Source organism: Mustela putorius, unplaced genomic scaffold (assembly GCF_011764305.1).
Source record: "Mustela putorius furo isolate JIRA1106 unplaced genomic scaffold, ASM1176430v1.1 tig00000992_pilon_pilon_pilon, whole genome shotgun sequence".
Classification (NCBI taxonomy): domain Eukaryota; kingdom Metazoa; phylum Chordata; class Mammalia; order Carnivora; family Mustelidae; genus Mustela; species Mustela putorius.
The window spans coordinates 2,511,268-2,583,356 of NW_025421526.1; the positions used below are offsets into that span (position 1 = coordinate 2,511,268).

The 72,089-nt window shown below is 40.9% G+C and overlaps 1 pseudogene; it reads right to left on the bottom strand.

The window, feature by feature from the left end:
- Positions 1 to 42,298: 42,298 nt before the first annotated feature.
- On the bottom strand, positions 42,299 to 52,672 carry LOC101692853 (annotated as a pseudogene).
- Between the last annotated feature and the right edge of the window lie 19,417 nt (positions 52,673 to 72,089).

Here is a 72,089-nt window from a genome sequence, read left to right on the forward strand (position 1 = left end):
ACAAAGAAATTAAGGATTAGACCTCTGGGGAAGCATTTTACTAAGTTTCTGGGCCTGAGAGTTAAGAAACTAAAACCTTAAGCAGTAGTAATTCCCTAATGGACTTTATCTTCTCACATTTGGCTTAAAATAGACAGCGTGGTCTGTCATGCATACAAGGTAGCACCCACTCTGTCTCAGTAACTCTGTACTCAATGCCCTCCTGAGAGCGCAGACAGCAACAAAGAACTGCAAACAGACCCATTATCTTCTCAGACCAGCCATGGCTGAGTGCTTCTCCACAGCTGGCCTCTACCTAGCGTCCATGGGGAAGGGCAGTATGAGTGGCTGGAGCATTCAGGGTGTACGGATTACGGGAAAGGTTGTGTTGACCCTGTTCCCTCGCTGGTTAGAAGTAGCACTGCAGAACCACACGCAGTTTTGCAAGGGGCATCTCTCTCGCAAGCACCAGATATTCAGACCGCGAGGAATGAAAGCTTACCCCACCGCGTAGCAGGAGCCTTCACGCATTCCTCGGAACCACTGTGACTCCTAAAAAATGTGTGAGTAAAATTTCAGTTTAAAGTTCCTGCTTTTCCTTAATAATCCTCCAGATCTTTAGATGAACTGAAATAAGCACCACGAAGTCCAGGCATAGAAAAATTCCCTGTGGTTTACCTTTCCCCTTTACCAATAAAACATATTTAAATTTTGTTACTTTGTTCAGATTTTTTAGGAGCTAAGACTATGGAATTGGGTCTCCAGTATTCTGCTATATTATCAACATTAAAGAAATAAAAATAAATTAATCAAATGAGAGAGCAATGAAAGGAGACATAAACTGAGGAAAAACACAGAAGTAGGGTGTTGTCAGTGTCTGTGTGAAGTATGACCCCCTTCCCTCTCCGGCCCGGAGAGGAGCACCGCCTTCCACACGTTCTTGGAGGAGCTGCGAGAGGGCGGCCCGCGGCCTTCCTGTGCGCCCTCACGAATGCCGCTCCTGCTAGGTGGCAGACACTGGCCAAGAAGTGGAAATACGTACGGGAACAGGACAGACAAGCCCCCCCACCCAGTGAGGCTTACATACGCTGTGACCCACGCAGGGTGGACATACTAGTCCCTCAGACCGTGGGAGAAGGGAGGCTGGGGAGGGCGGAGGGCGGAGGGCGGAGAGCGGACACCCACTGGCGGCCGCTCCGCAGGGGGCCCCGCCCTTTGCTCGGACCTCCTGCACCCCACTGACGTGCGGACCTGGCCTACGAGACTCGGGGAGCTACTGGAAAGTCCCGCGCGCCCCCCTGCTTCGGATCCTAAATAGACAAGACTACATTATGGACTACAATCAATAGTCCATAAAAATAGAAATCCCTGAAATACTTAGAATCTTCAAATTGGGACAGTCTGGGCACATAAAAGATGTGCAATAAGTATTTTTAGAATGAATGCATGATTAATAATAATATGTAAAACTATCAAAATCAGCCTTCATTATGTAATAATATATTGCGTGACCTCCAGTGTCTTGTCCTCTTAAAGGGAACAATGTCTGAATATTACCTACATAAAGAAAAGGCTTAGAGAATTGAAGACAGGATGAAGACTTGTTGCAGGCCGTACTCCGGGCTCCTGCACCCACAAGAACCCTTTATAAACAAGCGCACAACCCGAAGTCGCAAGAGGTCACTCCCCTGAGCAGCACCATATTGTCAGAGCTTAGGTTCCGGGAATGGCTGGCGGGGCCTTATCTTCAAAATGAGTGATGTTGAGAATCCAAAAAATAAACAATGGAGATTTTTCTCCTTTCTGAACTCATGAGATATGCACTTTGAGGAGGAGAAGTAAAGAGGAAGAATTTAGTTTGCTAGTGAAAACAGGAGAAAAGGCCAGTGGATTTGCATTCTAAATGGATTAAGTGTGCCATCTGTTGATTGGCTAATTTCATTGGAAGAAATTCAGTATGGAGGGAAATAAATGTAGCTGCAAAATTCTCTGTTGAATATGAAGAATTCTCAAATACAACATAAATCTTTGACTAGTTAAGGAACATGAATGCACGTTAACTGTCCCTATTATTGGTAGCAGTACAATATCTTTATGATACTATCTCACTGCTTAACTTCTTCCTCAATAGGCCGCTTACAGCCTATCAAAAACTGAGGGGAAAAGATTTTAGTACCTCTGTGTAGAGTAAAAATTTTAATGAACCCTGCTAACAACCGTGTAAGAGAAAAACCAACAGCAAGTCATCTGGGTGGGAATGGAGGGAACCATCTCTGCTCAAGCTGTCGAGTCTTTAAACCAAGTGAAGATGCTGGTCAATCCCCAGCATGAGGTAGAAAGCAAGGAGGAGGTAAGAAGACCGAGGACACAGGAAAAAGCTTCTGTATTTTAGAGGCTGAGCTTCATTCTTTTGTCAGAACTACTGCAAATTTCTAGCACAAAACACCCACATTAAAATATATGCGCAAAACTCATTCTGGAGACACGTGTAACCATATAATCATTATCTCTGCTAAAACGGAACAGTGGTAAAAAAAAAAAAAAAAAAATTACCCCCAAATACCTATGAGGTCTTTTGGACGTGACATGACTTCACTCCAAATTTAATTTTTTCTTGAGATATAATTTATATCTATTATATTACTTTCAGGTGTACAACATAATGATTTGATAGTTGCATATATTGTGAAATGATTGCCACAATAAGTCGAATTAACATCTGTCACCATACATAGTTGCAAAATGTATCATTTTTGTGATGAGAACTTTAAAAAAATGATTTTATTTATGTACTTGAAAGAGAGAGAGAGTGTGTGTGTGTGCACGTGAGCGGTGGGTGGAGAGGGAGAGGGAGAAGCAGACTCCCATGTGGGGTTCAAGTCCAGGATCCTGGGATCATGACCTGAGCCAAAGGCAGACACCTAACTGACTGAGCCACCCAGGTGCCCCTCTATTTTCTTAGTGGCTTTCAAATACGCAATACGGTATTATTAACTACAGTCACCGCGCTGTGCATTACATGCCATGACTTACTAATTTTGTGACTGAAAGTTTGTATCTTTTGATTTCCTTTCCCCACTTTGCCCACCACCCACTCCCCACCTCTGGCAACCACCACTGTGTTCCAAGTATCTTTTTAAAAACCATTTAATTGGACTATGAATATACTATAGAATCAACATGTAATATGAAAAGTTTATGAATAAGAAGGATCAATACCTTGGGATTGTCATTGGTAGCCGTTTCATTCCTTCAAGAAGTTTACGCCCAGTGTTGATGGGAACAGAAGTCCTCGCGCATCTCCAGCAATAAATTAGGACCTCAGGGAATCGTTGAAAAGTATCCAGTTGTAAGTTCCTCTTATCTAACATTCAGGAGTCTCTGTCTGTAAGACAAGGAAGTTAACAGATGATCACTGGATTATCTAGCCCACAGAAAAGGGGAAAAGAATTTTCTAAGAACCCTCCGTCTTCAAAGTCAGAAACAAACCTGAAATACATTTATGAGAGGAAGACAGCCCAGGGAGCCCACCGGGCGGCAAGAACCACCCGGCTGAGAAGCAACCGGCTGGAGAACAGAGCAGCATTCACTGTTTCAATGAAAAGAAGAAAATAACTTAAAAAGAACGGTGATAATACATTTGGTTGGTTAATAATTTAATATTTGAAAACTTCCCAAAAGGATATTTCTATACATTTACATCAAAAAAGTCATGGCCTCACCCCACATATCCATGTACCTTTGTATTTTTAGTGTATGATACACAAAGAGCCTAGGCAACTGTCTACTTCTAAAACGTATTTCTCATATTTATTTTATGAGAGATTCCCAGGCTGGAGGCAGGGGAAAGCCCAGGAGGCCCTTCCAGAAAAGCCATGCGGGCAGCTGCAGCCTGATTAGGTGAACCTAGAATGGCCGGGAGCTTCCTGTAGGCAGAACTAGGTATCATTCACCTTCAGACGTGGCACACATTACAGTTCTTGGTACCTAGTCACTACTGGATAAATGGTAATTACTAAGTGTGCACCTCATAGGCTTATAACCACAGGTAGCTACCTGGACTGGGAACAAGTCACAGATTAAAATTCAAATTATGTTGGTAACTTGTCCTGTGAACTTTTGTGAGTCAGTTCCTGTTTGTTTGGTCATCTAGGAAAGAGTCTGCCTGTTGGGATATTTAATGTATTTGATGTGCATTGAACTCCTCATATAAAAGTGCCAAATAATTATTATTATTATTATGGATTAGAGAGCTCATCCTTTTTATTTCCCAAAGTGCCTTTCATCCAAATACTTGAAAGTACTTCCAATTACAGCAAATTACTCCTAATGCTTTTCTAAAACCTTAACACATGTTAAGGACTAAAAACATATCTATAGTTTTCATTCATAATGATTATTTTCATCCAGTCCCAGATGCCTTCTGTATTATTATAATTCTGTATTATTACTGTAATAGTTTTTAAAGCCTTTCTTTGGTCTTTTAATGTTTTCAGAATTAATAAAATATTTACACTAACAGGACTACTGGGTTAAAAGGAATAATGTGGAAGGCCCTTAGACTCACTATTAAGTTCAAGGTCAATATGACTTTAATTCTGTTCGCTCTAACCAGACTTAGATAAATCTGAAGAAATCTTCTGCCATTATCCAGACACTCACAATCTCTGTGTGTTATGTCACCAGCTCTGGAGACACAAGTCTACTGTGGGATTTAAGTAGCTCAGAATCACCAGGAAATGTCCACATTCTGTGAAGGAACCTGAGTCCTCAGGGATCACTGATACTCAGTAAGTTTAGTCTAGAACATGAGAAGGTAGAATGGCTACCAACAAGCCACCTCAAGGACCCCATCCATTTCTGCTGCTTAAATCCAGGCCAGGCTTGGCTCCTGGTGCCTCAGGCTTTTTAGGTCTCCTTCTGAGTCCATTTGTTACTATAGTACATTGAGGTCCAGTCCCACAAATGGTGTAGACCTACCTATCTTCCCTGCCAAAAAGAGAAAAAAATGCCAAGAAAAACACCAAGAAGGCAGAAGCCAATATTAGTTTTAAAAAATGGTTGTGTCTAACAAGGCCCTTAACAGAGAAGTATATTAGCATTATTCCCAGGGTCTGTATTTAATATAAAACAATGATTATTTTGAAACCTAAGACTTATATTTAAAGCGTACAACATGAAGACTTTGGTTAGAAATGGATAAGTTGGGAGGGACTTTTGCTGGAAATTTGAAAAAGCTCAATGTAGATCTTCATTTTATAATAGTTGTAAAAAATAGAAAATTGAATGAAAAATAAAAACCCATGTCTTTCTCTCTTTCCTCCCTCCTATATAAGAATTAATACATTCCCCCCAAAGTATGCATTATTCCAAAATACTGACCATTTGCAATTTTTATTTACAAATGAAATATATATCTTCTTATGTTGCTCATTATTGCTTAAATGCACTTTGTTAAATTAAAATATTTTAATTTTGTTACACATGTATTCATCCAGGGAAGAAAAACAAAAAAGACATGGATGTTTCATCCCTCTTATGATTGCCTCTTTTTTCCTAGTTTCCAAGGATGAAACTAGCGAGATCAGACAGAGCAGCCGTCTTGAAATCAAATGGGAAAGAACGGGAGAACATGACAACGCTGGTCCCGATGTCACTAAGCGGCTGGCATATATCTATCACCACCTTCCAGATTCTGTGTCACGTGAAAAAAAGAAAAACCTTATCTTTTTAAGCCACTGTCAGAGTCTCTGTTGCTTGAACTTGAAAAGCCTTTGTAATTGACAAAGAATCAATAAAAGTATTTTTCGGGTACATTACCAATGGAGGTCCAAAGATGGGAATTACAGGAAGCAGAAAGCATGAGGAAAGGCCTTGAGGAAGACTTGACTTTGTGTTAGTCCTGAAAGGCTGGGATACGGAAGTGGAGTATATTTCAGGTAGAAATTATGCTACCAGCAAAAACTCTGCAAAAACATAAAAAATATTGTTTTCATTAAGTCATCTGTCCTAAAAGTCATTTTGCTTATAGTTTTACTTAAGGCTAATATTTAATTTATATATTTAATGCTATCAAGTATAAATATATTTTCCGTAATTCCTATGACACCATAATAATTGAATTTGCTATTTGGGGGAAAATTTCCCCCAAAGTATAAGTAATGAACCATTTTGCAATTTCAAACTTCTCACAAATTGTCTTTCAAAAGCTGTTTTAAGTAACTTATATTTATTATAGTTTATTTTTTTGTTTGTTTTTCTTTCTTCCCTGTTTTTTTTTGAACTATAGAAACAAAAACATTTTAATCCCATTTAATCATGATAAATTATTATTTACTAGTAAATGAAACAATTGGTAGCCAATGATTCATTGCAACCTTTATAAACTGATTATTATTATATTTATTCTAAAAATAAATATAAATGCGTCTGCATATATATATGGGCGTCATAATTATAGAATTGTGGAGTTTTGAGGACAAAGCAGTAGGTGAGAGCTCTGATCCTAACCAGCCCAGGATGAAGCTGCTAATTAAAAAATGAAACTTATTACAAAAAAAGAAAAAAAAGAAAAGAAAAGAAAGAAAAGAAAAAAGAACCCTATCCCAGTGCAGGGGAATGCATTTTAACCAATTGTTTATTAGATCTGAATATTTTTGCCCAGCATGGGCAAGTTCATTAAAAGATGCTAACGAAAGCCAACTATTCTTGTGAAAAATGAGAACTCTACAAATCTAATTTAAGGGTGAGGATGATTAATTTGGTTATTTATTTAAAGTGTAAGAACACTATCGATAATTGCTGTTAGAGGGAAAGATTTATTTTTATTCTCTGAAACAATGTCCAAATAGATAATTTTGGAATTTTCCCAATTGTACATTGTCAGACTTCTGAAAGTTTGCTAATTCTGCAGTAAAAATAACCGTGAATACTTTATGCCAATGTATTAAGACCAGAAAATCTGTTACATGTCTCAGCTTTCCCAAATTAAATAGTCCTGAGTTATTTTAGTAGGACTTAAATGCTAAGATGAATTATATAGGAAAAATAAACTGATGCATAAAGACCTCTGTTATAACTATGTATTTTTAATGTTCTGAATAGTTCAAAACAAACATAAATTCCCTGTGCGGAGTAGTTACAAAATGATATGTGAAATTCTTTTTAATAGAACTCTCTCTCTCTAAAAGGGCACTTGCTGGAATGATATTTAATTTTACTGTTAGGTAATGGGAATCTAAAACAAATTAAATGCGAAAATAGCTATGCATTTGATTTTGTCATTTTAAATTAGTATTTATTTTAAATGCTCAATTCATAGAACATATATAGATATTTATATAGGTGTATATGTACACATACAGGTATATACAGGATGTATATAAATATATATGTACATATATATGCACATATATATATGCATTTATGTATTGGTTTTATTGTCTCTTCATAGCTTTTTAGGAAGCTGACCTACTTATGGCTAAAACACACTAGTGTCTTGGGATCTGCAAGTATTCATGACTCTCAATAGTATCCTGGGGTCGAAAACTAATTTATTTTACTTTTTAAAAAATAACTTTAAGTTTCTGAAGATTATCAGTATGATCCTGTATCTGTTACATATTGAATCCTATTCCGCCAACACGCAGACAGCAAGGGTCTGTCCCACACAGACATGTCATTCTCAAACCTCTCTGACTCCCAAGCTTAACTACCACCACATAGGCACTATCTTCTTAAACAAGACCAAGGGATTCCAGCTTGGTTTTTTCCCAAAATTTCTTTGCAAACAGAAACAAACGGCCCAGGTTCTAGAGTGAAGCTGGCAAACCTCTCGACATTTTAGCCGATGACAGAAGCAGTTTCTTCTGCCCAGGACAGAAGCAGCGCACCCCTGGATGAGGCCAGGCAGAGCTAGCCGAGTGGGAGCTGAACCTCCCATGCACGCACACACCCACGGACACACAACCCTCTCTTTCCGTCCTTTAGGGGGCCGTGTGTTTCAGTGATCTGGTCCATGAGTCGAAACTGAGCTCAGTATGAAGGAAGGAGAACTTCATTCTTGAATGAAACTTTGGCACCTATAGAGTTTAGCCAAACCTTTCTAAGCTTTTCCTGGTCAATCAGAATAATTACTTTTCTGTTTTCCATCATACACTATAACTTCTCCTTCTTCTTCTTTTATTTATTTATTTTATTTTTTGGCATTTTCATCATTACTCTCTTTAATGAAAGTCCATATTCTTAAGTCTGGGCTCCTTTTCTTTCTTTCTTTCTTTCTTTCTTTCTTTCTCTCACTTTGTTTTTTTTAGAGCGGTTTTAGGTTCACAGCAAAACTGAGCAGAAGATGCAGATTTTCCATATGCCCCCTGCCCCCACACGGGCACAGCCTCCCCCACTATCAGTGTCCCCCACCAGAGTGGGACACGTGTTGCAACTAATGAACCTACATTAATACATCATTATCATCCAAAGTCTACAGTTACATTAAGGTTCATTCTTGGTATTGTATAAATTATATAATGACATTCTAACCATCATAACTATACAAGTTATTCCCCATTACAGAAGGAAATTTTTATAAATACAGATTTTAGGGACTAATTCTTAAAGTCAAGTTAACCATAATCAAGTTCCTTCAACTCCCAGTAGATTCACAAAAATTCACATATGTATTGCCAAAAATCTGCTTTTAATGCCTCAACTTTTTTGACAGTTAACTGGCAAGCTTGGTATTTGAGGTTTTGTTTTGGTTTTGGTTAATTTTGCTTATATTTGCTTTTAAGCAATGAATAAAAATGCCCAAATTGAAATAATATTTGACTAAATTATTTGTTTAATTGAACTGACCAATTCAATCATCACCATGTTATCAAGTACAATATCAAGTGCCCAGACTGAAAATTAAATTGTCTCCGAAATATGAAAATTCAGAGAATGTAACTATTTTCATGCATTGTCTACATACAGAAGAACAGGCATATCATCAGTTAACATACCCTCATCAGACAAGAATGTAGTACCATAGGACATCCTTGAGTCACCCAAAACCATAGGGTGCTTCTGAAAGCTTTGAATACATGGAACTTTATGGAATAATATTTATGTTCCTAAATGATGTGTAAGAAGGTGTGGCTTTTGAGTGGCACACCGTAATTGTTATTTAGGTTTCTGAGCTTATTCAGACGCCTACCATCTTCTACAAGGATCGGCAGAGAAGGCAGGCTGACATTACAGTAGCCTGCTGCCTGGCCAGTTGGTCTAATTTGGTCTTCAGAACTCCTCTTCCTTCTGCTTGACCCTCTGTAAGTGTATCCCCCAACATATGCCTTCCAAGTACACCCCATAAACTCCCTCCACTACTAACCAGACTCCCATCCTTCAGCTAAACCTGTTTCAGAAAATGACGGGACAGACTCACTTTCATGTATAAAGAGCTGACAAAACTTCATTTGTTATCATTCCTGAGTTATTTAAATTTTAGTCAAACAACAAATAAACAAAGCATGAGTAGTTAGTTTTCTAATGTCAAGACCTTGGTAAGTAAAGAGCGTATTTTTGCAGGATGACAGGGAGTGAGGCAGCGGGGGTGGGGGAGATCTTCAAAGCAAAAGGGATAGGAGAAATTTAGTAATCTCAAATTATTTTCAGAATTGCTGTAAATATTCATACATACTTCGGCCAGGTGTAACATTTCCACATAAACTGCGACTGCTAGTACTTGCTCATATCAAGTAGCAGAACAGCAGTCGGGCTTACAGCTTGATAACTTAGGCCAAATGATTTACAAGATCCATTTCATCCGGTCACCCCCAAGCTACTGGAACCTACAGAAAAGTGCTCGGCTGCCCCTGCCCCCGGGTTGGAGCCGTCATCTCTCCCTCTATCCCTGCTTCACTCCACCAGCCTCGACACTCATCATTCTTCGGCTCCTACACAAAAGAAAAGAATTCCGTTTTCTCATCCCAGTGTTAAAAGAGTGAAAATAGTAATTTATAGCAATCTGTAGGAACACAGGGCAGCCACATAGGAGGATGCTTGCCGGGAGAGTACTGAAGTGTCCCAACACGGGAGATTGTTGCCTAAATCCTTCCAGCACTCCATGAACTGCGCAAAGGAAAACCTCCAAAGTCACGGTGGCTAAAACCGCAGTTCCCGTCTCTCTGACAATGGACACAGAAGCAGGGTAAGACGCAGCAGGCTTGACAACAGCTTAACCATAGACGTTCTCCTAAGGGTTGCTCAAGGCCCACGTGTTCAAGCATGAGCACGACAGTTACTGGACTTTTAGGTTGTATGGTTTCACGTGGTCTTCTTTCTCTTTCTCTTTCTCTTTCTTCCTTCATTCCTCCCCCCCGCCTTTTCTTTTTCTTTCTTTCCTTTCTCCCTTTCTCTCTTTTTCTTTCTTCCTTTTTTTCTCTTCTTTTCTTTCCTGAAAATATTTTCTATCACCTCAACCCAGGGGCTCTCCAGTGACCCATACTGTGACTGTGTTTCTCAGCAGAGGCCTCATAAACAGGGACAAGGGTTTCCTGAGATCCAAAGTACGGGGGAGAGGACAGTTGCAAGGACCAGGCAGGAAGGTTTAGTTGTTTTGGTTTTTTAAGGATTTATTTATTTGTTTTGAGAAAGAACACAAGTGGGACGGACAGAGTTCCCTACTGAGCATGGACGCAATGCGGGGCTCAGTCCCACAACTCTGAGATCATGACCAAGAGCTGGACACATTGACCATGCCACCCAGGAAGCTTTAAAATTAGCTCTATTTGGGGGACTCTAAAGGGTTCTCTCTAAACTCAAGCCAGTTCATTTTCACGATGCAGGTTATCACAGGTTAAAGGTTAGGAATTCATATGAATCATAGATGGGACAGATCTCCCTGATAAGGTAAACAAAGACATCTTTTTTCTAACTCAAGAGAGAGCTTTTAACTCACAACTTCATGGGTCAAATTAAGAAAAATTCTAAATCTTTATAAGCTAGAATAAAGTGCTTTATAGAGACTAACAGAAAAAACAAGCAAACAACAAAATAAACAAAAATTAAAAATTGGACTGTATAATACTTAGAAGGCAGCAGAGGCCAGCAGGAAGAGCTACAGATAGGGAAGAGGAAAGAGGATTCTAATTGCTAGTGACCCATGTGACCTCAGACCAGTCACTTGACTCTTCATGACATTGTTTCCTCAATAAATGGGCCATGTTTGAGGATCATGGCTTTCTTACTGTTTTAGCACTTTGTGGCACTAAGACTAGAATGACTGAATTAAACATCTTATGTGTGTTACATTTCTACTGCTTTATAACAAACTATCATGAATTTAGTAACTTAAAACAACTCATATTATATTTATCATCTCAGAGTTTTCCCAGGTCAGTTCTCCAAGGCTTTGCAAGGCTACAATCAAGGTGTTGACCAGCATTTTGTTCTTATCTTGAAACCTGGCTGGTGATCCACTTCCAATCTCACAAGGTTGTTAGCAGCATTAAGTGTCTGTGATTGTAAGACTGAGGGCCCTGGCCTCTTGCTAGCTCTCACTATCAGCTCCTAGGAGTCACTCACAATTCTTTGCCACAGAACCCTCTCTATGGGCCATCTGATAACATAACAGCTTGCTTCTTCAAAGCTAAAAGGGAGAAAGAAAGATCCTGGTAGTAAGATGGAGTCTTATATAATAAAATCAAAGATGTAACATTTCATTACCTTCACCATATTCTATTGGCTAGAAGTTAGTCATAGGTCCCACCCATGCTCAAAGGGAGGGAATCACACAACAGCATGACACCACAAGGCCGTGGGTGATGGGGACCACTTTAAAGTTTGTCTGTCACTTTTCATATTTTTTCCTACACTCAACTCTTCAGTAGACACTGTCAGCTAACAGTTAAAATATACTCCAAGTTTGCCACTTTTCATAACCTCCATATCCACCCCCAACTTCCCTAGTCTGCTCTTATTTTCTCTTATTTATACTATTGCAACAATCTCTTAACTTGTCTCTCTTTGTCTCCTCTTGCCCTATTAGCTTACCTCCTTACCCATATGACCTGGCTCCTGACCTCTTCTGTGATCTCATTTTCTATTCCTCTCCCCCTTTTATCACTGCACTTCTGCTACCATCAAGCCCATTCCTACCTCAGGACCTTTGTAAATATTCTTTCTTCTGATAGAAATCTTCTTCCCTTAGATCTTTACCTGTTGGTTGGTTCTGTCTTCTCATCCATTCCCTGCTCAAATGCCACTTCTTCAGAGAACTTCTCTAATGACCTAATTTAGCTTACCCCCACCCTATTACAGGCATTCCCTGTCTTATTACCCTGCTTTATTTTTTACACAACTTATGATGAACGAAATGTGTGTTTTAGTCTAGTGTCCTCCACTAGAACGTAATGTTACGAGGGCAAATCACTGTATATCAGTGTCATAAATAAAAAATATACATATAAAATAGAAAACATGATGTCATAAATATAAAATAAAGAAAAATGCAAAAACCAATGAAACAAGATGAAACCAGAGAGGGAGACAAACCATGAAAGACTCTTAATCTCGGGAAACAAACTGAGGGCTGCTGGAGTGGAGAGGGATGGGAGGGACGGGGTGGCTGGGTGATGGACACTGGGGAGGGCATGTGCTCTGCTATGGTGAGCACTGTGAATTTTCTAAGACTGATGAATCACAGACCTGTACCTCTGGATAAAACAATACATTATGAGTTAATAAAATAAAAAAACAAAAATAAATAAACTTTTAAAAAAGAAATTGGGAGGAAAATGGAAAAAAAACAAACTTAAAATTTTTTAAATTGAATAAAGTTGGCTATCTGATAATTTTAATATATTGTCCTTAATTTTTATAATTGCCATGGATGAATGATAACTTTATCAATAATTGCTACCTATTCATGCACAGGTTTTTGGAGACCACTATCTTATTTGATCAACTCAATACCAACTTTTTCCACTGAAGGAGCCTCTACTCTGAGTCTAAATATGTGGTGAGTGCTTGGGGCACAGGTATTTTGAGCAAAAGATTTAAAAAGAACTCATATGTCTTCCTTCAAGATATACAGAAGACAACGATTCAGGAATTAGGATGAAACACCTCTTCTTTATTAGAAACTCCCTAAATCAGCCATTTCCATCTTTGATATGCACTGGAGGTAGCATAATATGGTAAAAAGAACATTGGTCCAGAAGCTAAGAAACTTAAATTCTAGACCTAATTCTGCTGTAAGCAGAACTCACTTTCATGAGTTCAGCTAGATGACTTCTAAAATTCTATTAAAATTCTTGAAGTCTATGGGTTCCATCAATCTATAAAATTCTATAAAAGGGTAAATATTGAGTTGTGCTATTCAGAAGAAGCCTGTTCAATAGATTACAGGACCCATAGAAAAAAAGGGAAATTACCAAGAACAGTAATAGCAAGAATGGTTCATCCTATTCCTTTGAAATTATGTTCACTGTCTTTCCACTAACAGTCTTGACTATTATGGTGTTGACATTAATCATATATGTTATCACCCACATAATAAACACCTGGGCCAAAGGAAGAGTAGTTGTTTCAGTTATCATATCATATTCTAAAAGTTCCTTCTACTACAGCTACCTGGTTTGGAATTCTGACAGTAGAGGGGAAAACTTTCTTTTACACATTCCTCAAACTAATTTGTTAAGACAGAAAACATATTTACCAATACAAGCTAATGAACTTGGATAATGTGACAGGGCTGCTTAGAAGTCTTGAAGAATCTGCTAATTTTCTAGTAGTGACATGTCATTTGTATATCTAGCACTTCAGAGTAATTCCATATGCCATGTTATTTTTGCTCTTATTTATAAAATGTTACTGTTTGAGGTCATTTGGAGTCTATATTAAAACATTGCATAATATTTTAACTAAAGTAATAATAGAAAGTTAATTAAAATTATTTAATAGTAAAGTAATCATTGTTTTATTTTTACGGGTTCCCTGGTATCCATGTGAATTAAAGAAATGTTGTCCTAAAAAAATTATCCTTGAATTTGCTGTGCTTAAGACACTTGAAGTTGGAACGATCATAAAAACAACCATGGGTAGTTAATCAAACATAAAACTATTATATCTGGCCTTCTACTTCATGATAGTACTTTAGTTTGACATAAATAATAAATATTATAAAAACACACAAGAGGGAGAGAGGCTGGGAAGATGGCAGAGTAGGAGGACCCTAACCTTACCTTGTCCCTGGATGCAATCAGATAACACTCACACTGGTATAAATAACCCAGAAAACAACAGAAGGACTGGAAAAAACAAACTCCACAACTAAAAGTAAAGAAGAGGCCACATCTAAGAGGGTAGGAAGGGCAGAGACATAGTGGGGAGCCCTGGGCCATCTATAGTTGGGTGGGGGCTAGGGGTACCAAGAAGGATGAGAAACAGATTATCACACCAGGAAGCTCACAGGGGTAAGACAAATCCCCACAACGTTTGGATTTCAAATCAAGAAAATCCAAATTTCATGAGTTCTCACAACCAACAGGACTTAAAGCCTGGAAATTTATTTATTTGTTGAGAGAGCAGGATGCACAAGCAGGGGTGGGTGGTAGAGGGAGATGGGGAGAGAGAATCTCAAGCAGGCTCTATGCTGAGCATAGAATCTGATATGGAGCTCGATCTCATGACCCGAGTCATGACCGATCTCAGGACTTCAGTTCATGACCTAAGCTGAAACCAAGAGTCAGATGCTGAACCAACGAGCCATTCAAAGCCTGAGTAATGAAATCAAGGAGAAAAAAATATGCAAAATGAGAACAGACTTAGGGAACTCAGTGACTCCATCAAGTGTAATACTATTTGCATTACAAGGATCCCAGAAGAAGAACAGAATAAAAGGGGGCAGCTATTATTTCCTCAAACTTCCTTAATCTGAGGAAGCAAACAGATACCCATATCTGAGAGGCAAAGAAATCCCCCACCAAAATCAACCCAAGGAGGTCCACACCAAGACACATAGTAATTAAAATGGCAAAAGGGAGAGATAAAGAAAAAATTTTGAAGGCAGCAAGACAAAAGAAGACAGTTACATACAAAGAAAACCCCATAGGGCTGTCAGCGGATTTTTCAGCACAAACTCTGAAGGCCAGAAAGGAGTAGCATGATATATTCAAAGTGCTAAAAAGGGAAAAAATCTGCAGCCAAGAATATTCTATCCAACAAGGCTAACATTCAGAACAGAAGGAGAGATGAAGAGTTTCTCAGATAAACAAAAGCTAGAGTTCATGAACACTAAACTAGCCCTACAGGAAATGTTAAAGGGAACTCTTTGAGTAGAAAGTAAAGACCATAAGTAAAAGTATGAAAAGTAAGAAATACAAAACAGTAAAAATAAGTATATCAGTAAAACCACTCCAGGGATTCACAAAATAAAAGAGTGTAAAATATAGCACCAAACACTTAAAACATGGTTGGGGGGGTAGTAAAGAATGAGTTCAAACTTAAGCAATCATCAACTTAATTTAGACTGCTCTGTATAGAAGATGTTCTATACAGAACAAATGATAACCACATATCAAAGACCAGTAAGAGATATGGAAGAATAAAGAGAAAGAAACCCAAGTATATTACTAAAGAAAGCAAGCAAACCATGAAAGAGAGCAAGAGAAGAAAGGATCAAAGAAAAACTACAAAAACAACCACAAAATATATAACAAAATTACTATAAAATATATCAATAATTATTTTGAATGTAAATAAATTAAATGTTCCAACCTAAAGACACTGGGTGATAGAGTAGAAAAAGACAGCTATATGCTGCCTATAAAAGACTCATTTCAGACTTAAAGACACCTGCAGATTCAAAGTGAGGGCATGGAGAAATATTTATCATGGAAATGATGTCAGATGCAAGCCAGGGTAGCAGTACTTATATTAGACAAAATAGACTTTAAAACAAAGACTGTAAAAAGAGACAAAGAATGACACTATATAATCATAAAGGGGATAATCCAACAAGATATAAAATTACAAATATTTATGCACCCAACACAGGAGCTTGCAAATACATAAAATTGTTAATAACAAACATAAAGGAACTAATCAATAGTTATACAATAATAGTAGGGGACTTTAATACCCCATTTACATCAATAGACAGATTATCCAAACAGAAGACCAACACGCAAACAGTGGCTTTGAATGACACACTGGACCAGATGGATTTAACAAATATACAGATATCTATATAATTAACAGAAAATTCCATTTTAAACCAGCAGAATACACATTTTTCAAGTGCACATGGAATATTCTCCAGAGTTGATCACATATTAGGTCACAAAACAAGTCTCAACAAATTCAAAAAGATTAAAGTCATTCCAGGCATCTTTTCTAATCATGATGTTATGAAACTACAAAATAACCACAAGAAAATATCTGGAAAGGGAAAACATACGTGGAGAATAAACACCATGCTGTCACACTACAAATGAATCAACCAAGAAATCAAAGATGACATTTTAAAATGCATGGAGACAAATGAAAATGAATATGCATCAATCCAAAAATCCTTGGAATGTAGCAAAAGCTGTTCTAAGAGGGAAGTTTATAGCAATACAGGCCTACCTCAAGAAACAAAACAAACAAACAAAAATTTAAAAAAAAATAAAAAAACAAAAAGAAAAAAAACCCTCAAATAAACAACCTAACCTAACACCTAAAGGAGCTGGAAAACAAGAACAAACAAAAACCAAACCAGCAGAAGGAAAGAAATAATAAACATTAGACCAGAAATCAATAATATAAAAAACTAATAAAACAATAGAACAGAGTGATGAAGGGGCGCCTGGGTGACTCAGTTGTTAAGCATCTGCCTTTGGCTCAGATCATGATCCCAGGGCCCTGGGATCAAGCCTGGCAGAGGACTCCCTGCTCAGTGGGAAGCCGCTTCTCCCTCTCCCACTCCCTGCTTCCATTCCCTCTCTCTCTTTTTCTCTCTCTCTGTGTCAAATAAATAAATAGAATCTTCGAAAAAAGAACAGATTGATGAAACCAGAAGCTGGTTCTTTGCAAAAAATCAGCAAAATTGATAAACTTCTAGCCAGACTCATGGAAAAAAAAAAAGAAAAAGAAAAAGAAAAAGAAAAAGGGAGAAGATTCAAATAAACAAAATAGAAATGAAAAAGCAGATATAACAATTGACACTACAGAACTACAAAGGCCTGTCAGAGAATAATTATATGCCAACAAATTAGACAATCTAGAAAAAATGGATAAATTCCTATAACATATAACTACAACCAACCAAAACTAAAGCAGGAAGAAATAGAAAACTTCAACAGATCGATTACTAGCAATAAAATTGAATCAATAATCAACAACTACAAACAAACAAAAGGTCCAGGACCAGATAGCATCACAAGTGAATTCCACCAAACATTTAAAGAAGAGTTAATACCTATCCTTCTCGAACTTTTCCCAAAAATAGAAGAGGAATGAAAACCTCCAAATTCATTCTATGAAGCCAAATTCTATGATATCAAACCCAGACCACAAAAGATACCACAAAAGAAAGGGAACTACAGGCCAATATTTCTAATGAACATAGATGCAAAAATTCTCAACAAAATACCAGCAAATTGAATCCAACAATCTCTTAAAAAAATTATTCACCACAAAAAAGTAGGATTTATTCCTGGAATGCAAGGGATGTTTAATACTCACAAATCAATAAAATACATTACATCAAAAAGAGAAAGGATAAAAACCATATGATCATTTCAATAGATGTAGAAAAAAAATTTGAAAGGACATCATCCATTCATGATAAAAAACCTCAACAAAGTAGGTTTACAGGAACCATACATCAACACAATGAAGGCCATATATGAAAACCCCACCACTAATATCATATTCAATGGTGAAAAAGTGAGAGCTTTCCCCTAAAGTCAGGAACAAGACAACGATGTCTCTCAGAGAGAGGGAGGGAGAGTGCACAAGCAGGGGGACCAGCAGGCTGAGGGAGAAGCAGGATCCCTACCAAGCAAGGAGCCCGGTGTGGGACTCCAGCCCAGACATCGGGATCATGACCTGAGCTGAAGGTAGACACTCAAATGATGGAGCCACCCAGGCATCCCTTACTCTCACCACTTTTATTCAACATAGTACTGGAAGTCATAGCCACAGCAGTGAGACAATAAAAAGGTATAAAAGGCATCCAAATTGGTAAGGAAGAAGGAAAACTTTCACTATTTGTAGATGACATGATACTCTATATAGAAAACCCTAAAGGCTACACCAAAAAAATTACTAGAACTGATACATGAATTCTTTAAAGTCGAAGGATATAAAATCAATATACAGAAATCCATTGTATTTCTATACACTAATAATGAAGCAGCAGAAAGAGAAATTAAGAAAACAATATCATTTACAATTACACCAAAAATAGTAAAATACCTAGGAATAAACTTAACCAAGGAGATGAAAGAACTATAGTCTGAAAACTATAAAACATTGATGAAAGAAATTGAAGCTGACACAAAGAAATGGAAGAACATTCCATGTTCATGAATTAGAAGAACAAATATTTTTAAATTGTATATCCTACACAAGTGATCTATAATTTTAATTCAGTCTCTATCAAAACACTAGCATTTTTCAAGTGCTAAAACAAACAATCCTAAAATTTGTATGGAACCACAAAAGACCCCGAAAAGCCAAAGCAATATTGAAAAAGAAAAGCAAACCTGGAGGCATCACAATTCTGGACTTCAAGTGGTATTACAAAGTTGTGGTAATAAAGACAGTGTGGTACTAGCACAAAACAGACACATTAATCAATCAAATAGAACAGAAAATCCAGAAAGGGACCCACAACTTTATGGTCAATTAATCTTCTAAAAAGGAGTCAAGAATATGCAAAGGGAAAAAGATAGTCTGTTCAACAGATGGTGCTGGGAAAACTGGACATCTAGAAGCAAAAGAATGAAACCAGATCACTTCATTTCACCACACACAAAAATAAACTTAAAATGTATTAGGGACCACATGTGAGACTTGAAACCATAAAATTCCTTGAAGAAAGCACAGGCAGTAATTTCTCTGACATTGACCATGGCAACATCTTTATAGATATGTCTCCTGAGGCAAGGGAAGCAAAAAAACAAACTATTGGAACTGCATCAAAATGAAAAGCTTTGGGATACAATCAACCAAACTAAAAGACAATCTACTGAATAGAAGATACTTACAAATGACATATATGATGAAGGGTTAGTTTTCATAATACATAAAGAACGTATACAATTCAACACCTGAAAAACAAAGAATCCAATTACAAAATGGGTGAAAGATATGAGTAGACATTCTCCAAAAAAGACATCCAGATGGCCAACAGACACATAAAAAGATGCTCAACACTGCTCATAATCAGGAAAATACAAATCAAAACTATGAGATATCACCTCACACCTGTCAGAATGGCTAGAATCAAAAACATAAGAAACCAGAGGTGTTCACAAGGATGTGGAGAAAGGGAAACTCTTTTGCCCTTTTGATGGGAATGCAAACTGGTGTAGACACTCTGGAAATGGTAGGGAGGTTCCTCAAAACTTAAAAATAGAACTACCCTATGACCCAGTAATTACACTCTGAGGCATTTACCCAAAGATAACAAAAATACTAATTCAAAGGATACATGCGTCCAACGTTTATAGCAGCATATAGCCAAATAATAGAAACAGTTTATGTGTCTACCAAACTGACGAATGGATAAGAAGATATGGCATATATATACAATGGGATATTACTCAGCCATAAAAAAGAATGAAATCATGGCACCTGGTTATCTCAGTCAGTTAAGTGTCTGATTCCTGATCTCAGATCAGATCTTGATCTCCGGGTCATGAGTTCAAGTCCCATGTTGGGCTCCAAGCTTGGTGTTTAGCCAACTTAACAAAAAAAGAGATTTTGCCATTTGCAACAACATGGATGGAGCTAGAGAGTATTACGCTGAGAGAAATCAGTCAGTCAGAGAAAGACAAATACCATATGATTTCACTTATATCTGGAATTTAAGAAACAAAACAAACACAGTGGTGGTGGGTATCAGGAAAGAAAGAAGAGTCAAACAAAGAAACACACTCTTATTTATAGAGAATGAACTGATGGTTACCAGAGGGAAGGTGGGTGGGGTCATGGGGGAAACAAGTCATGGGGAGGAAAGAGGACACGTACCACGAGAGCAGCGAGTAACGCACAGAGTTGGAGAATCACTGCATTGTGTACCTCAGTCCAATAGAAAACTGTATGACAACATGCAGGATTGAAATGAGAAACATTAAAACACACACACAGGAAATAACAAAGACTCACCAAATCCGGCAGACAATGCAGAAACAAAGCTTATTGAAAAAAATAGAATAAACTTGCTTTATTTGTTTTCTTTTTTGTTTTCATTTCATTTTTTATTTAAATTCTACTTAATTAACATCTAGTTAACTTGGCATCACGAGTAGAATTTAATGATTCGTCACTTACATACAACACCCGGGGCTCAACACTTTACCCTCCTTAATAATAGTCCATCCCCCGCCCACTTCCCCTCCAGCAACCCTCAGCTTCTTCTCAATAGTTCTCTGTTAATAGTCTCTTATGGTTTGCCAGCTTTAAGCCTGGAAAACAACTCTAAGAAAATAAACAGAAAGGCAATAATTTTATTTCTCCATCTCCAAATATTTCATTACTGTTTCACTGAGGTTACTAAATCATTCAAAAGGACTGGCTTCCTCTGCTTTTGCCCTTATTTTTTAAGGTTGAAAAATGCATATAAACCATCCTGTGAGGACTGATGTTAAAGACTAGAAGACCACATTCCCCTGGAAACTGCTTCAATCTGGCAATCACATGCTAATGAGTAACTAGAACAGAGTAGGGACATAGGAGGTCTCCAAGGAGAAAGCAAGAAAAATTACACACAGCATAGTTTCCCAAGTAATTCAGACAAAAGAGAAAGAAAGAGAAGGGGATGGATGCTGGGGAAGCGAGTAACATGAACCAGCCAGGCTGGAAAGACTCGTGCTGGTGCTGAGAAGTGCTGTGGGGCAGAGGCATGTCTCGTCTGCGTCAGGCGAGTAGATGCGAGCGTCCGTCTTCCCTCATTCTGCATATGTGCTCACAGCTTTGTAACTGAAAATGTAAGACAGGTTCTTTTCTGGAGCATCATTTAGAATCACAGTTCATTCACCACATGGAATGACTGTAGGCATGGAGATGCCAAGGGGTGAGGGTGAGCAGGCCCTGCTCTGAGAAACCGGAGACGAAATCACTTAACCGATCTTTGGGTTCATGTTCATGTTCATGCCAGTGAACTCAAGGTTTCCCTGTGTTTCTGAGAAGAGCTGAGAGGAGCAGCAGCAGTGTTGCTGGGCACAGAACCACAGTATTGTGTGAGCAGAGGTTCTGAGGTTGACTGAGGCTGGCGGAGCAGTGACCTTCATAAGGGCCGCCGCTGGTGAGGCAGGTGAGCGAGGTTGTCTCACAGAGTTGAATGAACCTCACCGACAAAGGAGAGCGAGCAAAGCCAGAGAGTTCTACTAAGCAATGATACAGAAAAAGCTCTCAGGAGTGAGAGGGGTCCCAACCACGCCGCCAATGAGGGCTTTTCATCTCTGCCTTTTTATTAGGACTTTACCAGGAAACCTGCTGGTGGTCAGTGGTCTGGAACTCGTAGACATTATGTGAGAGTCTGTTTCTTGTGACATCTGTGATCTACAGACATGTTTTGTTAGGTCTGGTTAACCTTTACAGTTAACTTCTCCTTTGAGGCCAGATCATTTTTTGTGGCTATTTTCTATTTTCTGTGGTTGCAGTGTAATTATTAGAAAAACACTTTAGCGCCCAGCAGTTGGGATAAGGGGATCTGGTTTTTCTTCCTTGTCTGTATTTTTGTTCTGTCCCAGGGTCAGTGTCCCTGAAATACCCTCAGAGCCCAGTTGGGGCCACTATTCCTTCCCTACCTAAAGTTCCATGCTTTCCCTATTCTCTGGAGAAGCAGCAGTAGAGCTGTGGTACCAAAAGGCTGAAGGAGGAGAACCTGAGTTCCGCTCCGGGGCACACCTGCATGTACACACTTGACTCCGCTCCGGGGCACACCTGCAGGTACATACTTGATGTTCTCCCAGCGGCACCTGCAGGCAGGGGCCTGGCAAAGATGAGACATGGGGCAGTCGAGGATGCTGGAAGCTTGTGCCTTGTTTATTTCCATAAGAAGGAAGAATTGTGACTCGGTTTATTCACAGGCTGGTGAGACTGGGACATACAGTCAAATAGTGATACCATCTACTTGAGGGCAGAGGTCTCTGTGCCTTAGTTTATCTACAAATATGGGTAAAAGTCAGGTTTGAAGATTGAATTTATGTATAATTTATACAAATATAAATTTTTATATTTACATATTTCATATACATCATACATAAATGTATATTATACTTACATATTATTGCTTTTATGATATATTTATTATGTATTATCTATTTTATATTTACAAATTATTGAGGATCCGGCCAGAGTAAGACACCAAGAGATAAGAAGTCGGGTACAACTTCGTACCTCCCAGGGACAGCAGGAAAAAGGGGACAGAGAAATAAGAAGGAGGAAGGACGGGAAAGGGCAGGAGACTGAAGAAGAACGAACAAGGAATGAGCAGAGAAAACATTCCCCTGACGTGCCTAGAGAATAACGGACAATTGCTCATGTTCTTAGAAACCCAGTACCGAAACTCACTTTTACATAGAACAATCCCACATTGCACAGATAAATCCCCGCCTCCGGGCTGTCGACACTTCATGTAATATTTTAGCTGGATTCTCACGTCCACAAAAATGACACGACTGACAGCAGCTTCGCAACAGGAGCAGCCCCTGACTATTCCAGATCCGAGTGACCTCCCTGGGCCCCCGCGCGAGCAGGCTTGCGCTAGGTCTAGCATCTGGAACGGCCCTGGGAGGCCGCTCGCGGCAGGGAGATGGTGGCTCCGCGGCTGCGGCCGCCAGAACAGAGGCTCACACGTACAGCAAGGCAAGAAACGGACGAGGTCGTGTCCTGTCCACGGACTTCGCAGATTGCTCTTTGGAAACGAGCTGTGCCGATTCTACCTCACCAGCAAGACTGACGAGGCTGCCGTGGCCTAGGATCTGCCCTCGCCCTGTTTTCCTCCTCAATCTCATGCCATAAATTCAATTAGAACGCTGGCTTCCAGTACCTCTCCTCACTACACTACCCTGGCCCTACGCCTCGCCTGCAAACCCTAGACTGTACAAATCCCATTAAACTAGAATCACATGCATTTCCCTTTTGTCAGAGAATATATAAAACCACGCCACAGATGAGTAAGCACCGAACTAACCCAGTTCTCTACACTTCCAGTCAAAATGCGATATGGAATAAAGGTTCCCAGTGAAAAGTCCTCTCCGTGTTCATGCCGAGTGACAGAATTCTTTCTATGCCATTTTCATTCTGGAAGACCTCGGTGCTCATCCAAGTAGAGCCAAAAGAGGAAAAGAAAGAAAAGCATCTGAGAAAGACTGGCCTTATAAGGTCGCTCCTGCGTAGGACTGTGGAGGTCACAGAGCACATGCCCAGCCGGTGTGGGCCCAACGGTCCCGTGGACCCTGGCCGTAGTCCTGACTCTGCTCTTCACGGACTGATTCAACCCAGACGAGAATCACAACTTCCGTTGCGCCTGTGTTCTCTCTCTCTCTCTCTCTCTCTCTCTCTCTCTCAGACAAAACTTCCATGTGAGCCCCAAGAGGGCAAACAGGTATGAGAGTAACTGTACGAGCAGGGGTGCTGCAGGGAGCAGAGCTTCGTCTGCTGGTCTCCTCCGTCTCCCTGATGGTCCCCGAACCATCACAGAGTTTAAGGATGACTGTGATCTCTGAGCCATTTCTCCAAGTCTTTAATATTTTACATGCATATGCACCTACTTTGGTGATGCAATTAGGATGTTGCAAGGCAGCCAACCATAGAGCGATCCAAACTATGTTCTTCTTGGCCCTGGGGTTCTATGGGTGCCTCAGGGTGACACTCTGGGGTAAGAAAACTCAAAGGGATGGAGATGGGAATCACCAATACTCCGAGGAAGATGAGGGGACCATGTGCAGGATTTAAAGAGATGATTTGATGCATCTTTGTTTTTAAAGCTCGATATGTTTAAAGTGTGTCTGTGGGTATACATTAATATATAAAATATTAATTGATGTTTTAGTAACTTTGTACAAACAGTAATAATTGAGATTTTTTCAAGTAAAATTGCTCATATAATCACAATCTCCATGATCAATAATCAAATGTATATGTGAGCAAAATCAACCGTTACTAAATTTGAGACGAGGAAGCCTCTTTTTCCTCCGTCGGGTAGGTGGTGTTCCTCACCGCTCCGAACCCGGGCAGTGTGCCTGTTGATGCTGGGAAGTGACACATCTTGGAAACAGAGGAGAATATCTGTACTTGGGGTACATCCCTGACCTAATGGATAGTCAAGAAAGACTAGTGGGCTCCCTAAATGCTCATTCATAACTTAAATATGAAAAGGTACATCAGATGTGTCTGTAAGGTAGCTTGGGTTAGGATTGAGGTATTTTATTTCAAATTCCTTTTCATAATTTCAAACCTTTATATAGTATCAATTCTTGGGAAAACATTATCCACATAACCCTTCACACATATAAAAAATGAAATGAGAACCTGACCTTTTTAATTTTTTTTTTTTTTTTAAGTATAGTTGACACACAATGCTACATTCGTTTCGGGTGTAGTGATTCAAATTCTCTGTGCTCTGTGCTGTGCTCACCACAGACATAGCTGCCGTCCAGCGTCATCCGAGTCCCTATCACAGCGTCACGTCCAGCGCCATCCGCCGCTATCACAGCATCACGGACTGTCCTCCGGATGCTGCGGCGGTCGCTCCCGTGCTCACTCGCTCCGTGAGTGGAAGCCTGCATCTCCCCCGCTTCACCCATCCTGCCCATCTTCCCGCCCCCCATTCCCTCTGGCAAGCATCAGTTTGTTCTAGATTTATAACGACCTCACCTTTGTTTTGAAGGAGGGTTATCATAATCTCACGGAAATCTAATTGAAAATCAACTCATCATGAATGTATTAGAAATCAAATCATTTATTTTTAGATCAAATGTGGTTCTCTTGTACTGAAATATATACACTTATTTTAATAACATACAGACACCCTTCCTTGGTCCCTCCAAAGCAATTTTTTCAGAGGACTACGATATTCAAAGAAATAAAAATATCTCCTAAAGTGGGAAATCAGTATGATTAATTTTGTGGCTATGTGCCAAACTTCCCATATAAAATTAGAGAAGTTACACTAGCTATACTTAAATTTTATTAATTTTATTATTAAATTTACATAAGCATATGAAGATAATGTAATGCATGTGATTTCTTAATACAAAAAGGTGCTTTTAGAATAAAAAACCATTCTTCCTTCCTGAAGAACTAAACATCTGGAATTGGAGTCCTTTCTCTATCTGTTTTGTACCCGTGTATGTCCCCATGAAATGGAACAGGAGCTCAGTAAGAGAAGGGAACTAACCTTTTATTTAGGACCTACAGAGTCCCAAGGACTTATAAATATTGTCTTCATTTAATCCAGAGAAACCTTCTGAAGGAGACAATAAATCGTAATTTAAAAATCAAGAAATTAGGGCTCGGGATTGAATGACCTGTCCAAGCTTCAGTGTTTCTCATGCTTGAATAAAAAGAATAGATAACTTTATAAGAATCACCAAGCTCTGGGTTTAAAACACAATGATCTGAGATACAAGTTATGAAAGCACCTTTTAGTTATAAATCACCATTGTAAAAAGAAAACTCTTATTTATGGAAGGGTAAACAACAATTTTAAATATCATCATTAAACTGAAAACACACACATGCACACACACACGCTCAGCCCTCAAAACACAGGGAACTGAGAATGTCTTCAGACCCCCGCGTGTGCAGAGAGTCTTGAGAAACATTACGACTGTACCACAGTCACCGTTTCAGGCATCAACGAAAGGACCGAACAGTGTTCTGTATCATCACAAGTAGAATGTCAGACGACTGAAACCCGTTTTAAGCTTACTGTAACCACATATGAAAATCCACATCCCTAATTTCTAATTGTAGATGAACTTCCACAATACAGAGTTGTGCTTTTGCAAATCTTTGTCAAAATCCGTCGGCCTCAGAAGATCCAAGTTAAGACACCTTTACACCCTGACACTTACAGGCCATTATTTTTGGATCTGGTTTCCCCCAGGGTGCATCCCGCTCCCATGAGCATGTCCGACTGGTTTGCACGGTCTTGAGATGCGCTGGCAGGCTCATCCGTCCCTCCCCCTCACAGTCTTACCTTGCTCTGGGCTTAAACAAACCAGTCACAACTGGCTCTCTATGTATCTTACACTTCAAGAGCAATTTCATATACAAATTCCAGGTTTCGACTCACATGATACAAACTTAAGTCTAAAAATAAACAGGATTTCAAGCAGGAATTTCCCTCATCTCAGAAACTGCACCAGCCACTTCAAAAAGAAGTGATCTGGCAGTCTTCCAAGACTCCAACGTGATCCCTCTCTGCACTGCTAGGGACAGATGTCACAGGTAAAAGAAAAGATCGACAAGTACAGATAGAAAATACATCATGTACGTCTCGCACCGGGTCACAATCCATGCACTCCTCTGAGACTGTATCTCAAACTTCTTCTGTAGACACTCATTAATAATTGTTTTAAGATCTATGATACGTAGAGGTTAAATCCCACAAAACATCACAAAACAAGAATTATATCTGACTGGGAACCCAGCCCCTTTCCCAACTGGGGATTTTGTTTGCTCCCCTTTTAGACAATATAATTAATTCAAGTGGATTGTGGACAAACTAGGTGAATTAGCCCAGAAAGTAACATTTTGAAGGAGCATGTACTGCCTGTCAGGGAACATACTGGATGCTTTACCGACTTCTCTCATTGAATCCTCTGTAATCCCATGAAGTGGTTATTACTGTGTAATCCTAAAAGCTCCACTGCACCCAGCCAACCCCTTACCCAGGCAGCGGGACCTCTAGAACCTCTATCAGAAGGCCTCAGAGCTGTAGTATACGTAGATGACGGGCTTGTGCTAAACCATTCACAGGAAGCACAGGTTCTTAGACTGGATATTTAGTTGGTGCAGCTTGGCCGAAAGTCAAGTGAAGGACTCGATGACCCCCTCCCCGAGTCCTCCAGACCGACTTCCTTATGGTATCCCTGCTCGGGGTGACGGCACTGGCGAGCGGCGCTGCGGGAGCAAGAGCTCACCAAGGACCTTACGGAACCGCACGGATGAGCACATGATAAAAATGCATGTGCTAACCTCAAAAAATGACATAGGGGAAAGTCTAAATTGTATTTTCCCCACAGGAAAGAGCCAGTCATGACAGAAGAGACGTGAGGTTTTTCTAACAGAATGAGAACTCTGGTCCACAGCGCCCGAGAGTGTGTTTTCAACTGCTGCGTCTGCATTGCTGAAGGACGGACCTTCTGATTTAGGAGGCCTTTTCCACCCAAAATGTCCAAATGTCGTTCAAACACATGGTGTCAGCAGAAAATGAAATCCAGAGTGTACACGTTTCTTTCTGTCCGTAGTAAGAGCTGAGCCAGCTGTTGTCCTGCGCCTGCTGTGGCCGGAGAACTAGCAGCAAACACGTGGGAGGGAAGGGGACGGCTGGTGTCAAGGTTCGCGCCCCCCCCGCCCCCCCCGCCCCGAAGCCCTCGGCGACTCTCGCGGCGACTCTGATTCGCAGGTCAAAACGGAGACTTCGCTGAAGGATTAATACTGGAAAAAGAGTTGGGTTATACAAGCTTCTCTGACCTCTTGCTAGGGAAAAGAATGAATATCAAATCAGTGGTGTATGTGGTTTTCTCTCTAGCAAACCTGGGAGAGGAACAAACGTAAAAGGAAACCAAGTAACACAGAGAGAGAGAGAGAGAGTCAGCTGCTGTCCCCTTCTTCGCTCATTTCCCCTCCTTCCTTTCTGTCTCCCTAACGGACGCCTAAGCCATAGAACTGGCTTCAAAATAAGTCTGTTTGTACTCTCACGTGAAGATGAACAAAATGTTTTTTCCCTTAATGCTAACCTCCAGGCAGGGACGAGTTGTTTTCGGTTTGGGGTGTGTTTGTTTTTGACTGGTGTGAGCCTGCAGCCCTTTAGGACCCGAAATCTGCGACACGTCACAGGGCTCCTAGACAGCGAGAGTCGCGGGCTGGGGAGGGCTGGCGTCTGCGAGGCCCTGTCTCCTTTTTGCTTTCTGCCAGCCAGAGCTGCACTTCCTGTGATTCTTTCCTAATGTGCTTTTCTGCCTTTCTGCGAGAGTTGACCAAAAATGTCAAGATTGCTGGCTATTTCAATCCCAAAATATCCATGACCTTGAGCAGAACATACATGATTTCTTTCTTAAAAGGGAAATGGCAGAACTGATGGCAAACTTCTTTATCTAATTTTTTCTTCCAAGGGAATAATAGGTATCTTGAAAGAACCCAGCAAAAATGTGATGCTGTACTGGGAAATCTAAATTCTAATTTTAATGAGACTCGTTCAACTAACCAGCTGACAAATATCAATGTCACCGCTTCTAGGCTGAGTTAGAAACTGGGTTCCTAGCCTCTCTTCCTCATTCCCCCGTCTCCTCACATGGGAGCCAACTGTAACATGAGAAACTTAAATGCTTATCTCCTCAAAAAAATCTTAAAGATAGTTGAACTTTCACCAGAAAAGACAGGCAAATCTGATGAGAGAAAGAGGAGGTTGCTGCCTCTTTGGAAAAACATAAGGTGTCACACCAGAGCTGGTCCTAGAAACGATTTTGAAGTGTGTATTTGTGCGTATTTCCTTATGTTTCTAGTCGGCGCGTTCTAACCCGCCGGAGAGCGGCGCCTCCCTGCCACCCCACCGAGGCCCCAGTCCCCTCCCCGCGACCATGAGCCTCTTCCAAAGCGGCTCTCCAGTCGCACCCGCAGACGCGGCAGTCTATGCCGCTGTGGGTCAGTCCAAGTAAACCTGTTAATCTCACGAGTGTGCACTGAAGAGCGGTCCTCTCTTTACTTGTGGAACAAAAGACCTTTCCTTTGTTAAATGAACTTTAGGCCTCCTTGTGTGGGGTCGGGACTGTAGTGGTGGTGCAGGCAGAGAACTCCCTAGAGTACTCTCAGACTGACTTCGATGATTAATTTTAGATCCAGGCCCAGCAATGGCAATGAGTCTGTATAAACACGTCCCATACAATCTGCATTTGAGAGAATTTTGTGATTTGTCACACTTGTACTTTGCAAGCTCCACTTCCCTAGTAGAGCACAAACACCTACTAAATTGTCTTTCCTTGAAAATAATAATAGTAAATCATTTGCCTGAATGTTTCCCCAGCTGTTTTCCCACAATTTGGGAGGTGAACAGAGATGACCTGTTTCCCAATTCTACAGATTGTGAAATCAATGCCCAGAGAAGCTGAGGACCATGTTAAGGGTCAAAGATCCCAAGTATTCTCCAAAGGCTTCCCTTCATGCTGGTGGTTTCCAAATGTGACATCAAAATCAGATTCTTGGATCCCACCTCCAAGAGGTCTGGCATAGGCCTAGAAATCTGCATGTTTGTAAAAGGTTCTCTAGTGATGCTGGTGCTCCGACAGATTCACCCTGATCAGGTAATAATATCAGGCAGGTAAGAAGAGGAAACGTTGACATAGCGTGGTGTCCCCTGTGGTCATTCCTTCAATCAATAATATGTTCAGTTGGATGGGGCCCCAATCGGAACCAGACCTATAGGGAAAGACTAGTGATACAAAGAAAGGAGCGAATCCGGATTTGGAGAAGGAGCAGAAAACTGAAGATGAATTCCACAGTTGTCGTCTAGAGTTCTGTCTGTGAAAACATTAACTCAGATTCCCTGTCCAGAGCTGCTGCTGACCCTGTTAATCCCATACACAGAGCTAGTGTGGAAAAGCTGAGGAAGCCATTCCTTCCAGAAGCCCAGACAGGCACCCCGGAGGCCGGAAAGCTCTCCTTCGGTCCGCACTGTGGAGCCACTTAAAAGCAGGAAAGCGGAGAACATTCTTCTTCATGCCAGTGTTTCAGCAAACGCAACATTCAGACCAGCTCTCGGACCGTGTTAGATGCGAAATGCGAAGTCGCCACCGGGCTGAAGAGGCCTCAGCAGCAGGGGGGCACCTGCAAAGTGGCTCCTCCCGTAATTTACGGGGTGTCTTCAGTTCTGAGGAGAGCTGTGATTAACAATAAGAGATGTGAGGGGCTGCTGGGTGGTTCAGTCAGTTGGGCATCTGCCTTCGGCTCAAGGCAGGATCCCAGGTTGCTGGGATTGAGTCCAGCATCGTTGTCGGGCTCCTCTGCTCACGGGCGAGTCTGCTTCTCCTTCTCCCTCTGCCTGCCACTCCCCCTGCTTGTGATCTCTCCCTCTCTGTCAAATAAATACATAAATAAAAATCTTAAAAAAAGAAAAAGGAAAAAAAGAGCAAGGGATGTGGCACCAGACAGCCAAAGTTCAAATCCTGGTACCATGCCTTACCAGTGTGTAAACTACATCAAGTTATTTGACCTCTCTGACCCTCCATTTCTCCATGTCCTGGCGCTACTATGAGGACCAAATCTAGGGTTAATCTAGGGCAGCAGCAGGCACTTGGTAAATGCTACTTACTAACTATTACAATTACTATTTTTAGTTCTAAAAGGCAATAAAATAACAATATAATATTTGATATTTCCATTTTAATGAGACGCATATAATCCCCAAATCTGTCAGCACTCTCTGTTTACAAACACTAGAAATCTAGTCTCTCTAACAGAAGCAAAAAAAGGAATAAACTGGAAGTCACGGGATAGCTCGCGCAATAAAAAGAAAGCTGGAGAACCAGGTCTCAGTAAGGGCAGGATCCAGGCAGCTTTGGAGATGGAGGTATCGGGAACCAGCTGGCAGTCTCTTCAGGCCCCTGTCCTTGGGATAAATGAGCCAAGTCGTTATTTCAGATGACTGTTTCTCACTTAAGGTTCAAATTCCAGAGCATCAGCTGGCTTGGTTGGGAGTTGAGTGCTCATCCCCGACCCAGGAGATAATGAGACATTCTCACTGAAACTCCTGCTAGGGGTGTCTGGGTGGCTCGGTGGGTTAAAGCCTCTGCCTTCGGCTCAGGTCATGATCTCAGGGTCCTGGGATCGAGCCCCACATCGGGCTCTCTGCTCAGCAGGGAGACTGCCCCCCTCTGCCTGCCTGCCTCTCTGTCTACTTGTGATCTCTGTCAAATAAATAAATAAAATATTTAAAAAAAGAAAGAAAGAAACAAACAAACAAACAAACTCCCACTAATACTCCAAGGGTAATTGAGTAAAACCAAGGTACTATTTCAAGACAGAGATGCCAGGCAGGCAAAGAGGACAGATGTCCATGATCATACCATCCGGTTACATTCAAAATGGTCTTTTATATAATAGTTGGTAGGAATCTGCTTGCACTTTGCCACGGATATCAAGATATGTGATAAAGCCCTCTGGGTAACCCCAAAAGCACACCAGTTTAACGCACAATGTGTTAGAAACATTAATATTCTCTAGCCCAAGCTCCTCAAAGATTCTTAAACTTGACCTTCAATGTAAGACCTTCCCTTTGAACCCAGTGTAAGTATTGAGGAGAGTAGGAGCTGGCAGACCACATAAACTTCCCAGAGGCTGGCCATATTAATTCCATTTTAATCAGTAAGCAAATAGTGCCTCTCCCCTAAAATAGGAGGGGGTGAGCCGGGCTGAATTCCATGCCTCACTGGAAAAATCAATAGACGCTTCCAAAAAATATATGTAGTTTTCAGAAAGTTAAAACTTGACTCGTACAGGGGCACCTGGGTGGCTCAGTTGGTTAAGCAACTGCCTTCGGCTCAGGTCGTGATCCTGGAGTCCCGGGATCGAGTCCTGCATTGGATTCCCAGCTTCACAGGGACTCTGCTTCTCCCTCTGACCTTCTCTGCTCTTATGCTCTCTCTCACTCTCTCTCTCTCAAATGAATAAAATCTTAAAAAAAAAAAAAAAAAACACCTGACTTGTACAAATAAGAACTGAATATATATCAAAGGTTTTACTCAACCTTTCAATGAATGGAAAAAGCTAGGAAAATGGTAAAACTGGTATACAGAGCATTTTGAGTAACTGAGTATTTATAAACATTTTGAGGAAGAATGTTAGAATATGATTCCTAAGTTAGATAGTAAACTGGTGAATGTCTTACAGGAAAATGAAACCATAACCCCCATAGCCTCTGGGCTGCCTTTCAGACCACAGCAACACTCGCACCTTGACTGGAAACAAACCCCTAAATTAACACGTAACTTCCCAGGCCTGAGCCATTAATCAGCTAAGTCCTTGGAGCCTCAAATGCAGGTGCATTTCCCAAGATGACTGAGGAATCCCTGGTGGGCGAGGGCTTGTGAAGCACTGCCCTGTATGAGGAGGAGGAGACACGATACGCTCTCTTGGCTTTATTTCCAAGCTCTGGATAATTTTCCTTAACAAGGGGATGTCAGTAGGGAGCAAGGACTAAGCAGAAGAAGCAAAAATGGCAAGGGAAGGCCTGCGTGAGGAGATCGCAGGCAGACGAGGTCTGTGTCCAGCGGCCGGGGAGGCCTGCGTGAGGAGATCGCAGGCAGACGAGGTCTGTGTCCAGCGGCCGGGGACAAGAGGGGTGCAAGGATCTTCGCGAGGAGTCCCTACATCAGGTTTCTCTAAAGAAGAACCGTAATGGACATCTGCAGTGGTGACAAGTCACAGGGCATATTTCCCAAATAAAGAAGACACCAACAGCCTGTGTGGATTACAGGGTAGAATAATTGCATTTATTAAGATGTTTTGGTTGGTTAAATATCCTTGTTTTGTGTCCCAGACCACACAAAGTTTACTGCCTCTTAGTTTAATATTTAGGTTTCTGTTTCTTTCTGGAAATAGAAAACATTTTTCTTTCTCAGCTCTTTAGTTTTTGAAATTCCTAAAAATCAATTTCTTGTCTCTTAAGTCTTATAATTCAAGAACAAAGCAGCAGAATTCCAAGAGTATCTGTTTTAAAAGTACCATTACAACCTCCTTATCCTAAAACAAATGTGTCTTCATTTTTAGGAAGTCACATTAAGAAAGACATAAAAATGGACTGGATTTTTATTTTCTAGGATTATTTTCTTCTGCTATTATTTGACACAGAGAATGGATTAGATGACCTCTATGATCCCTTTATATTATTAGAGTCCCAAGCCTCTATAATAACTAGATTTCTCAAACGCTCATACACATACTTCAGTGACGGGTCATCAAAAGTTATACATTGTGGCAGATTTCAGCAATTCACCTTTTAAATTTCCTGTTATCAGTGCATTTTAAAATATAAAATATGTGTTAGAACACTTAGTACACTCTGCCAACTAAATTATGAGCACCTATAAGAGCTGGGATCCTGCCATCTTGTCCAAAACTAAGTATAACAAGGTACTTAGCACAGAGTAGCTGCTCAATAAATGAAATATCAAGAGATAGAGATCTTGATTGGAAAAATTGGCAAAATTAATGTGGTCTCTCCAAAATTGAAAAACACTCTGTGAGAATATTTTTTAAAAAAATATCTTTTCTGGGGCACCTGGGTGGCTCAGCGGGCTAAAGCCTCTGCCTTCGGCTCAGGCCATGATCTCGGGGTCCTGGGATCGAGCCCCACATCAGGCTCTCTGCTCAGCAAGAAGCCTGCTTCCTCCTCTCTCTCTCTGCCTGCCTCTCTGCCTACTTGTGATCTCTGTCAAATAAATAAATAAAATCTTTTAAAAATATATCTTTTCCCATTTGTGAATAGTTTATGTTTTAGAGTATGAAAAAGAAAACGGAATCCTTTGCTGTAAACTTCTACATCACAGGCAAAGCAATGGCTCAAATATCACTGGTAGGATTAGAAGTCTATAGTGTTTGTTAAGATGTTTCTTCAGGAAATTTCAGGGTATCTAAAATATTTTTTTTTACTATGTTTATGTCTCATTTCTTTCTGGTCATTATCTGCAACTATCATAGAATGATGAAGCTTTCTGTCATTCTGTTTTTGCTGTTTTTGTTGCCAAAAAGCATTTATTAATTAATTTCTAACCCTTTGGGTCACTGTTTTTGGAAGAAACTTTATGCTCTTCTTTTAAAGCTATCTTAAGTTCTGCTTCAATGTGTTTTCAAAAGTGCCTTTTGGAAGGCCCTTGCAAAATTAAAAGCAGATGGTGAGAAATTTGTTTGTCAGACACCGAGCTATGAAACTGCTGGTGGTCCAACTGCGGCTGGAGAAAATAACATTTCATGTTAAAAGCTGACCTACAGGAAAATTATTCCATTCTGTTTGGAAAAGGACTGTCAGAATTCGTGCTGATGTGCACATGCGGTGATATTGTAATCTATCTCTTTTCTTGCTTTTGCAAGGGGGTGAGAGCAAGAAACTGGAGAAAATGTATTCTTGGATCTCTAGAAAAGCTCCTACTCCATTCAACCAATGAATGCTATTTCCACATGCTAAGACACGGTTCTAAAACCTGGTGATAATCAGTGAACTAGACACAGAAGTTCCTAGCCCTGAAAACTTTATAGTCTTTTAGCTGCGACAGAAAAAAAATAAGAAAATAAGTCAAGAATATAATTAAAGATTATAATAAGGAGCATGAAGGAGATAAAAAAAAAGTTCATGATAAGTAGTAGTGGCAGAGAGGGAACGAACAACAAAAAACTGGTTTAAAAAAGAGAATTTACCGACCTGTTTGGGACTAAGTCTAAATTCCTGCAGGGTGTAGACTACTACCTCAGAGTCATTCCGGAACATTTTCTTCAGCGCATCTCCCATCTCTGCTTTCCTCTCTGAGAAAGTCCACACCCCTCATCACCCCGCACACACAAACACACATACACAAACGCACTCTCGTTCACAAACATAACTACCATCCAACAATCCAGTGAAGGAGAGAGGTCTCTTCCAAAAGCTTTCGGTGAGTAGAAAGGAGCTTTTCTTTGTCGGAAAACCTAATGAATGTCTTCTTACATCTCCTTCGCTCTAACTGGGTTCGAGGCCCGTCCTTGAACCGATCACGGTGGCCAAGGCCAGGGAAGAGGCTTGTTGACCCACGCCGCCCCACCTAGTCCGCAGGCTTGAAAGTGGGGTAAGAACGGAACTCGAGAAGAAGGACGGGTGGAGGCTGGGGGCAAAACAACCCAAGCCTCCGTAGGGAGACGGCCACTGACCCGAGAGCTGGAGAAGGCAACCGCGCGATAAGCCAGGGAGGCAGGTTCCCGTGTTGCGAACTGCCAGTGGAAAGGTCCAAGGCAGAAAAGAGCTTGGCATGTTCAGTAACAGGGAACTGGAGGTATTTCTGAAATAGATCTTCCCTAAGCTCTGATGATGTAATCAATAACTCTTTTCTAACCACCTAAGATAACTGAGGGGAAACATGTCAGTCCCACGGGAACCTGTCTACCCTCGGGTCTGCTTTTTCATGTGCAGACATTTTCCCTAGTATAATAAGAAGCTTTACAAGAGTTATTTCACTAAAGACCCTCATAGGGTGTAAAGTGTCACACATGGTATAATTAAATAATTCTATATAAATTTCATTTTTGTTAGTTATTCAATTAGGGAGTATGTTTGAGTGAGAACATTTTCCTTGAGTTACTTGGTGAAGATCTGCTGGCATTATGGTGTCAGTGGCAGCAAACACAACTGCTCTTCTAAATCTGTGGTAAGCTGAGAATAAACAGTATGTGAGGTTTTACTTTCAATGCTATATCCTGAGTTAAGCTGAAACTGAGTATTTTCAATTACTGTTTAGTTGACCTCTAAAATTGCCTAATGTGAGACTCTGGTGTAGCTCCGGCAAAAGAGCTAGACTGGCTTTGAGATCTGACGGGGCCTCAATTTCAGCCCAGCCTCTCACCAGTGGTTTGACTCTGAGCCGGTTGGTTAAGCTGTCAGAGCCAGAGTTTGATCCTCATTTTACTATTAGTAAAACAGGATGCCAACACCCACCCTCAATGGCATAATGTACATGACAGTATCCAATAAAATATGCTCAACAGAACATTCTTCCTTTCCTAGGGAATCTTCACTTGAAATAAGAGGCACTAAGTAAGGAAAACTAAATTAAGTAAAATGCATTTCTCCTCTGGCAAGAAGATATTAATTATGGGATAGTTTTAAGAACAACTTAGCTTTCAGGTACACACTCATGAGTTTCCCTCGTAAAAACATACTAGGGTTTGACTCGAGCTATCGTTAGAGTCGGTTGTACTAATGTAACTGGTGCCGGATTCCTCATGACCTTAATGACCCACACCTAACACAGATTTTAAATTCCTAGAATCTGAACGGTCATCTCCAAAGATGATTTAAAAAAAAAAAAAAAAAACCTGCAAATAAAAGAAAGGACAGTGGATAAAGGAAAAAAAATTAATTCTTGTACTTTTTGGAAGAATCCAAGTTTCTCAGAATTATTTTTCCACCTCAAAGCTCTGATACAGATTATTAGCTGTGAAATGCTGGAAGAAGCAAGGCTAATGCTTTCAGTTAACTGCTAGAAATACACCACTTCTGTCTCTCGGTTAAATGGCCCTCTTCCGCACCCCCCACCAACCCTTTCGGGAACCGGCCTTGGCGGGAAGCCTCTCCGAAGGCGAAGGCCGGATGCGAGCAAGGAAAACGGAGAAGGAAGAGGGGAGGAGGGAGCATCCCTCTCCCCGTCAACCTAGAAAGCTGCCTCCCCACTGTGTTTAGCAAGCCCATTACCCATTTCCACTCGGGCTTCGTGAAGAGAGGGCATGGCTCTACTTTTTTTCCTTCTAATTTTTAAAAATTTTATTAAAAATGCATTTCCTCTCAACTCCCACCAAAAGCATAAGCACAGAAAGTAGCAAGTTAAAGGCCTACCTAATCTCACCTCCCAGAAAAATCTATTTGAGACAATATTTTGGTCTTTTTATTTTGAATATCATAAAAAGACAGATGATAGCTAGATAAAATAAATATATGATACATAGTACAATACATACATATTTGAACATGTAGTTCAAATACAGTTCGAACAGGAGACCCGACTTGTCTCTAGCCCACACTTTCCACTTGCCAAAGCTATCCCTGTGTATCCATGTTCATTCATCAATTATGTGACAAGAATTACTGAGCTACTACTACACACTAGGTGATACACTAGGTATGTGGAATAAACATACATTTATATCACTCAATCTTCGTATCTAATAAAACAAATTATTTAAATTCAAACTGATGACTTGATCTTCCCTTATGTAAGTTTTTGTTTTGTTGACTTTAGGGACCTTAAGTTTATTCTTACTTGATATGGTCCAATATAGTCTAGAAAAGAAAGACTCCTCTCCGACCCAAGCATCCATCAGGAATCCAACAGAAGCACTGGCATTACATCCTCAGAAGCAGTTTTATCATCTTGCATATCCCCCATCCAAGAACAACCTATCCCGTTTCATTACCACTTTTCCCTAACTGGAGGGTCAGAGGGGTATGTAGGACAAATCCACTGCAACACTACTAGCGCACCTTTGAATTTTGGAGACAAATAAGAAAGGAAGCACAATGTAAAAAGTTAAAACACTTGATTGCAAAACTTCAGAGCTCAAAGTTTCAAAAAATCAGGTAGTTGCAGTCTTTCTATGAGAAGATCTACAAATGACAACAGAGATCCTGATAATTTGCCTATTCATTTAAATAGATAATTCAGCTCATATTAAATGTATGAAGTCTTATTTCCTCATGAACATTTATGCTCACGCCTTCAGGGCAAGACAAGTGAGCCTGTAGCAGTCCTAACCAGGTCCCCTCTTACAGGCGCTATTTGGTGATAGAGTCAGGACTTAACACAGACAGTCCAAGGCTACAGACAAAGCTCTTAAGTATTATTACCTTCTCTTGCCACTAATAAATGGTCACCTCTGCCCATTTCGCCTCCTTAAATCCCAGTTTCTGAATCCAAGAAATAATTCTTCCCTCAGAAGAGCATTATAGTAATTACTGATCTTGTATGTATAGCACTAGAACTCTGAAGACTCTCACATGTTTACCTTCTCCGAGGTCATCAACCTCGTCGTGGATACCAGCAAAAGACCCGAGACCCCTGAGTGAGAGTGAAGGACAGTTTGTGACTCGGAGCACGACCAGTACCAGAACACCGGCATTCGCACGAGTCTCCTGAGCCCTGACACGCGGGATGATGCCCAGAAAGCTAGACGCCACCTACCCGGGCAGTTGTAGCACGGGACACGAAGCTCACATTCAGCGAGCCCAACTGTGTCGTCATGCGCACCACATCTGGCTTCCGAGCAGGCTTCCTGTCTGAACACCTGTTCCCACGCCTCCTGGGTCAAACCTGGGACAGGACTGCCGGGCCGCGAGGTCAGCGCATGTGCAAATCCCCTGGGAGGCAGAGGGGAGCGAAGGCAAGCAGCGCCTCTTCTCACGAGCCGTGGAGAAACGCGAGCAGTCAGATGGCGCACAGCAGGCGTGTGACAAAGAGCAGTCATCATTTTCAAAAATATCACCATCCCTGACTAGCCCTGGACAACCAGTTGGGTCACTGATTCATTAAGGATCTCGAAGGAATGTTCCTTCCCACCTGCTTTCATGCCTCTGAGCGGAATTCGTCTTTCTAACAGGAGAGAGCTGCGAACTGAGCGCCGGGACCCCAGGTACAGAGGCAACAGGTCCCGGCCACCATGTCCTTATGCCTGCCCGCCTGCCGCCGGCCTTCCACGGCGCTGCCCAGTCCAGGACGGTTAGTGCAGAGGCGCAGGCGAGCACGTCCACGATGACAATGACCGGCCGTAGCGCGAGCCACGCTCCTGCTCGCCTAGGGCCAGCCTCCGCTGCACAGCCAGCTTCTTTCTGGCCCTGCTCAGGGTCTTCCGGTGCGGCCCCACCAAGTCTGGACACGCTCGGCCCCGAACGGCTGTGCACGTCGGCTTCCCTAGAAGTCTGTCTGTGCGCACCGAGACACACAAACATACATATTGCGCTTCTCTGGCCCGAAGCTGAGTGATACAGAACTTAGTACCTGAGACGGTCCAAGAGGAGTTGAGTTCTCTGGATCTGTCCTGGATTTTCTGGAATTGGTTCTCTAATCCGATTAGATTTAAGGGCACTGAAGATCCTACTTCCGCTGGTCACACGTGCCCGGGGGAAGAGGCCTGCTGATGAGACGGCGGAGATGGAGGCAAGGTGGCTGCTCACGGCAAACTGCGGGGTCTGATCTCACAGACTTTCTTTGAATCCCTCCACGCCAATTCCCACTTTACCCCACATTTTTCCTTCTCTGGGGCCTGCAAATCCTGAGTCCACTAAGATTTGCGGAATGACATGATTTGTGTCTTGAATCCCTCCGGGCAGGCACGGAAGCAGGTTAACTCTCTCACCCTATTAAATTAGTTACCAAACCCCAATCTAATTTCTATCTCCCCAAATTTGTGAAATCTTTTACCTTCTTCCACTCTTATCAGCTTGTAGTATTCGTTTATTTTTAGTGGTATGTTAGAAAAGAAAAAAGATAAAATAAAATATGTGTTCCATCAGTGCTATTCAACTGGAATCCCAAATTCTTGTTTTAGATGTGTTTCAGGACTGATCCATTTTCTTATCAACATTAGAATGTATTTATATAGGGTGCTGAGGTTTTAATTACATTTCCAGTTGCTTGTGCGCTCTCTCTCTCTCTCTCTCTTTTGTATGCTCGCAGGTAGCAGGTTAACTAAGGGATTATACTGTCGTGCAGTGCAATTATTTCCGTCAGATGACTTCCCTGCATGTTATGTGGAGGAAATTCATTAAAGAGGGACCTGGGAGCTGACTAGAAAACAAGGCAAACCCATGCCCAGAGCCTTGGAAGATGAGTCCAAGGCCACAGCATTATGGCAACCTGCTGCGGAAAGTATATTCCTCAAGTGATGCAGGACGGGGAGAGCCCAAGAGGGTCAAAGAGCTTGGTCCGGGCGAGGCTTAGCCCTGCCTCCAAGGGATGGAGGACATGAAGTCAACTGGACTGCGTCTCTATGTTCTTTTAAAGGTTTACAGGTATGGTCACAAATGCCAATAATTTTAAGGTAGAAGGTGGGCCATAAGAATTCATTACATTTTTCTCTGATTGCATGTTTAAAATTTTTCACAATAAAATATTAAAATAATTAAAAGATGATGTGTGCCTCTTGATGAGAGGAAGGCAGAGTCAACGTGTTGTTTTAACTTGGCAATAATAGAAAACCCAACGAAGAGCTGCATGACGACACCCATGACCAGGTCTGCTCTCTTTGAACCATTGGTCCCTTGGACTCCTGTGCTCACTTACAGTCTATGTACAGACAGGTAGATAGAGAAGGATTTTTTTTTTTCAACATTAAAGGGCAAGCCACATATACCAAAGCCCTTTACCTATAAATACTACAGTTTCTATTTGTTTAAAAGAAGATACCATCTTACATACACATGGCATACATAAACTACAGTAAATTTAACATTGCCTCAGCATTTTATCTATTATCTCTATTACAACGTCAACTTGTAAAACAATGTCCATGAAGCTGTTTTCTTTCATCCAGAACATGACCCAGTAGGATACCTGTATTTGAGTTTTGTATCTCTAGGCACCACCACAAAATTGTCAGAATCATCCATCAGCCACTCTGCCTGGATCATCTCTATTCCATAGCCCCCATGTCCCCAGTCATTACCTGCCGGCATGGGGGAAGGAGACCATGTTCCTCAGGCTACCCTCTCCACTGTCCTAGGTTTGTCTTGAAGGATGCAGTCCATCAAGCCAGCAAGATAGTCTTCCATCTTTTCTGAGAAGGAAAATTTTTTATTAAAGAACTGCTTTTAAAAAAAAGTAAAGAACTGTTTCTGTACAATTAGAGAAAATGAATCAGTCCACATGAAAGGAATGTCCTCTGAAAAGGACAGTCTCTGTTCTGTTTCTCACAGCCAAAGGTGTTATTCTTTCCAAACATATCTGCTATTCTAATACCAAAGAGCTCCCTTCTGTTGGGCTATGTTTGGAGTATTGTCTAGGGAATCTCCAAAGTCTGGGCTTGGAGGCAGGAAGGAGGGCGTGCTGTGGCTTCTCAGAGGTGACCAGAGGCGGGAAGGAAGTTTGCTTTGGCTTTGCTCACCCTGCAGCGTGGAGGGCTGCAGACAGAGGCGGAGGCAGCAGACAAGCTGCTGGGGCTTGTTCGCCCTCCTGGGTCAAAGGAAAGGTGACTATTTCCCAATGGCCTTTTCTTCATAGGTCAACGGATTTCCCTTCCTCTCTCGCCCCACAGAAGGTGAGGCGAGCTGTGAGAGGTGTGCAGGTGCATGGGTGTGTATGTACAGCGGTGCTGGTCCCCCGACTGCAGGATTCCGTGTACTCAAAGCAGAATGAGAGTAGTAAAGCCGAATCTATTGACCCCCTTCCTCTTTCTTGTCAGGAAGAAGACAAAGAGGGAGAACAGGCTGGGAAGCAAAAGAAGACCTGGAAAAGCAATGTGTGTGCTGCCACGCAACACTCAGGTCACTTCCCACCACCGAAGTGTGAAATGGATTCCAAGCTTGACGCAGAAAGCTCAGTCCTGGCCTGGGCTCTCCCGACCTCATCTCTACTTCCCCATCCACACACCAAGAGAGCCCAGCTCTGAAGTAGGTGAGGGACAGAACATTTTTCCTGAAAACTGTGGCTTTTTGCATTTTAGACATCGTCTCCAGTATCACTGAGCCCAGAGCTATGTACACACTAGGTGGGCATCTGTATGGTAGGGAATATTCTATTGCTGTGTGGGATCCTGGGCTGGCTCAGAGTACAACCTAAGATTAGGGTAAATTCACCTCAGAATCTGCCATGACTGTGGTGAAAATACGTCTGGAAAGCAAACTTTCAACATGACAAATAGGTCTCCCTCTGGAGTAGGCACCCCAGGGAAGGAAAGCCCCTTTCCAAGTCTTCAAGGTGCCTGATACGATGACGCATTCCTGGGTTCCGGTATTGTCCTGCTATCAATGGCCAAAGTCATCACGGTTCAGCCTCTCTGCCTGGGGGAAAATGAGGCAAAAAGTGAGAAAACAGTTTAGACTTTGGTAAATACGGAGAAAGAAACAATGAAAAGGGAGAATTGATCCAGCTGCTTGGAAGGAATAGGAATGTTCCTGTTATCCTCAGCCACGCACCTCCCCCCGACACACACCCTGATCCAGTCCCACCTTCTGGGTTCTGGAGGCTCGTCAGGCACGGTGAGCACACTCTTGCCATCCCGGAGGAAAGGGACACGTATCCTCTCTCTGAGCACAAGATAATGTTGTAGAAACACTGTCAAGCAGGTATCACTCTTTCCCCGATCTGGGGGACGCAACCTGAATGTGCTCCTTCAGGCCACGCTTGATATCAGGCAGGATGTGCACACAGTCTGATGATCGGGGCTGAGGTACTGTCTTGTGATTTTCAAGCTCCTGGTAGACCCTGGTAGATCTCCAGGGACGTCCATGGTTCATACAGCACAGGTGAATCCGACACTTCTCTCCCCAAGCACAGGGGTTCAACAGATTGCCTTGGCCCCTAATCCAGTGCTCTGAAGCCAGCATGGTCAAGGATACCAAGCAGGTCCTCATCCAGGCATATCCATGTCATCCGGTCAAAGCCACAGACTTGCACAGGGGAGTGTCTGGACCCAAAAAAAGACATCAAAGAGACACTACCACAGAGAAAGAGGCTAAGGTGACTTGTGGGGCCCAATGAAAGGTAAAGTGAAAGGAACCCTCGGAGGCACCTGATGTACCGCCACCAAATCGCAGGCCTGGACTGGGAAGAACGGCTTCATCACGTCTTTTTCCCAGTCTCATCACCTTACCCAAGCACCCGATTCACGGGCCTAGAACAGCAAATTTCCTCTTTTACAGAGAATGCCCGTCTTGTAGGCGCAGCACCACCCACAGGCGGTCAGGATTAATTCCAACTCTTAATATAGCAAATAAGAGTGCACATCCCTCATTTGGCTTGCCTCTCATAACATTCAGAGAAACAAATCCAGTACTAGAGAAGCTCAGACGTGACCATCAGTCTGGGGACCTTCGCCATGAATCCACAGACCAAGAACACCTTGCCAAGGGCTGAATGACATTCTGAGGACAAATCCAAAGACCCTGCTCCCCAGACTTTTCCTTATCTCTAAAGATACACAGCAGATGAAGTGTCCAGACAGGACTGAAAGACACGGGGGGCTGGTAAGAAGGGACCCCCCCCCATCTTACTCTGCTTCTAAAGCACCAGGTTTCTCCCTTCCAGGACCAGCCCATATGAAAAAGAAGGAGGGCAAAACCCATTAGCTGAATAGTGAAGGACCTATTGCTCTTTAAAATAATGTTTCAAATACTCTAGGCTCACTCCTCAGGCTCCCAGTGTTGCCCAGGGTTCCCAAGGGTCACTGGGCACTTTGTTTATAGAGTTGTGCTCTGAGGAGATACTGGTACAGAACACAATGAGAATGGGGCCCGCAGAATGGGAGAATCCCAAGCCCTGTTCCCTACCGAATAATACCGCTAAAACAAGGCCAATCAAAATGCATCAGTGGATTGGTAGCTTGGAGTGGAGGTACTCTGCTCTACACATTTTTGGAGACTGGTGTTTTAATGTAAAAACTTGTGGGGAAAAAAAAAAAAGATGTACGTCGGTGTTTTAAATTATAGATCCCACAAGTTTATTAGCCATTTGTACTTTTAAATTAATTTCTTGTTCATTACTTTTAGCTTCTTTTTCTTCTTTAAAAATTTTTTATGGTGATTCAACTTAATTAACTTCTAGTGTATTTTTTGTTTCAGAGGTAGAACTTAGTGACTCGTCCGTTGCATGCACACCCGGTGCTCATTACTTCAAGTGCCTCCCGAATGTCCATCATCAACACCCGATTACCCCATCCTAACCCACCTCCCCTCCAGCAGCCCTCAATATGTCTCCTATAGATAAGAGTCTCTTATGGTTTGCCTCCCTCTGTTTTCGTCTTCTTTTATCTTCCTTTCCCTTCCCCTATGTTCACCTGTTTTGTTTCTTAAACTCCACGTATGAGTGAAATCACACGGGATTTGTCTTTCTCGGACTGACCCATCTCACTTAGTATAATGTCTTCTAGTTCCATCCGCATTGCTGTGAACGGGAAGATTTCACTGTTTTTGATGGCGAGGAATATTCCACGCTCTGCCTCTTCTATGTTTCAAGTACTTTTCCCTGTGTCATTTGTAGTCAACTTTTGTTTCTGCAGTATTTTTGCCTTGTAAGTACTTTACGTTTTTTTGTATCAATGCTGCCAAACATGATCTTTTTGACAATGTTAAAAATTCAGATGGTTTTAAACACCAGACTTTAACACAACTAAATGAACTAAAACGCAACTCTGTTATAGGAGGCAGAAAGTATTTATTTAATCAGAGGGAGAAAACTCTGAGACTATGAACATGCCTGAGGAGGATTTCATGTGCTCTAAGAGTTTTAGCGAAGGCGCCATGGGCCTTGATAGAGGCATTCACGATGAGGGCTTGAGGGTTCTTCAAAAGCAAACTGTAGCTCTGAAAGGAACTTCTAGTGACTAAAATGTTGAAGATGTTACTTGCCCAAAGTGGGACTGGCCAATTCTCACATGTCCACTCTGGTGAAGAAGCCCTTGTTGTTCATCCGACTTTCCTGCTCCGGGCAGCAGGAGAGCAACGTGAGGGCGGATCACCAGGAAATACCCGAGAAGCAGAGAAACTGCACTGTCTGTGGTGATCACGAGCAAATACTTCTCTTCTCCCTTCCTGTGAAACCCATTCTTTCCTCCTTTGCCTAGCTGATTTGTACTGCTTCTAGTCTCATCTTAAGGCTTCCCGAAGGTTTCCCTGACTTTTCTGTGTCTGTCCCACGGGCCATCTGTTTTGTTGCTTCTCAAATGTTCCCATAGCAAACTGTGCTTCCCACGTTACAGCATTTATCACTTCAGAAGATAATTATCTGCTCACCTCTCTGCCTCCCTAACTACATCACATGCTACTTGAAGCAAAAACAGTGGCCTATCTTGTTCACAATTATGTTCCCTGCACCCGGCCCAACACAAGGTAGAATTTATCTGTGGCACAAACAAAGGACGTGTGTACGGCTCGGTAGGAAGCGCTGCGTCGGTCTCATGTTTTCTTTCTGCACAGGAACTTAGCAGGCTGGATTAAAAGTTGTCTTCCACATGGGCCAAGAAATGCCTCTGGTTGGGCAATAGGTCAGCATTTGTCTCCAAAAGAAATACGGAGAACTATGAAAACAAACTTGTGGTCATTTGAATCTATCTCCTCGTTAGCTGGGGAAGCTCAATTTTCATTCCAGAGAATCATTCCTCTTGTTTATTGATTTTGTTTTAACTTGAAAAGGAATCAAAATGCTAACATGGAATGCAAGTTGTTAAACAACATCAAGGGGTAGGGGCAGGCAGGAAGAGATGGAAACAGACAAAAATAACAGTGAAAATAAACGGAGTCAAACAGCACTTCAAAACACAGTCTTATTCTGAGACAACAGAGAGCTACCTGATGCTCCTTATGATGTAGAATTTCGACCAATTTTTGAACTTCAAGAGGAAAGCACAAAAGCAAATACTTGGTTTGAATTGGGAGTTTTTCTTAGATATCAAACAAAACAAAATACTCCTTTCTTTTTCCTCAGGAGGGATCTCAGCCAAGAAGGCAGGAAGGAGGAGGAGGAGGAGGGAAGAGAGAGAAGAAGAGAGAAGGGGGGAGGGGGGAGGGGGAAGGAGGGGGAGGAGGGGGGAGGGGGGAGTGGGCAGGGGAGGGGAGGAGAAAGAAAACAAATCTTGAAATTTAGTCTTCTTGAATCAGAGTACGCCACATAGGCTGAATATAAATACTAGAATAGGGAAAATATTGGACGGACAGACCACCAACTCCGCAACAAAAAGAAAAACTGTGCCTGTTCATCTTAATGATTTTTTTTAATGTTCTCAATCCTTTTAGGGAAAAAATGGTCCTTCTGTACTCAGGCTGAGCGGTTAATATTTAGGTATTTCAGGGGTGTCTGTATAGCTGACCCCTGCCCATTCTCTCCCAAACACACACCCACCTGCTACCACCATAGCCCCACTGAAAAGACGAATCTTGGGCAGCACATCATGTCCCTTTCCTGACCACAGTTGCCTGAACCAAGGTCAACTTCTTCGCCCACTATACCAATCAAATAGAATCTCTCGATTTGAAACAACAAACGCTAAAGTTAATTTGGCTTTCATTCATCCTCCTGTATGGACAGAATACATTTCTGCCGCTCAAATTACTGATTTCAGTCTATTCCACTGCAACGCAGCAAAGACAGACAGACGTGGGAACGAAAGACTGAAGAAGGAGTAAAGGAGGAAAAAGAAACACACTCAGGAGTTCCACGGAGTTAAAATAATAGTACATTAGCCCTAGATATGTTTTCAAAGTGATCCAAGACATTTTGACTTATTGAAAGCCAACCCTTGTTATTGGGATTGAATATTTATAGATACTGAAAATATATACTTCAAAGCAATTTACTGGTCTTAAAATTTCTAAAATGGGTTTCAACAGCCTCAATTTAAAAACTGCACTACCTCGGGGCGCCTGGGTGGCTCAGAGGGTTAAAGCCTCTGCCTTCGGCTTGGGTCATGATCCTAGGGATCGAGCCCCGCATCAGGGACTCTGCTCGGTGGGGAGCCTGCTTCCTCCTCTCTGTCTGCCTGCCTCTCTGCCTGCTTGTGATCCCTGTCTGTCAAATAAATAAATTTTTTTTAAAAATTGCAAAAAAAATTGTACTACATCATTAAGCCATTATGAAAGTAGCTATGAATTCTGAATTTAGTATAAATCAAGACAGAAAGAAAAGATATAATTCACTTTCTTTGGAAAATATGGAATAAAACTGAAGGAAATAAAGCCATTTTCAAGAGTATTAAACAATTTTTTAAATATAGAAATCCATTCTATACAATTATAATTATATCTATGTATAGTTATAGTACATTAGTAGGTGACGATAAGAATTAACTGAATTCTAGGCAGTCTAACATAAGTAATTACAAAAATCATGTTCATTTATTCAACACTTACTGAAATCTCCTATACCAGGCCTCTGCTAGGCACTGAAGATACAGCAGGGAACAAGATAGATGTAAATTTCTGCCACATGGAGCTCACATTATTCCGGGAGAAAATAAGCAACAAAATTAATAAAATATGCAATGTAGTCTGTTAGATGGTGATAAAAGAAATATAAAAAATGAAATTAAAAAGGGGATTTCCAGGGAAACCCTTAGAGAAAAATCCACATTTGAGGAAAAGTCTGAATGGGCCTTTTCAATGTATCCATTTACATTTTTAAATTAAAGCAATAGTGGTTTTATGAGAACCAATACACCAAGGGTACATTTTCTGTTCCTAGAGTGAGCAGACTCTCAAGGTGAGGTCACCGAGCCTTGGTCCACAGTCCTCAAAGTCCTGTGATGCCTTCCCACACTCCCGGACTCTCTCCCGCAGTTAATAACCCCTCCTTGCTATGTACAAATGTCTGTGAATACCAGGCTTTCTTCCCTGGTATAGTGCATTCTTCCTGGGTTTTTGTTTTTTGTGTTTTTTGGCTCTATTTCCCCCATGTGTAACACAAGAACTTATTCATTATAGGCACTTAACTTTTTTTTTTATTTAAGATTTTATTTATTTATTGGAAAGAGAGAGGGAGCATGAGGGAGGAAGGGCAGAGGGGAAACAGACTCCCCGCTGAGCAGGGAGCCCCACGGGGCCCCACCCCAAGACCCCAAGATCATGACCTGAGCTGAGGGCAGACGTTTAACCCACTGAGCCACCCTCAATTCTTTTTTTTAATTCAACACCATCTTTAAAAAAATAGCAAAAAGTAAGCACAATTGGAAAACACACATCTCAGCATTGGCTAGACTAATCCTGAGCCAGAGAATAAAACTTTTTCTGCCTATAAATCCTTCAAAGGCTTCTCTTGGCCAACAGGAAACAGGTGTCCGGAGACCTCAAACAGCCATTCCAGGCCTGGAGCCTCTCGGCATTGCTCCCCAGCCTGTCTCCCGCCAGCACCCCCTCCGCCCATGCCAGACCTACCGACCTGCTTGTTTCCTGAAAGCCCAGGCTCTGAGCTTCTGCAGAGGCTGTTCCCTGTGCCCAAAGTTCTTGTTCTCCTCCTGCGTCTGGCAAATTCCTACTCATCTTAAGAGTCTGTTCTAGTTTGACTTACACTGAAAAGCCTTCCTTGATTTCCTCAAGAAGAATTACCCTTTCTGTTTTGTAATCCTCAGCTACTATATTTACCATGTTATGGTGTAACTGTTTTCTTATCTGGCTTCTCTGCTTGACCAAGAGCTCTCAGAGGTTAGAGAGACCGTCTCATTCACCTCCGCGCGGCCAGCGGCCAGCGGTAGTGGAGGCACGCAGGAGTTACTTCATGAGTCTCAGATGAGTGAATGTTGAATAGATTTTAAATATTTGCTTAAGAACATTCAGCAAGACACTGTCAGAGGGAACACAGGAGAACAAGTCTCTGTTGTCCTTTTCTCTCTGTATCGTTCTGCACATGGAAATGGTAAGGCTTCCACTGTAGAAGCATCCAAGTCCAAACCGGGCACATTATCTGTGGAGAAGCAAGGATCTCTTGAACCCTTGGTGATAAAACACATATGTAGCAGGTGCTATTTCATATGGTATTAAAGATTTAAAACACATTCAAAATTAGCATTGTGAATCACTAAACGGAAGAATTTAAGTATCTGGTTTTCAGTGGGGACATCTGGCATGATCTGGAGTTTTTTTGGTCACATTTTGGGGGATGGAGCTGCTACCATCACTTAGTGGGCAGAGGTCAAGGATGCTGTTAAACATCCCACAAATCACACGACAGCCCCCACAGCAAAGATTTATCTAGCCCTAAATATCAATAATGCTGAAGTTGAGAAACCCTGAAATACCCCCCATTTACCTCAAGAAAATATAACTTCCTTTTTTACAAGTTACTATAACGACACTGAAAGTTATTCGGGCTCTTACATGGATATGGCTGCTTCCTACCAACTGCTGGGTGTTCGGCTTCGAAGGCTAATTATAAAACGTTGTACTCTGACCTGAGCAAAAGGTCAGTGTCAGGGAAAAGGGAAGGGCCTGGTGTTCGTGCTCCACACTCCATCAGCAGCCGTCTGAACGCCGCTGAAACAATTATGTGGTAATAATCATCACACTCAATCTCAGAAACATTTCGATGAACTATTAATACACAGTAATGAAGGCATTAATGCTGATCAAATGGGCGGAAACTATGGAGAGAATCACTGGGCCACTGCGCCATGAGATCATCAACCTTTGTAATATTTTAGTAAAGCAGACAAGGCCGAAGTAGTTTTAAAATAAGGAAATACATGGAAGCAGAACCAGAAAATATAAAAATATTCTAAACGAAGACACCTAAGGGTGACGAGTCACCCGGACCCCAGAAATAGGTCAGTAATAAGATGAGGGGGACAATATTCCAACCCTACCTGCTTCCTCCAGTGACACAATAGCAATGTGGCGCAAGAACAAATTTCTACTTCCGTCTTCAACTTCTCACTGACTATATGTTGATTGTCTAGGGGTGATCTTCACTGAGATTTCCCTTTGACATACAAAGTCTAACATTTCAAAAACTGAGCTGATCATTTTCCCGTCATAAAAGGAAACTTGAGTGTGACGTTCAGTGGCGTCACCCAAGTTCGGAGCACCAGGGGTCGCAGTCCTGTTCTCTCGTGTGTCGGTCCGCACCCGCACTTCACACCACACTCCCTTCTGGATTTGCAGGACGCGGCATCTTTCAGATGTGGTCTATTCCCTTCTATGTCTGCCCTCTAAAGCCGCTACCTTAATATAGATCCGGATCATTTATGCCTAGGTTTCTGTAACGACCTCGGACTGTCTCTCACGTTTGGAGGTTCCCTAATCCCTCTGTCTCACACGACATCGTGAGAACGACAGTCACAACAACACTAATGACGACCCTAGCTGTAGTTTGTGTGTTTGCAGCTGAAGGTCGGAGTCAGACTGCCCAGATTTTAAGCACTTAGGTATGAAAGTCATTTCCTCTTTCTAACAACCCAGTGAAGGAGCTACTATGATTTTCCCCATTTTAAAAATGAGAAAACAGAAAGTTGAGGCTGGAAATCCCTTGCCCGAAAATGGCACATCTACTAAGCTCTAAGCCAGGGTTTGGTCCGAGTCTATCTGACACCACAGGCCGAGCCCTAACCGCTGCCCATGCCCCGGCCTGAGGCTACCAAAGAGTTCGTAAGTTCTCCATCCCACCGTGAGGCCGCACTTCCTGTAACTGGGTCTTATGAAAACATCCTTTGTCCTTCTGTATTCCTTCCACGTGTCCGCGGCCAGCCGCCTTTATCTTATTTCGTGTCCCGCAGTGGTGGTGCTACTGCCCGCAGACCTACACGTGCTTACATCCCGTCTCTCCACGAGGCGCAGGTCTTTTCAGGGCTTGTTACTCTGCCGTGTTCTTCCACGGTAGCGGCTGTACCACTCCTGAGTATCACGTGCTCCAAGATGAATCTTTCAATCACTCACGTGAAAACCTTTCACACATAAAACATACAGTGCATATAGGTGGATACCTATTCTAGATATTATGAATGTAAAGAATCAAACTGAAGGTTTCTAACAGATAAGCAAAGCAAGCCGGATTTAGAGACCCTGAAAATAGAAAAATCTTAAAGCTTCATTTATTAATTCCACATATAGGGACGTACAAACCAAAGACTTTATTTTCCCAGTCATCTAAGACTGGCCTAATCATGTCAGAGTGCGGCCCCGCTTAGAGCATGAAGTCTCCCAATTCTTCCAGTTCCATACGCCACGGACACTGCAACCTGGAGTGGAAGTCAGTGGGGGCAGGTATTTCCTCTTCTTTGCAAAATAGCAGAACTTGGGCAAGAGTGCAGGAGACGACAGAGACTAACAACTTGTCCATTCAACACCTTGATCACCACTGTGGCTCCCATTTAGAAATCTCTAATTGTTATAAACTGCAACAAGTCATTATCATAAGTCTTTGGTTTGGTTTGTCCGTCTTCAAAAAGGGAAAGATACAAGAGGCCTAGCTCACCAGTTAATGGAAGCTAGCCTTGCCCATCGCTCTAATAAGTTGATATTTGCCTGTCTGTGAACTTAGCACAGACCTGGCGCAGAGGCACTCAATTTGTTGAATTGATGGGCTCAGAAATTTATATTTGCCTTTGCACAATAGTAATAACAGCAGCAATATCTATCACATATTGGGTTGACGATACAGGTGGTTCAATCCGGATCTCCAGACCCAGGCTGCCTGAGTCCGCACACGGGCTTTTTTGCCGTCAGGTCAGTCACCCAACTTTTCCGACTCCTGGTCTCTTTCCCTGAAAAGTGGGCTCAAGGAATGTAGCTGCCTCCCACAGGACTTTGGAAGGAATGACGTAGAAAATAAATGCTACACACTCAGCATTATCTTTTACAGATCAAGCACTTTAAGAATTGTAGCTATTTTTGTTTTTTGTTTTTGCTTTTGTTTTTTTTGTTTGTTTGTTTTGTCTTTTATAAATGAAAGGTAACTGTTTATTACTGGAGAGAAAAACGTATACAAGAAATCTAGATTCATTTTCCTCATGCACTACTTTTGTAATAAAGTTCCAGATAATCAACTTTGAAGATATTTACAAGGATAAATTTTTCTTAGCGCATGACCATTTACTGTATGATGGACATTTTTTCATAGAAATCAAATATGGAAACAGAATATATTCTTATAGTTTACAAGAAGCTTAGAACATTGTATTAACAAGATGATATATTTTACTGCAAAATATTATAAAAGTGATACAATTTTGTGGCTCATGTTTAACTACTTGATTTGAACAGGGGAATGAAAAAAGAAAAACCCAGCAAGACAGGCCTGGCTTTGAAGACTTTTGTATTCAATCCATTCTACTTTCACATCGTCCCCAGTCAGCTGATACACATGAGTGACAACTGTAGAAGCCTGGATGTCCATCAACACAAACGAAGGAATAATGTTGTTTCCAAGGCAGAACCTGGGTTAATGTAGAATTTATTCTCATGCTCAAATGCTTCAAATTTGTGTGTGTGTCCCGAGATAAGAATGTCCACATCAAACTGCCTCTGCAGCAGGGCTAAGCTGGCCATATCTCCCCAAGGAATAACTTGATGCCCATGGATCAAACCAATTTTGAACTGCCCAACAGTCACAACTTTCTGTTCTGGATAATTCAGATTCTCATCGAAGTCTCCTCTCACAATATGAACATCACCGGCCAGCGTCTTGAGATAGTCATAACTCTCTTTGGTGCAAAGGTTTCCAGTACAGAGAATGTGCTGAATCTTTCCTGGCACCAGCAGTTTTTTGAATTTAGCCGGCAAACTGTTGCACCGGTGTGGGATGTGCAGGTCTCCTAATACCAACACCAATCTGTGCCCAGCCATCCTGTCACTGGGCTCCGCTCAGTTACCAGCGCCGCCGCCGCCTTCTTCCTCGGGCTCTTGTTTTTGTTTTTTAAAGATTTTATTTATTCATTTGACAGACAGAGATCACAAGCAGGCAGAGAGGCAGGCAGAGAGAGAGGGGGAAGCAGGATCCCCGCTGAGCAGACAGCCCAATGTGGGGCTCGATCCCAGGACCCTGAGATCATGACCTGAGCTGAAGACAGAGGCTTTAACCCATTTTTTTGAGTGCCTCATATTTTTGAGTGCCTACTCTAAGCCAGGCGTTACACCAGGGAATCTCGATCTAAGCATGACTGACACTTCGGGCCAGGGAATTCTTCGTTGTGAGGAGTTGTTCTGTGCGTTGCAGGATGTTTAGCACATGCCTGGCCTCTATCCATCAGATGCCAGTAGCACCTCCCCAGTCATGATGGGCGAGCAAAATCAGTCCTGGTGGAAGCTAGTACACAAAACTGGGCTCTTTCTAAATATTTTATTAATTTCTCAAAATACTCTGACAACGGAGTACGTCGACGCTATTACCTCTACTTTATAAGTAAAGAAATGCTGGGGGAGCCGGCCACGGGATGGGCTAGATGGGTGACGGGGATGAAGGAGGCACTTGGTGTGGTGGGCACTGGGTGTTACACGTAAGTGACGAATCACTAAATTCTACACCTGAAACAATTATTGCACTGTACGTTAAATAATGGAATTCAAATGCAAATGTGGAGGGGGAAAAAAGAAATGTCAGCTCAGAGATGTTACCAACTTGCCCAAGATGACCCAACATGCTGAGGGTCAGCTGACCCCAGAGTACTGACTGTATTACATCCCCATATGGGACTCTTGTCTTCATGCCTCTCCCTTGGCTTCTCACCCACAAAGGCACTAACTGTACGTAGAGGTCACAGGAGGACCTCTGGAGGACAGTGAAGCAAAACTTCACTTCTACAGAGTCATGAGATAATCTTAGGAATCCACATCTCACATCCATAATCCTTGAGCCACAGCATTTCTATGCAGAGCAGAAAGTTTTGGTAAATCCCAAAAGTGGGTAAGCAAGCAAAAATGGCATTATTCTAAAAACACATTCAAGAATGTAAACAAAATACATATATATATTAGGCCCATCTTTAATTCCCCTCTCCCTCCGCTTCCCTGTCAAGTTCCTCTCCAGTGATACAGATGCTCTTTCACTCAGCTCTCCTTTCCGATTCTCTGAACTCCACCGTATCCCTGTCCTCACTATAACCCTTGCTCAAGATGCTTCAGGGGTCCTCCCTGTCCTAACCCAACTCATTCGGCATCCTGCTACCAGAACAATCTTCTGAAGTAATTAACTGCACCAAGTTGCAGCCCCCACTAGAAAAGCACTAATAAATCCTTGTTTTCTGAAGCATCATGTTTAAATTTCATGATCTAACATTCAGGACTTCTGAAATGCTGTCTCTTTCTACCCCTTGTCAAATTGTCTCTCACGAGCCTCTCTTACCCCCCGAAACTCCTCACCACCTTACCCTTGGCTGAGGGGAACCTGGCTTCTCTGTGCCCCTCATCCTGGGCCTTTCATGTTCAGCGATGCTCATCCCTCTCTATGCCTATCAAAATCCTGGCCTTTCTTTCAGGCCAGCTCAGACTGAAGCCCCTCCATGAAGCATTCTCTGCCTACTGGGGGTCTCTTCAAGACCTTTCTATTTGAAGATATTCACAGCCCCAGCAGTCTGTCCTAAAAACCCAGCACTTAATTTAACTCTCTGGTATCTGCTGGAGTTTCAGTTTTGCCCCAGTGGATTATAATTCCATTCGATGCTGTTACTACATCTTAACTATATGCGCTGTGCTCAAACAAGGCCCACTGTGAGTCCCTACAAACTGACCCCATGGAAGGCTCCTGCTGGTGTAGGAACACCGGCCATCCTTCACAGAGACACACACTCCTGATCTTATCCGAATACAGCCTCCACCCTACCTGAGGTCACCCTTGTGTCATAGGGTTCAGTGCTACTTGGAGGCACAATCACTAGCACACCTGTCTTTTGCCAACTCATTTCCAGTCTAAGCCCTCTGTTGGCCCTTTGCTTTCAAGACTCCTGATCTCCGTTTCTTATCAGCACACCTTAGCTTACTACTGCATCATGGTCTTTGACACCAGCCTTCCTTGGGAGTAAACCCAAACCACCATGCTGAAGTTAGCTCTTATGGCCTCATTACCGCACCTCTGGAAATGGAAATTATGACTTCATTTAAGCCAATGATTCCCAACCATAACTGAGGTTAAGATCACTTATGGGATTATAAACCATTCCGATTCCCGGGCCCTGCTCCAGACCTACTGCTTCAGAATGTCCAGGATATGGGTGTGGGAACTGGAATGTTTAACGTGCATCCCAGGCAGCTCTTGCATCAGAAGAATTGAGGAAACACTGATCCAAGCTATTAGGTTTATTTTACCAAGTGACCTAATGAGATCTTCAGGCTCGACTGCCAATCAGAAATTAGACATCTTGAAGAAGGAAATCATTGATTTCAAGAGCTTAGCAACATTCTTCTGTATCAATTGCCATTTTTATTTTTTAAAGATTTTTTAAATTTATTCATTTGAGAGAGAGAGAGCATGAGCAGATCTGAGCCACCCAGGCACCCCTCAATTTCCATTTTTCTAGCTGTTAATATAAATAAATACGTTCTATTAAATGGACCACTAATACAGACACTAACTGTGTGGCCTTGAGCAAATCACTTAAGAACTCTGAGCTTTAATTTCCTGTTTATTGAAAAAGGGAGGGTTGGGCCATATCAGAGGTTCTCTTTCACGGATACACATTAGAATCATTTCAGGAGTTTTTAGAACATACTGTATCCAGGGATTCTAATCTAATTGATCCAAGTGATTATGTTGCTTAATTAAGGTTAAACTAAAGAAAATGGGTGATTCTTAAGATGCCCTTTGGCTCTGAAATAACTCTGATTTAAAACTCTATCACTTTTTAATTCTTGTGTCAACTCTCAAAATTTACTTCATGCTATATATAAAAACATATATATTCTTTATTCCATTTTTTTCAATAACATCTTAGGTATTGATATTCATGTAGGAAAGAGACTGAATAATTCTAACATATTCTTATGAGTTATTATTACCACAAAAAAATATTAGGGAATATAATAAAGTCTTCTAAAATCTGTAGGCCCAGACATGTGAAAAGCAACAACCCAGCTGCTAATTCAACCAGACATCAGAGTACACCTATCCATTCCTTCAGCATTTCAAGTAATATTTATCACTGAGCTCCTGCTCTCCATCAACCCCTGTGCGGGCTACTGGGGATACAGAAGGGTCTAAGAAACACAGCCCAAACCCAAGTGGAAAGATAACCTTCGTACAGATACTACAACTGTGATTAGAACCACATGGCGTACCGAGAGCTACAAGAATGCATAAAGGGGACTTAACCTATTCCACACAGAACATGCTTGAAAGAGGAAGTAAGCGTCGAGGTGAAAACCGAGAAATGAACTAGCTGGTGCAGGTGAAGAATGCTGGGAGGAATGGGGGGGTCGGATTGCATTGGGAACAGAAAAAAGACTGGAGGCTGCAACTGGTAAGCCAGGGGGAGAGTGACCCAGATGAAGGGCCATGTGAGAGAAGTGAAAATTCATTCTAAAACACCATATCCTAAAATGCTCAAGTGCGAGAGGTTAGAATCCACTCGGAGAGCACTGGAAGCTCAAGCACGGGCTGAAGCGATCGGAGTTAGAGCTTGGAAGGCAGAGCCGGCAGATGCCCGAGCGCTCCGGGACGCGCGGGCGAGGCAGCCGTCGGGGATATGACGGACTGAAGCGGTGCTTGCAGAGACGGGAAGGTGAAGAGACCGGAGGTACCGTCTGAGGCTGAGGGACTCCGAAGGAACTGGTGATTGATGAGCCGTGGGACGTCAGGGAACTTCACGAGTCCCGTTTCGGGCTTGAGGAACTGGGTGAGCGGCCACAGCGCTTTCGGAGACCAGGAACCCGGAGGAGGAGCCGGTGCGGCGGGAACGCGGGCTCAGGCTGAGACACAGTGAGTGCCAAACACCTGTCGGTCCTCCAAGCGAAGGTCTTGAATTAAATGCGTCTGCAGCTCAAACGAGAGGCCCGGACTACAGTTACGGCTTGGGAGCTGTTAGCCTACAGACGATAACAAAGTCAGCAGAGGTGGATGAAATCATCCACCGTGTCAGCGAGCACGGCAGCTGGGAGGCGACTGATCCACCGCATTCAAGTGACTCACAGTCCAGTCAACGCAGACATGAATGACCAAAGCCTGAGTTTTCGTGTCACTGCCATGAAAATGACCCTGAATATCCCAGTAGGTGTACTTTTCTCTGTTCTACTCCCTGGAAGTTTACCTCCCAATCCAACCTCCAACTAGAAATTCATCTAAAAGTCGACTAGTCTATACTTTATCCTAATTAAATGGGGCTTCAACCAAGAGTACTTCTTAAGCCACTAAGAGATTTCACTTAAATCTTAAAATTAAAATTTACAAGTTGAAATACACTTAACTTCAACATCACACCCTTTTAAATATCATTGAATACAAGGCTCCTGGGTGGCTCAGTGGGTTAAAGCCTCTGCCTTCGGCTCGGGTCATGATCCCAGGATCCTGGGATCGAGTCCCTCATTGGGCTGTCTGCTCGGCAGGGAGCCTGCTTCCTCCTCTCTCTCTCTCTCTCTCTCTCTCTGCCTACTTGTGATCTCTGTCAAATAAATAAATAAAATCTTTAAAAAAAAAAAAAAAGATATCACTGAACATGAAAATCCAAGAAGCAAACTGCAGATTTTGTGCTTGGTCATTCTCATGGCGCTGTGAACTTTACAGTTTACCGGGCTGTGGTCACAAAGCCCAAGGTCTGTCAGGCCTGTGCCACATGTAAATAAGTCCACAGTCTAAGGGGTTCTTGGAAAAGAGCACTGCACCCAGCAGCTAAGCTTTCTGTTCGAAAGTTCACTTGATACCAGGGATAATCACCAATAAACATAATGGAGATTGACATTTCTCAGATTTGACCTTTCTCCAATGTTTTCCTTTCCTCCTTTCTCTTCTCTTTCTTCCCCCACTTCTTCCCTCCTCCCTTGTGTGTCTCCCTGGATTGCCTGACTCCTCCGTCCCGTCTTTCCTTTTCTCTCTCTCTCTCTCCTTTTTTTCAGTTGTCTTTCTTTCCACAAATAGTTTCTCCCTCAGAGCTTTTATGGAACGAGACAAGGCATACATATATAATCTGCACAGCACACACAGCAGCGGACGCGGCTCCTCTCCACAAGGCACTTCCACAGAACCACAGCGTTGGTCTCAGACATGAAAGAGAACTTCTCCGAGTCACTCATTCTACAAATCAACAAGGTGAAACTTCTGTACCTCTGATGGGTTTGAAAATCATCTTAAGTTTTATTTGGCCATCACGTTAGACTTCACAAAATAATAACAGACACTCTTTGGTATTATTTTATTAATTCAGCAGACCTAGAATTATACTGACTAATAGTTAGCCCCTAGGCACATATGGCAATCAAACCCTTGAAGTGTGCCAAGTCTTATGTGAGATGTGTTGTAAAATACACAGTGGATTTTAAAGATCTCATAGTTTAAAAGGATGTAAAATACCTCATTAAGATTTATATGGATTATGGGTTTTGAATATCCTAGGTTAAATGAAACATACTACCAAAATTAATTAATTAATTAATTAATTTTACCTTGTCTCTATTTTTTTAATGTGATTACTAGAAAAATTTCTATTAAATACGTAGTTCACATTTGTGACTCATTAAAGTTCTACTGAACAGAGCTATTCCAGAATAATAGTACCTATCTCATAGAAGGTTATTTATTGGTAAATTAATAATATCTATTATGCTAATATTTCAGGCCTAATACTGTAAGTTCCTAAGCTCATCCAACATTGATAGATAAAAATTCATTTATGATCAAATATAAACAAGTGGATTACATGTCCTAGAAGGGCCCGTGTTGAGAATCCACTGGTCATAGCTCAATAAAGCCAAATAATGTAATGATTTGTCCAAGGTCACATAGCTTATTAGTACAGAGATGATACCAGGACTCAGGACTATTTGCTCATTGACCTTTTATCATAGAACAGTTCAATAAACAAAATTGTGAAATGGTTTTCAATGGCTGCAAAACTGATTTCAGTTGACTTGAACAAATATTTGAATGTCTCATAAGTGCCAGACAGTTTGCTACACAGATTGGAGGGCTTACGTTTTTTTTTTTTTAATTAAGTTTTTAGTTTTAATTCCAGTGTAGTTAACATATGGTGTTATATTGGTTTCAGGTATACAGTGTAGTGATTCAACAGTTCCATGCGTCACGCAGTGCTCGCCATGACATGTACTCTCTAATCCCCATCACCTATTCCACGCATCCCACACCCGTCTCCCCTCTGGTAACTACCACTTTGTCCTCTATAGTCAAGAGTCTATTTCTTTAGTGTGGAGGTTCCTCAAAAACTAAAAAGTCAAGCTATCCTACAACCCAGAAATTGCACTTCTAGGTATGCATCCAAAGGATACAAACACAGTGATTTGAAGGGTAACCTGCACCACAATGTTTATAGCAGCAATGTCCACAATAGCCAAACTATGAAAGAAGTCGAGATGTCCATCAACAGATGAATGGATAAAGCGGATGTGACATATATATACACAATGGAATGTTGTATATATCAGCCGTCAAAAGGAATGAAATTTTGCTGGGGTGCTTGGGTGGCTCAGTTGATTGGTACTAAGTGTCTGCCTTCAGCTCAGGTCATGATCTCAGGGTCCTGCAATTAGGCCCCACGTCAGGCTCCTTGCTCAGCAGGGAGCCTACTTCTGCCTCTCCCTCTGCCAGCTGCTCCCCCTACTTGTGCTCTCTCTCTTTGTGTCAAACAAATAAATGAACTCTTTTTAAGAAATAATAATAAATTTTAAAAAAGAATGAAATCTTGACATTCGCGACAATGTGGATGGAACTAGATGGTATTATGCTAAGCTAAATAAGTCACAGAAAGACAAACACCATATGTGGAATTTAAGAAACAACACAGACTAACATAGGGAAGGGAAGGACAAACAAAATAAGATGAACATTGAGAGGTAGAGGGAGGCAAACCGTAAAAGAGGCTGAACTCTAGGAAGCAAACCGAGGGTTGCTGGATGGGGGCGGGGAGGATGATTGACAGACGGGCATTAAGGAGGGGACCATGTAGTAACGAGCACTGGGTGCTGTATGCGACTGAAGAGTCACGAAACTTTACCTCTGAAACGAATACAATATTATAAGCAAAAAATTTTAAGAGTCACAAAATCATTGAAATCATATTTTAGCACTAACTACACCATTTTTCAAAATGTTTAGCAAGCCCATTCAGTATAAACCTTTATACTAAAACAGTGAAATTTTAAAATAACATGAGTTTTCTAAGCCAGCATTGTCAAATAGAAATAAATCAATCACAAGAGGTACTTTTAAGTTTTCAAGTTAACAATAAAAATGTAAAAAGAGGTAAAATTACCTCGATTTTAATAATATATTTTACTTAACCAAAAACAAAAGAGAATCTGTTTCTTGGTTTGTCTCTCTTTCTTTCTCTCTCTTTTTTCCCTTTGATCATTTGTTTTCTTATATTCCACATATGAGTGAAATCATATGGTATTTGCCTTTCTCTGACAGATTTATTTCACTTAGCATTATACTCTCTAACTCCACCTATGTTGTTGCAAATGGAAAGATTTCATTTTTTATGGCTAAATAACACTCCATCGTGTACATGTACTACTTCTTCTTTATCCACTCATCTACCAACAGATGCTTGGGCTGCTTCCATCTCTCGGCTATTGTAAATAATGCTACTATAAATACTCTTTGAATATACCCCTTTGTGTTTTGGGGGTAAATAACCAGGAATGAGATTACTGGATCATAGGGTAGTTCTATTTTTAACTTTCTGAAAAACCACTATGCTGTTTTCCATAGTGCTGTACCAGTCTGCATTCCCACCAACAGTACGAGAGGGTTCCCTTTTCTCCATTTCCTCACTAACACTTGTTTCTTGTGTTTTTTTTTTTTTTTTTTTTTTTAATTTTGGCCATTCTAACAGGTGTGAGGTGGTATCTCACCATAGTTTTGGTTTGCATTTCCCTGATGATGAGTGATGTGGAGCATCTTTTCATGTGTCTATTGGCCATCTCGATGTCTTCTTTGGAGAAATGTCTTTTCATGTCTTCTGTCCATTTATTTAACTGGATTACTTGGTTTTGGGGTGCTGAGTTCTTTATATATTTTGGATACTAACGCATTACCGGACATATTATTTACAAATGTCTTCTCTCATCTAGAAAGTTGCTTTTTTAGTTTTGTTGTTTCCTTCACTGTGCAGAACTTCTTATTTTGATGTAGTCTCAATAGTTTATTTTTGTTTTTATTTCCTTGCCCCAGGAGACATATCTAGAAAAATGTTGCTATGGCTAATGTCAGAGAAATTACTGCTCGGGCTCTCTTCTAGGATTTTTATGGTTTCAAGTCTCACATTTAGGTCTTTAATCCATTTTGAGTTTATTTTTTTTAATTTAAATTCAATTAGCCAACATACAGGACAACATTAGTTTCAGATTTAGAGTTCAATAATTCATCAGTTGCATATAACACCCAGTGCTGATCACTTCTCATGCCCTCCTTAATATCCATCAGCCAGTCACCCCATTCCTCCCCACATCCCCTCCAGCAGCCCTCAGTTTGTTTCCTATAGTTTAGCATCTCTTGTGGTTTTTCTCCCTGATTTCTTTCCATTCAATTTCCTTCCCTTTCCCTATGATCCTCTGTGCTATTTCTTATATTCCTCATATAAGTGAAGCCACATGATAATTGTTTCTCTGGCTGACCTATTTGGCTCAGCATAATACCCTCCAGTCCATCCACATTGATGTAAGTAAGATTTCATCCTTTATGATGGCTGAGTAATGTTCCATATGTATGTATATCACATCTTCTTTATCCTTCATCTGTCAATGGACATCTGGGTTCCCTCCACAGTTTGGCTATTGTAGACATTACTGCTATAAACACTGAGGAGAAGGCACCCCTTCAGAGCACTACATTTATATCTTTGGGGAAAATACTCAGTAATGCAATTGCTGGGTGGGTCTATTTTTGTGCATGGTGTAAGAAAGTGTTCCAGTTTCATTCTTTTGCATGTACCTGTGCAGTTTTCCCAATGTCATTTGTTGAAGAGAATGTCTTTTTTCAACTGCATGTTCTTCCCTCCTTTGTCAAAGATTAACGGACCATAAAATTGTGGGTTTATTTCTGGGATCTCCACTCTCTTTTTGGATGAGTACAATACTATTTTGATTACTACAGCTTTGTAAAATAACTTGAAGTCTGGAACTGTGATTCTGGAAGGCTTATGTTCTATCACTTTATTTTTATTTTTTAAAAAGATTTTATCTATTTGAGAGAGAGAGAATGATCAGGGCAAGAGGCAGAGGGAGAAGAAGAAGCAGGCTCTCCACTGAGCCAATCCCAGGGCTCAATCCCAGGTCCGAGAGATCATGACCTGAGCCAAAAGCAGATGTTTAACCATCTGAGTCAACCCATGTGCCCCAAGTTTGATTACTTTAAAGTCTAAGGAAATTCCTTTGAGTTCTAAATGAAAAAGAAAACTGCTTTCATTTTGCTTTTCTCATGTTCATGAATTAAATATGACTATATTTGTGTGGGCATATTTTCTTAATTTCAAAATTCTAAACTGTATATTTGATCAATGAAAAAATAGTCATTAAAAATTCCCTAAAATGCAATTATATTTAATAAAATTTTGACTTTAAGAAATATACATTAAAGCCATTACCAAATGTTTTCCCAAAAAAAGTCTTCTTTCTTTTCATTATAATTTAAAGTTTAAAACTGCATTGTACTGGGGCACCTGGCTGGCTCAGTAGGCTAAGCCTCTGCCTTCAGCTCAGGTCATGATCTCAGGGTCCTGGGATCGAGTCCCACATCAGGCTCCTTGCTCAGCGGGGAGCCTGCTTCCTCCTCTCTCCCTGCCTGCCTCTCTGCCTACTTGTGATCTCCATCTGTCAAATAGATAGACAAAATATTTTAAAAATAAAAATAAAATAAAACTGCACTGTACTACTATATTCTTTCCTTAAAGGGCCAGATATTTTTAAAAAGATTTTATTTATTTATTATTTTAGAGAAAGAGAGAGCGCATGTGAGTGGGGTAAGGGGAAGAAGGAGAAAAATCTCAAGCAGACTCCAGCTTAGGATGGAGCCCAATGCATGGCTTGATTCCAACCCCAAGATCATGACCCAAGCCAAAATCAAGAGTCAAACACCCATCCAGGTACCCCTTAAAGAACCAGATAGATGTTGATACCGTTATATGGCCATGTGGCTTTTAAATGTTCATCTGTTACTAAACAGTAAATTTTAAACTTTTATAGGCAATTTTTCCAAATATCGTTGATGACTTTATATTAATTGCATTTTACTGAGGTCAGTTCTTGGTTGTAAGCGTATTGAAGGAATTACTTTAATGACTTGCTTTAAACCCTGGAGACTGTTACTTAATTCCCTAACATCTGGGCTTTATCCACTTGACATTTAGGTTATCAACAAGGAAACCCATTCTGGTGAGCTTGGAACAAGTTCTATTTTGCTATGGTCTTCTTCCAGTTTAGTGATGGATTGAATTTGTTTATACTTACATATTTATCTCTATATTTTTAAAAATCAGGTTTTATTATTTAAGCCATACTAAATAAATGTTCAAATTTATTGCTATTGAATTACAAATAATACCCCCTTAAAATACTAATTGCTGGGGTGCCTGGGGGGCATAGTCAGTTAAGTGCCTGACTCTGTTTCAGTTCAGGCCATGATCTCAGGGTCCTGAAATCCACGCCATGCTGTGCGGCTCCATGTTCAGCATGGAATTAAGACCCTCTCTGCCCCTCTCCACTACTCTCCTGCTCTCTCTCTCTCCCAAATAAATGAATCCTTTAAAAATACTAATTGCCTTGCCCGTGATAGCATTGTTGTAAGGATTAAGTTAGTTAAAATATGTTAAGTTCTTATATTAGTGCCTGATCTGTAATTTTAAGTCCTAATAAATTTGGCTATTGTTATTTCTATGTGCACATTCAAATATCAAGTATAAAAGCACATTAATTGTATAGTTGGATTGATCATTCCTGATTGCTTTTGAGTGATTTTATTGGCGCAGACAAATGAGAGTACATTATAATTACTGCTTAAGTGTCTCATCATTATTTTGGTTACTAAGAAAAAAATACTACTACACATTGCATTTCCAATTATTTCATTTGGTAAAAACAATAGATTATAACTGACAATTGATCTTGAAAATAAATATTGTAAATATATATTTTTCTATTCTAACACTTTCCTTATTACCTTCAATTTGTTATACAATTTAATTTTATATTAGAAAAACCAGTAATTCCAAAAATAGAAACTTCTGGCAAAATTATATTATCTTACTCTCTCTGCTCTAAGACCCCGAAATCTAATTATATGCACATGATCCTTTGCCATTAAGTACAAAAACACCAGCATTCAACTGCTTTCCAGTTGCACAATAAGAATAGCAAATATGTTTGCGACTGTGCGGACTATTCCATTCCTTCTGTCTTCTCTTGTCCTTTCTACATATTGTTTTTTTTTCAAATACGTTAATTTTAGCAACACAGAATTGTTCAGAAAGCTATTAAGTTGCTTGTAAAATCTAGGTTATATTTTCCTAGCAGTCATATTGGTATATCAAATCTATTCAGCTGTACTTGAAACACTTTGGTTGATTATTTAAAAACATATCCTAATAATTTGTTTTAGAAGCTCTAGGTTCTCTCTGGAGAACTTTTTTTCTTTCTTTTTAAAACATGCTTTTCCCCCACCAACCTATCTTCTTTCTAAATCCCTACCGCTACAAGTATAAAATTCACGTTGGTTAGGAAATAAAACTATTTACTCAAACTTCTGGCAGAGAGGTAACAATGACCTGTGTGCCAGACGGAACAGGTACAATCTCCGCCCTCCTGGAAGTAAGCGAAACAAATGAGCGTACATACAGACGTGTCGTGACCACCTTCTGTACGTGCACAGGACAGAAAGGGAGTCTAATTTAAATCAGAAGGTCAGGAAAAACCTCTCTGGGTCTCACATTTAAACCCAAACCTAAAAAACAGGAATTAGCACTGAAAAGAATGACCGAATGCCCTGGTCCAGAGTGAGTAAAGGCCTTGGGATGCTGTGAAGCTCAATTTGTTGTAAGAAAGAAAGAAGAAAAAAAACAAAAACAAAAACAAAAACAGTTCAACCAGAGTATAGAAAAGGAAAGGTGTGGTGGAAGTGAGTCTACAGCCATAGGTGGGACCTTGTAGGTCATGAAGGATTTCTTATTTTATCAAAAGCTATTAAACGGTTTTGAGCAAAACAAGAACAATGCTGGTAGTGAGCGATGGCAACCGCTTTCCCGTCGCCCCGCTAAGTGCTTTAAATGAATCCTCTCTGTTCTCATCGCCTCTCTGAGGCAGGGCTATTCTCACCTCCATTTTACGGTTGAAATAAAACTGAAGTTTCGGTTTTGGTGACTTGCCCAGTAAATAACTGGCTAGAATTCAAGCCCAACTTGAAAATAACTCGTGGGGTATATTGCTACATTATGTACCATACGTGGGCGTATCGTAGTCTATAATCCCATAAATAATAAAGTAGTATTGTTCATAAAAACAAAACGTGCCAGCACACTGGGGTGGCTCAGTTAGTTAAGTGTCAGACTCTTGGATTTGGCTCAGGTCATGACCTCAGGATTGTGAGATCAAGCCCATGTCGAGTTCTGTGCTGGGCATGGAGCCTGCTACAAGATTCTCTCTGTCCCTCTCCCTCCTCTAAATTTATAAAATTTAAAAATAAAAAGCAAAACATGCTCAAGATGATCAAGGAAACTATGTCAATCTAGTAGCAGTTATATAAGCAAGAAAAAACATAATTATATGAACTACACGTGTATGTGGACATTGTTGGTACATGAAAACTCTGTAGTTAGTTTTGTTTTTAAAAAACTGAATATAAAAATAATGCGTGCAAACTAGCTACAAGCGCTTAATATATTACATAGTCATACATATATACACAGGCATATACATATAGGATATGTTAATTAAAATGTTAAATGTTCTAAGTGTTAAACATATAAATTAAAAAATCAAAATGAATTCTTTCTTAAAATTTTACCCAGCAAATTAATAAGATAGAATTCTAACAACATGTAGACAATAATCGAGGGACTATTCAGTGCTGGCTCCTCAGGATATTTTCAATGCTTAAAAGGACACTATTAAATAGGAACTATTATGCCCATTCTCCGGAGAAGAAGACATAGATTTAAAGAGCTTAAGTAACTTGCCCAAGTTCACACAGCAAGAACGTCAGTAGGGGTGTTGGGTACAACGCTGGTCTTCATAGCTCTGCTCAGCTACTGTGCCCCACGCTGCCGTACATGCCGCCACCCAAGCTACTGTGCCCCACGCCGCCGTACATGCCGCCACTCAAATTACTCCTTCCCATCTGCTAATTTAAGGCTGTATGAAAATGCTTTTCTACTGATGTGTACATTCCCTTTGCCTTCATAAATCATGTTTACATTATGGCCTTAGTATTGCTAACAAGACTACATCATTAGAATATATAATTACATGCCCTGATATGGACACTTACAAATAAAAATAATTAATTTCTCCCAAGGAAAATAAAAGACTTGACCTACTCATTCCCTCTGCAGTATGCTTTTGAATGAGTCACTGAATCTATCTGAGGTACAGATTCCTTATCTATAAAACAAGGAACATAATACCTAGTTCAATTAGATGAAATGACATGTGTTAAAATGCTTGTAAACTGTGAAGTGTCTTAAAAATTTACAATTATTAGGGTCAGTGTTGTAGTTTTCAGGATCATTATAAACTCTACCAAGATCACTTAAGTTTTCTTAGTCTCATAATTCATCTCTTCAAAATAGCATTATAACAAGAAATAAATACAAAAAGCCTTTCTTAGAGTTAAAGAAGATATGTTGGGTTCAATATATAAAATAAATGAGAAGGGGCACCTGGGTGGCTGAGCATCTGCCTTTGGCTCAGCTCATGATCCCAGGGTCCTGGGATGGAGCCCCACATCGGGCGCTCTGCTCCACAGGAAGCCTGCTTTTTCCGCTCCATTCCTGCTGTTTGTGCTCCTGCTACCGCTGTCCCTCTCTCTCTCTCTGGCAAAAAAATAAATAAAATCTTTTTAAAAATAAAATAAAATAGGGGCCATTCATCTGTTGATGGACATCTAGGTTCTTTCCATAGTTTGGCTATTGTGGACATTGCTGCTATAAACATTCGAGTACACGTGCCCCTTTGGATCACTACGTTTGTATCTTTAGGATAAATACCCAATAGTGCAATTGCTGGGTCATAGGGCAGTACCACTGGGGATAAAAATACATGTTTATAAAAAATAAAAAATTATATTAAAAAAAAAAGAATGAAAAAATAAATTAAAAAAAAAAAAAAAGAACAAAAAAATAAAATAAAATAAAATAGGGGCACCTGGGTGGCTCAGTGGGTTAAGCTGCTGCCTTTGGCTCAGGTCATGATCTCAGGGTCCTGGGATCGAGCCCCACATCGGGCTCTCTGCTCAGCTGGGAGCCTGCTTCCCTCTCACTCTCTCTGTCTGACTCTCTGCCTACTTGTGATCTCTGTCAAATAAATAAATAAAATCTTTAAAAATAAATAAATTAATTTAATTTAATTTAATTTAATAAAGTAAATGAGAAATCATTGAAACTAAAATAATTTTTGGATGTAATATGCCTGTACCTAAACAAGATTTAAAATTTTTCGGGGACATTTTCCAGTCTCTATCCCTCTATATATAAAATTTTCACATAATTATAAAAATTTCAGTCAACATTGTTTTATATCTCCACAGTAGTCCATGAGTCTAGACATCCTATGTGTATCACAAGGACTGATAGTGCTTCAGAGAGATAAAGCTATAAATCATTAACCAGTCCTGACCTGTAATTTAAAGTATTTTCAGTTTTTTGGGGTTTTTTTTTGCAATGAATAATTCTGCCACATTTCTTCAGGCATAACTTTTTTATTTTACCTTTAAATTATATCCTAAAAAGAACAACGGCATGTTAATAATGTTTAAAAACTGCCCACTGTGAGGTGGGGGAGGCAGGAGTGCAAGAAGCTCGCATCTGTTTCATTTGCCAATGTATGGAGCGTACTTACTTGAACCATAGCCGATTTCAAGTCCAACGGACACTGAATAGAAATCAAGGCAAGAGCAATAGTCATACAGTAAAACTTAACAGGTAACAAGAACCTGACAAAATAAATATGAACCAAAAAATTCCCATGCCCTTTGATCCTTTAATTTTACAACTAAAACTCCAGCCTGGGGAGGAGAAGTGGCTGGGGCCAACCCAACCTGGCTGATTGTTAGGTTTTCAGAACTTTTATAACCTGAGAGTCAAACATGACCATTATTTAAAATTAATTATGTAAATTTACAATGAAATAAATTATATTCAAAGCAAAGAGTAAGTACTAAAAACTCATCACATCCTTTTTCTTTTCCCTATATTTTACTGCTTTCCATGCTTTTTAGCTTTTTACATCTATACTATGCAACTGCTCCTCTCTCTCCAACTCTGCATTTAGTGCTATCATGCTGGTCATAGGAACAAGGTATTAATAAGAATTTTTTCCCCTTTCTCCACATCCCCTCCAACACATGTTGTTTCCTGTCTTGCTAATTTTGGCCATTCTAACTGGTGTAAGGTGGTATCTCAATGTGCTTTTAATTTGAATCTCCCTGATGACTAGTGATGATGAACATTTTTTCATGTGTCTGATAGCCATTTGTATGTCTTCATTGGAGAAGTCTCTGTTCATATCTTCTGCCCATTTTTTGATATGATTGTCTGTTTTGTGTGTGTTGAGTTTGAGGAGTTCTTTATAGATCCTGGATATCAACCTTTTGTCTGTACTGTCATTTGCAAATATCTTCTCCTATTCCATCGGTTGCCTCTTTGTTTTCTTGACTGTTTCCTTTGCTGTGCAGAAGCTTTTGATTTTAATGAAGTCCCAAAAGTTCATTTTCACTTTTGTTTCCTTTGCCTTTGGAGACTTATCTTGAAAGAAGTTGCTGTGGCTGATATCGAAGAGGTTACTACCTATATTCTCCTCTAGGATTCTGATGGATTCCTGTCTCACATTAAGGTCTTTTATCCATTTTGAGTTTATCTTTGTGTACGGTGTAAGAGAATGGTCGAGTTTCATTCTTCTACATATAGTCGTCCAGTTTTCCCAGCACCATTTATTGAAGAGACAGTCTTTTTTCCACTGTATATTTTTTCCTGTTTTGTCGAAGATTATTTGACCATAGAGTTGAGGGTCCATATCTGGGCTCTCTACTCTGTTCCACTGGTCTATGTGTCTGTTTTTATGCCAGTACCACACTGTCTTGGTGATCACAGTTTTGCAGTAAAACTTGAAATCAGGTAACGTGATGCCCCCAGTTTTATTTTTGTTTTTCAACATTTCCTTAGCGATTCGGGGTCTCTTCTGATTCCATACAAATTTTTGGATTATTTGCTCCAGCTCTTTGAAAAATACTGGTAGAATTTTGATCGGAATGGCATTAAAAGTATAGATTGCTCTAGGCAGTATAGACATTTTAACAAAGTTTATTCTTCCGATCCAAGAGCATGGAATGGTTTTCCATCTTTTTGTGTCTTCTTCAATTTCTTTTATGAGTGTTCTGTAGTTCCTCAAATACAGATCCTTTACCCCTTTGGTTAGGTTTATTCCCAGGTATCTTATGGCTCTTGGTGCTATAGTAAATGGAATTGATTCTCTAATTTCCCTTTCTTGTCAGTAGAGATAAGAGTAGTACTGTATTCCACTGGACTGAGAAAGTGATGACACATATAAGGAAGTAAGGGGATGGAAGGTGATTTTCTAGCCTAATAGAATGGACTCAGAGTTGAGACTTTGGGGTACAAAATGGCAGACGGATGGCAATAGAAAATGAGAAATGATGTGTGACCATACTAATGTGTTCAGCACCATACTAGAGGTTCTAGCCAGTGCAATCAGACAAGAAAAAGAATGAAACTGTTTATTCACAAGAAACATAATTTTCTACATAGGAAATCCTGAAGGAGCTACAAAAAGGTTTCTAGAATAAGTGAGTTTAGTGAGGTCACAAGACATAAGATCAATCTACAAAATCAAACATTTGCATATATTATCAAGTGATCAATTAGAAAATAAAATAATAACCCAAACTACCATTTACAATACCACTAAAACCCATAAGATATCTATGCATGAATAAGTGTAAAGGTATGTATGGTCAAAAGGTGAAAAATATGTATGTGGAGAAATAGAAAATACTGATGACATAAATAAAAAAGACCTAATCACTTTACAGCATAGTAATTTAACTATACTTATTTAGTAAGATATTCCCGAAAGGCAAAAATAACTCATATTCTTGGTAGCAGCGTTGGTATTTTTATTCTGAGACCATAAGATTAATGAGACTAAGTTAAAAACCTATAGTCATGAATTAATTGGGAGCTCCAGGTGTTAACTTTGGGGTTTTTTGATTCCACGATGCTTGATGCTTCAGATATCTATATTATAAAACTTGTCTTTCCAGATGGCATATGAAATTGTGTCCTTAGAGATGAACCAAGTCCTCAATTGCAGAAGAGGTTTTAAAACTTAATTCCTGGAAAACTTATAAATGACTTTCCTTTCAGTATTCTGTATCCAAGAAAGTTTCAACGTAGTTTCTGTTTCTTCTTTTTTTTTGAGTTATGTTTAAGTTACCCTTTAGGGAGCTTCATAACGCTCTTATAATGCAGGTGCTTATTATTATCCTATTTTGTAGGTAAGGAAACTGAGGCACAGAGTTCTTGAAACTTATTCAATGAATTAGAACTATTTAGTAAACTAGCAAATTGGAACTATCTCAGCTTTAGAAGCGAGGATTCCACATTTTAGACTAGAACTCACTTATCTGGGGTGTTGAGTAATTCCTAAGTACATGAAAGAGGAAGCAGTGAAATACCATAGGATTTTATTAATGCTGTTGTATTTTGCTTAGTTTATCAATAGGGATCAGATAGATTTTTTGATGAGGCCCTTTAATCAGAATTTATAATTTTAGAATCAGAAGCAGCTAAGCATAAAAAGTAAAGAAAAAAGTGAGATACTATAGAGCTCAAAAGCAGAGCTTATCACTCTAATAAAGGGCTATAAAATATTACACCAGTTTTAGACAGTTGGTTGCAGGAGCATTTAGTTCTCAGTAAGGATATTCCTTTCCTACCAGTTTCTTTCTTGTTCTTTCCTTAATATGTAACCTTCTTCATATATCACAAGGATATAATATTTAAATTACTACACTTAGGAAATTTAAGAAATATTTTGTTTTTATTTTTTAAAAAATTAAATTTATTAATAAAAGAATTCCTAAATTGAAAAAATGGTTCAGGGTCCTGTGAGTCTCATGATAGAAATTTTCATGCCAAGCTAAGATAGCAGAGTAATAGGAGGACCCCAGGCTTTCCTTGTCTCTTGAACATGGCTAGATAAATATCAAATCATTCTGAATACCAAAGAAATCGATTTGAGGACTGACAGAATGAACTGCACAACTAGAGAAAGAGAAGAAGCCACATCACGAAAGGTAGGAGATAAAGTGACAGGGTTTGGGGGAGAAATGGATGGTGGGTGTTGTGGAAGGCAGGTGGCTCTGGTCAGGGGTGGAGGGAGAGAGAGGAGGAGAGAAAGGAACACACAGGCGATGGCACAAGGAAAACGCTTCCCCAAAGCCACTGACTGGGAAAGTGAGAGGGGCTGACTTTCACAAGTTTTTACAACCAGCAGGGCCCAAAGACTGGAGTTTGAGAAGTTCACACTGTGGCAGGTGTGGAGACTGGCAGGCATAGCAGTGTTCCTGTGGGGAAGGAAGGCAGATGGTGGGGAGGGGGAGGGACAGACTGTACAATCTGAGGATCCCCTAGGTAGCACTGGAAGAGACAATTCCCCCTTCTTGGAGTGTACCTGGGAAAAGTGGCATTGCCTCTCCTGGGACAAAAGAGCTGATAGCTGCCATTTCCATCACTGTCCCTCAGCATAAGGACAGAGACACCTGCTGAGGTTGGTTAACCTGTATACTGGCTCTTTGTTCTGCTTTACTACAAAATCCTCCCACTTACACTTTGGTGTGACTGACCTTCTGGAACAAACCTGCACCAGCCCCAGTATGGCTGAGACCCTCCCCAGGGGACTAGCACAGGTTCCCACCATAACATGTCTTGAAAGTTTAGAG